Source organism: Gymnodraco acuticeps, unplaced genomic scaffold (genome assembly GCF_902827175.1).
Source record: "Gymnodraco acuticeps unplaced genomic scaffold, fGymAcu1.1, whole genome shotgun sequence".
NCBI lineage: Eukaryota > Metazoa > Chordata > Actinopteri > Perciformes > Bathydraconidae > Gymnodraco > Gymnodraco acuticeps.
Genome location: NW_022989923.1, coordinates 708,031 through 774,877, shown reverse-complemented (window position 1 = coordinate 774,877; position 66,847 = coordinate 708,031). Strand labels below are relative to the sequence as shown.

At 42.4% G+C, this 66,847-nt stretch overlaps 2 protein-coding genes across 2 annotated transcripts in view; both read right to left on the bottom strand.

Moving 5' to 3' along the window:
- Positions 1–6,279: 6,279 nt before the first annotated feature.
- Positions 6,280–49,388, bottom strand: LOC117542290 (ras-related protein Rab-3A-like). Its single transcript, XM_034209859.1, has 3 exons — positions 48,986–49,388; positions 13,287–13,511; positions 6,280–6,427 (listed from the first exon to the last, which is right to left on the bottom strand). Exons 2-3 carry the CDS (start codon positions 13,509–13,511, stop codon positions 6,422–6,424), a joined length of 231 nt encoding a protein of 76 aa, XP_034065750.1. The 5' UTR covers positions 48,986–49,388; the 3' UTR covers positions 6,280–6,421.
- A 15,003-nt stretch (positions 49,389–64,391) lies between these two features.
- orc1 (origin recognition complex, subunit 1) overlaps positions 64,392–66,847 on the bottom strand; it is a 66,026-nt gene continuing 63,570 nt past the window's right edge. Inside the window, 1 exon segment of the mRNA XM_034209860.1 lies at positions 64,392–64,999. Coding sequence (XP_034065751.1) covers positions 64,805–64,999 — 195 coding nt within the window. The 3' untranslated portion in view covers positions 64,392–64,804.

Here is a 66,847-nt window from a genome sequence, read left to right as displayed (position 1 = left end):
GAGAGAGAGAGAGATATTTGCGAGTTGCATATGAACCATGATATGAACTCAGGGTCGGCCCGTAGCACTGGCTAGATGTTCGCCTAGGGCGCCAGATCTGTGGAGGCGCTGCGCTGGCAGTTCTGGGAGGGAAAAAAACATTTTGACCGTTGGGGCTCATCCTAATTTTCGGCCTTGATGTAACAATATTCATAATTAAGTAAATGTAACACCCTTTTCACCCCGGTTCCACCTTTCATTTGCCCTGTACGATGGGCGCTGTAAGTGATGAAAATGGGGGATGTTGGCTTATCTGGCGCCCGCAGCTCACAACCAAAATGCGAGTGAGCGAGGGAGAGAGGGAGGGTGCACCAGTACCAGCGCTGTTGTTATTAGAATCTGGTGCCATGCTAGCTGCTCTAACGGATATAAGAAGAAGATGTTTCTACAATAATGTGGAGGGAGAGTCCACTCCAGTCAGACTGAGAGGCTGATAAGTTAACTACAGCTCAGTGAGGTAAAGGACTCTTAGTCTAAGTTCAAACGGTTTGGTCACAATTTATGTAAACACATATTTCCAAGGCACTCCTTTGTAATTATTGGGATACACAGGTTTTAAATCATTCCAATGTATACTATAGGATAGTAACCAAAAATATCCTTTAAAACTGGAGAGATAAAAAAAAAATGCATAAATAAATAAATGTTAAGGTAAAATAAGATATGAATGAACAACACAAATAAAATAAGTTACATTAATTTGTTATTGGCTATGGTAGGCTATTGGTTATGTTCACATACTTATTTGATTACATCCACTTGTCTAAGATGACAACAGAGACTTTCGACCCAAAACCAGCTGTTGACTTGTGGATGCTAGCATCTAATCACAGACTCAACCAGAGAGAAAGTAGTAGGCCTACATCATCAGCTACCATGTCTGACAGAGAGGAAGACAGTGAGGAGAACAGTCAGGAGGGTAGTGATGACAGCTTGTAGGATTACTGGTCGTGCTAATGTTGTCTTGTGTTCACCTCTGCATGTGTGTTCTGTGTTCACCTCTGCATGTGTGTTCAGTGCCGTGTGTCTGGCAAATAAAGTCAAGAGCCCCTCAAAAGTTACGGTTTATTTCATTTTAAGGATGAGCACCAAGCAACATCTCCAGGTGCTCCTTTGAGAACCAGGGCAAAAAAGTTATGTGCACCCCTGTGTATATAATCATCAGAATAAAACACAGAGGACGGAGATCTCTTTTTCTTCCCCTCTTCTGACAGCCCAGCAGCTGATCTCAAAGCGCTCCCCTCTCCTGCAGGGGGGCGTGGTATGAAGGTAGATATGGTGCAAAATGCGAGAGCGTGTAAAACCTGATGTGAGCACTTGCAGCAAAAAAATCTGAGCTTGTGTGCATACATTTACACTTGTATAAAAATATCCACGTATGTGTGAACGAAATTTGAAGTCACAGAAGAAAAAAATGAACTTAGTGATGAAATGTTCTACACTTCTTGCGATTAATGTGTCGCAAAAGTAATTTTCACCTGTATATGTGGGAGAGGGAGGGGGGTTGGAGCGAAGGGGCGGAGCTATCAGAACGACGAGGCTTGGGTCAGTCACACAGTCACAGCCATAGTCAGGTCGAACCGGATGTCTGCGGGGAACGGGTTCAACAGTTTGTGTCCAGGGTGGGAGGGGTCCGCATCGCCTCATGGTCCTGGAGGCGTGGAGGGAGGGCAGATTTCAGCCAATCACTGGTGAGCTGGTGTTCTGCTCCCACATGAGGTCCTGGCTGATGATGGTGCCCAGGAAGCGGAAAGTCTCCACAGCAGTGACTGGGGAGTCACACAGAGTGATGGGGGCGGGCAACCATCTCCACTGTCTTTAGAGCATTAAGCTCAAATTTGATGTCCCTGCATCAAGTATCCAAAAGGTCAATCTCCCACCTGTTGGCAGTATCGGCCCTATCAGAGATGAGTCCGATGACGGTGGTGTCGTCCGCAAACTTCAGTTGCTTGACGGACTGCTGACTGCAGGTGCAGCTGTTGGTGTACAGGGAGAAGAGCAAAGGGGAAAGAACCAGTGCTTATGATCTAATAATAATAATAATAATAAATGATATTTATATAGCGCCTTTCAAGGGACCCAAGGTCGCTGTACATGGTGGACAAACAAAACAAACAGACAATCAACGGGCAAACCAAATAAATAAATAAAGGAAGCCAGGGGACCAGAAAAGGGCTAGGGCCCGAAGGCCAGGGTGAACAGGTGTGTTTTTAGTGATAATTTGAAGATGTCCAGGGAGGCAGCATTACGGATCTCGGCAGGAAGTGCATTCCAGAGGGTGGGGGCCGCAACACTGAATGCCCTGTCACCAACAGTACGGAGGCGAGAGCGGGGGATAGAGAGCAGGCCCGTGTCTGAGGACCGCAGACTCCGAGAAGGGGTGTAGGGATGGAGGAGGTCCGATAAGTACTGGGGGGCGAGGGTATGGAGGGACTTGTACGTGAGGATGAGTGTTTTGTATTGAATCCGGGACTTGACCGGCAGCCAATGTAGGTGGATGAGGGTGGGTGTGATATGGTGCCATGGCTTGGTGTGGGTGAGAAGCCTGGCGGCAGAGTTCTGGACATATTGGAGCCTATCCAGGGTTTTGCTGGGAACCCCGGACAGGACTCCATTGCAATAGTCCAGACGGGATGTAATGAAGGCGTGTACCAGGGTTTCTGCCACAGAGTCAGAGAGAGAAGCCGGATTCTGGAAATGTTTTTTAGGTGGTAGAAGGCGGATTTGGTGACAGCTTTGACATGCGCCTGGAAAGAGAGGGTGGTGTCCAGGATGACTCCCAGGTTGCGGACTTCAGTGGACGGGGAGATAGAGCAGCCGTCAATGGAGAGAAGCAGGTCTCCAACCTTCTGGAGCTGCGTCTTGGGAGCCACAATCATGAGCTCTGTTTTATTGCTGTTGATTTTGAGCAGGTTTGATGACATCCAGTTTTTTATGTCCTGTAGGCAGTTGACAAGGGATTGAGGGGGGAGCTGAGTGGACGGTTTGGTGGAGAGATAGAGCTGTGTGTCATCAGCATAAGAGTGAAAGCTAGGAGTCTGAGACGTGTTTCCCCAGCTTCACGTGCAGGTCTCTGAGGGGGTGGGGGACGGGTAGGTGTGAGACCTGGTGGAAGGTGTCAGGGGGGATTGTGTCAGGATTGTTCCATTGGTCTTCAAAGCTAAAGTCGAACAGGTAAAGGTTCAACCAGGCATCGTTCATTCATGGAGTGGAGGCCTTAGGCTTGTAACTGGTGATCTGTCTGAGGCCCCTCCAGAGAGATATAGAGTCAGTAGCTGAGAACCGTTGTTGTAGTTTCTCAGAGTACAGTCGTGAAGTATCTCTCATCGCTTTGCAAAAACGGTACTTTGACTCCTTATTGCCCCTCTTGAATGCCTCTTCCTTTTGCATCCTAAGATTTCTCAGTTCGGTTGTCTGTGAACCAGGTCTTGTTATGTTGAAACTCACCCTGGTGTAGACTTTTACTCATCACTCAGCATTCATATAAAATCAATCGGCCCTGATTAGCTTCACTAATGGTAGTGCCTTCTCTCATACCACACACAACACACACACACACACACACACACACACACACACACACACACACACACACACACACACACACACACACACACACACACACACACACACACACACACACACACACACACACACACACACACACACACACACACACACACACACACACACACACACACACACACACACACACACACACACACACACACACACACACACGATCCGTGTATCAGCTTTGTTGTTGCGGCACGTTGAGGATACATTTGTTGGATTGTATTGTTGTTATTATTGGGGAGCCAGCTGCTTCCATCGGGGGCGAGCAAACAGAGGTAAGAGACAAATGGAAAGAAACAATGACACACCCCCATTTAACCACTCACTGTCACTGTTTTTAAAATTGTAATTAAATGTTTGATATTTCCAGAGACCCTTTCAGACCGGCAATGCTGCCCTGCATGTAATTCCGATTGTCCATCGGAATGTGACAAAAGTCAAAAGTCTCCCATCTCCCTTGGGAGACTTTCCGATGGGCAATACACAAAGACAGCTAACTGGGTAACAGTATGTTCCCTGACAGTAGTTGACTTTTCAGCTTGTCACTCAGAGGGGGGTGGGGGCTGATGAACGCTATGGTCAATGTCTGTAAACACTGTGAAATGTTGACTTTATTTGATAATTTCAGTAAAAACTAACGTTCATATTTCAGAGAGGAAGAGACACTGCATAAATATAAGGGCTGTCAAGTTAACGCGTTAATAACGCGCTAACGCATAAAAAAATTAACGCCACTAATTATTTTAACGCGATTAACGCATGTGTATCTTTTTTCCTCGGCCGCCCCGTAGTTTCAGAGTGCATCGAGTTTAAAATACCATCTACAAGCTGATGCTGATAGCCCCGCTCCTGCCGCCCGCTTGTGGCCGACCACACTTCCACGCTCACCGGCAGGCACCGACTGGCTATCGGGAGGACCGGGAGGGTGTGTGTATGTGTGGCCCAAGCGAGCGAGAGAGAGACCTTACGTGCATTGTTGTTGTTAGCATCTGGTGCTAGCTAGCTGCGCTAACGGATATAAGGAGCTGTTTAAATGAAAACAGAGGAGCGACATTTCGCCACAACTGCGCCGAGCACTTGACTTTATGCAGGTAGCCAGACAGTGGGACATTGTACGAAAAGTCAGCACACTCAGCACGGATAGTGCGCAACATGATTGCAGCGTCCAGGCAGCACCCGTTCGAACATATGCACATAGGATAGCTCCAACGATCCATCACACACACACACACACACACACACACACACACACACACACACACACACACACACACACACACACACACACACACACACACACACACACACACACACACACACACACACACACACACACACACACACACACACACACACACACACACACACACACACACACACACACACACACACACACACACACACACACACACACACACACACACACACACACACACACACACACCATTTGTATTGTATTATTGAATGAGAGAGGTTCCAGGTTGAATTGAGGCGAATATTTGTAATGTTCAGAGGTTGTTGTGTTTGATATTCATGAGAATATTTGTCATTGTTCAAATGATAATAAACATTAGCATAAAGCATATTTGTCCACTCATATGTTGATAAGAGTATTAAAAACTTGAAAGATATTCCTCTAAGGTACATTTAGAACAGATCAAAAATGTGCGATTAAATATTTTAATCGACTGACAGCCCTAATAAATATGCAAACCTACAGTTAACTTTACTGCTGGAGAAGAGAGGTCGGGGGGGGGGACAGTCGGGGAGAGCTGTGGATGATGGGCATAAGTGTATAAACACACAGCTGATCACCTGAGAGCTGCCGTTTCATTCAGACCATTTAAAAAAAACAACGATCTGAATTTAACATTGCACAACAATGAACTCAATGTGTGATTGTTATAGCAGTAATATTAAACACTAATAATACAGTAAACTATTAACAATAGTATAATATTATAGCCCGTTTGCCCATGGTGAGATGACGAGGCTTCATTAAAAATAAACGTATTTTTAGTGAATTACTGAGTTTGGGCAAGTTAATAACGTTTTAATGAAGTTGACTACAGTATATTCATATTTATCAGTGCTTTCATGTCAATTCGGTGACCATAAACATAAATGATTGTGAAGATGATGATTAAATTAGGATTAAAGATCGGTAGTGAGAGCCGTGCTGCATTTCCTCCCGTCGGATATGATATAAAAACAAGCCGATTATTTTTGTAGTTGTAAACTCACTTATTAGTGCTTTCATGTCAATTCGGCAAACATATGATACATTAAATGATCGTGAGGATGAAGATTAAAAATAGTTTGTTTGGGCAGGTCTGCATTTCCTGATGAAAAAACAAACCGATGGTTTTGTACTTACGCCAACGTGGATTAAACAACATTATTTTGTTAAATAAAAATAGGTGATGTTTTGTAAATCATTAAATGTCTCTTATTTAGCACAGAATATGATCCTATCCGTGACATATGGATCTTAACAAAGATCCGCTATATCAGATACCTGTAGAGATCTATCAGCTGTTTATTTCACATGAGTTCAAGTGTGGCAGCTTTTTAATCACTGCTGGATCAATGGACAATGGACAATCAATCAATCAATCAATCAATCAATGGACAATGGATTGCATTGCAATCCATTGCAGCTGGTTTCATTATCATTTTATTTATTTATCAAGGGGGCGTATCAAGTCCTGCGGGGTGTTTCCCTTTCAGCAGGGGCCCACCCTGTGCCGATCACGGGCCCACATGGGTAGGGGCGTCCGAAATGAGGTGCTACATCTGTATGTAGCTATACCTATAAAAAGTAATACACAGTCATTATTTTCTATCCCACTAAATCAAAATGTTTGTAGCCCATGTTATATCTCTCACAGGCTCCGCCCTCTACTGGACTCTATGGGTACTACCTTATCATGCAAGCATTCACCAACTGAGATTTCTATAGACGTAGCCGGCCCCGGGGCGGGGCTACCTTTCCCGTCATCCTACACTTCTCTTCAGCGAGCGAGATACAACTGAAGCACAGAAAGTTGTTTAAAGAAGAAAGAGTTATCATACCTCCATGGAGTCGCCACTTCTAGAGACCCGGGCCTGTCCTTCGTGCCCTGGCTTAAATAGCGGGCGCCGATCCCCACCACCTCTGCTTCAAGTGTTTGGGGGACCAGGATATGGCCGAGGCGGTGCCAGTCACGTTCGCCATTCACGTTCGCCATTCCAGCGGGGCGGATGGCTCCGTTTGCCGTTGTCGGACACTTCCGGGTCCGGCGTCCATGGACATGTACTTCCCCCCAGGTGATGACCAGGGTGGGGGAGCGCAGCTGCTCCCAGCGGGCAGCAGGCAGAGAGCTGAAAAGAGCCCTGTCCCGCTGCCACGTGACAGGGCGGCTGCAAATAAACACGGGTGTGTTGGGCATCTCGCTCGTTGCTAGAGATGCCCCCACCTCACCAGATCAGAGCTATTATTTGGCCGCAAGTCCGAATTAGTAGCTTGGTCTACGGTGTGGCCGACGCCGCTGCCTGCCTTGTGATGTCCCTGGGCGGTCATGCCGCATGGCACTTTCCAAAAGGACCGCGTTGATCTCCTGGGAGCCCCCGTGTTTACGGAAGGGCTCTTTGGATCGATCTCCTTGGTCACGTGAGTGAGGAGTAGTCGCAGCGTGGCTGCTTCTTGCTCATCCCCAGAGGAAAGAACACTGTCCCACACTCCCCGCCCCCGCTGTAAACCAGCAGGTGGGCGCGCGCACGTGAGTGGAATAAACCGAAGTGCTGTCAAAGCACTGTGCGGGTTCAAGAGACGCTATTGCCCGCTGTTGTCAGAAAACACACCTTGCCTGGTATAATAGCTCCGATTAATGCGTTTCACCGTGGGTGAAATACAACGTTAATACGAGAACGCGCGGCCCCCCGTGAGAGTGGCCGCGGTGCGTTCAGGGACCTCCGCAGAAGAACGGTGGGTTACGTGTTGTAACCTAGTTCTAGTGTGATGTGTGTGTGAAAAATGCATTCGGTAAAAATGATTGCATTTATCCCAGAGTAAGAGTCATCTCATTTCCCCATAATGTCCGTTTCAAAGAGACGGAATTATGACAGGGCACGTGCCCCTAGCACTTGGTACATTAAATAAAAAACACATCCTGGGATCTTAGGCAATAGCTACTTGCGACTCTCTGTGATATCAGTGAGCAGCATGGCTTTATAAATGAACATATACCAATGACTGAGTCTCCGAACAGTAAGTGATGGCAGACTTGCCCTGGCATACAGGGTACAGTGATGAGTAAGTGCTTTACAGTTTGTAACAAATCTCAGCGCACTGTGATAGGCGGCATCTAACTTGATCGGTTGCATTCATATATATCAAATCACCATAGTCCAGCACAGGTAAAAAGGTCACAGAGACTAGCCTTTTCCTGGCCTTAATGGAGGGACCTGCACAAATACATCACGGTATCATCAGCATAAAAATATAAAGTTGCTTCATCCACATTTTGACCTAAACTGTTGATATAGATGGAGAATAAAAGTGGACCTAAAACAGAACCTTGGGGAACACCATTTGTAATGTTTAACAACTCAGAAGACAGCCCATCAAAATGAACACATTGGGACCTTTCAGAGAGGTAGTTCACAAACCGCCCCACTGCATGGCTGGATATACCAATACTGGCCAGCCTCTGCTTCAGGATTTGATGATCGACGGTATCGAAAGCTTTGGAAAGATCAATAAACAGAGCTGCACAACTCTGCTTTTTGTCTAAGATATTAGCCATATCATTTACGACTTTCATTGTCGCAGTGATGGTGCTATGTTGCTTTCTGAAACCTGACTAATGTTTACATAGTAGGTCAAAGTTACTTCAAAACAACTTTACCTGCTCACTCACTAGGCTTTCAAGAACCTTGGCCAGAACTGATCATTTAGAGATGGGCCTATAATTATTTAATAAAGTAGCCTCCCCCCCACACCTTTTAGTAGAGGAAGGACACAAGCTGACTTCCATATTTTTGGAATTGTGTTTGTGCTGAGGGAGTGGTTAAAAAGAGAAGTAAGAGGTGGTGCAATAAAATCTGCAGCTATCTTTAAAATGAAAGGTTCATGAACGACTTCAATAGAAAAAGGAGAAAAACTGAAAGGGTTTTCCAAACCACGTTTTTCAGAGTCACAGACTGTCGTGTTCACAATAGCAGAGTTAGAAACAAAATCAAACAGAGAGCCACAGGACACAAAATGCTCATTAAAACAATTTAACATAGTAGCCCTATCCGATATAGTGCCAGATGCTGTGGTAAGGCAAGGAGGTAGCTCATTACGGATTTCACCGGTGGATAACGATTTTATGGCTTTCCAACATTTTCTAGGATTATTCAGGTTCTTTGTGGTAACTGACAGATAATACTTAGACTTAGTACTTTTGATTTGTGATGTGAAGCTATTTCTTAGCTGCCTAAAACGAAGCCATTCTACCTCTAAGCCTGATTTCCTAGCCTTTGCCCAGGCCTTGTTTCTATAATGTAGGAGACTAGACAATTCAGCAGAAAACCAAGGATTGTCTCGTCCCTTCACTCTAGATTTACGCCGGGGTGCATGTCTATCAATAATTTCCATAAAACCAAGATAAAAATAAGACCATGCAGTTTCAACATCATCACACAGATCGATTTTTCCCCAATCAAACCCAAACAAACCCAAACAGATCATGTACAAAACCCTGCTCCACAAAAAGTTTTGTGTCTCTCTTAATGATAATACAAGGTTTACCCTTTTGGACCTTTGTGTGCCTAATTGTTGCTACAACACAGTGATCACTCAAATCATTAGCAAATACTCCCACAGATGAGTAGGGAACATTAGTTAAAATTAGATAAATGAAGGAGGATTTATTTGGGGACTTAATGTTAGGGCGAGTAGGACAGTCTATAATCTGAGTAACATTTAAGGATATACAAAGGTTTTTAAAATCCTCTGACACTGTAGTTAACCAGTCCCAGTTGAAATCCCAGTAGCACTATTTCCTTGTAGTCAAGTTGAGATAAAAGTTTGCCAACGAAGACAAGGAGTCCTTGACAGCTGAGGGGGGTCTGTAACAGCCCACTACCATGACCTGTTGACCCTTTACCACTTCGATACTTACGGCTAAACATTCTAGTTGTTTACTAATTGATTTGGAAACCAATGTGGTTACACTAAACGTATTCTTCACCTAAATGGCAACGCCACCATCTTTATTTAGTCGGTCGGTACGATATACATTATAATCAGGGGTGCACATAACTTTTTCGCCCTGGTTCGCAACGGAGCACCTGGAGATGTTGCTTGGTGCGCATCCTTAAAATGAAATAAACCGGACCTTTTGAGAGGTACTTGACTTTATGAACGGGGGGGGGGGTAGGTGCGCTCGTGAGCACGCCCATGAACTGTTCGCCCGTGCCTCGCAGCAGGGTTACTGTGTGGAGCGCATAAAGCAGACCCTTACGCGATAACGAGGGGTAGAGCGAGGGATCTCAGATGCCGTCGCGCTCGCGGACGGATTAAAAAAATGAAACCTAAATGGCTCGCGAATTATACTTTGGCGGCCATTAATATACCTGGGCGGCCCACCCAAGTAAAGTCTATGTGTGGGAAACCCTGCTATCTTATCAGTTATTATGCAACTCGCAAATCTCTCTCTCTCGCATGGCGGTGGGTGCGCATGCGCACCTGCGCACCAGTTATGTACAGCCCTGATTATAACCATTTAAGGAGATGTCAGAGGCTAATATAGATTTATTTAGCCACGTCTCTGTTTAGGTAAAATCTAGTTTAAGTAAAAGACTGCGCACATTTAAGTGGATGAATCCCAACCCAGACCTAGATTTAAAATCAGCAGGAATAGCGATCTGACTACTACTACTACTGGGCGGACCAGGGTTAGGTTGTACATTTCCTGATAGCAATAATAACAAGAAAACCAGACATCTTTTCTTCTTAATCGACACACGTAAATCGTCATCTACTTTAAAATCACCAGCAAAGTCTGCGAAAGTGTGATTTGAGCTCAAGAAGCAGTCCTGAAGAACCATCATAGCAGGCAAATAAAAAAGACAAACATATTTTGCCGAACTGATTGTCTGTGACAAGGCAACCGGCAATTGTTCGCTTAACACACCCGTTATATATCTCTCACAGGCTCCGCCCTCTACTGGACTCCCCTCGATCCTATCATGCAAGCATTCATTCACTGAGACTTTCTAGGTGTAGCCGGTCCCTGGGCGGGCCTACCTGAATGCGCGCGCATCTCACCACATAAGGCAGTGAGTAACTGAGTGAAGAGAGACGGACAAAGAAACTTTTTGTAAAGCATACGAAGAAAAATGTACTCACCTGTGGAGCACCCCTGTCCTTCGTGTCCGGGCTCCATTGAAGGTGACGACCCCCACTGCCGGTGTATCGAGTGCCTGGGGTCCGACCACTCTGCGGCCAACCTGGCTCCGACTGCAGTCTGCAGCGCCTGCCGACTGATTCCTCGCCCCGGCCGCCATCAAAGGCTGGCGCTGTTTGAGGGGTCTCGCCGGTGGAGGACCCAGAGCTGGACGTGGTGGAGATTAAGTGCCTTCACCAGCCCGGGCGGGTCCGAGCATCAGAGAGAGGGACGACGATGGTGACACCTTGTCGTCCGAGATTTCCGGTGACCACCAGGAAGGCCATCAGCACAGGTCTGCACGACAGGACTTCTCGGCGGTAATGGCTATGGCGGCGAAGCATGCAGGCTTGCCGCTCCCCTCACCGTTGCCACCGAGGCCGGTGAGCGGCCTGCGTCAGGGCTTTTACGGCCTGTCCAGCACAGCCGGCCTTCATTTCACCCCCCTGCCAGACATCTGGCGGTGTGTGGAGGCCACGTGGAGGCAGCCACTGAGAACGAAGGCTCCGGTGGCTACTTGGGCTGGAATCCTCAGAGTGGAGGGCCACTCAGACAGAGTGTCCCGGTGTGCCCCCACTGGAGGAAAGCCCCCCCAAGTTTGGGGGGGCGATCTCTCAGGAGGCAGGTGCAATCGGGGCGTTACCCACTCTGGGCCAACCTCTCCAGGCTTGGCTCCTGAGAGGGACAGGCAAAAGGCAGGGTGGATTGTCTGATAGTGTTATTCAGTCTATCCAGGCAGCTAGAGCGGGATCCACCACAGCCTGTTACAGGCCAAAGTGGCTGGGATTCCTGCAATGGTGTGAGGAGCGGAAAATAGAGCCCCTATTTTGTGAATTGGGATCTATTTTTTTCGTACTTACCTTGGTGGACAGAGGGTTTGCTCATCCCACAGTGAAAGTGTATGCAGCAGCCACCTCGTCCTGCGATGAGCGATTTGACGGCATGTCAGCCTTTTCTCAGCCACTAATGTTACGTTTTTTTGCGGAGGGTCAGGAGGCTGCTCCCAGTCGTGCGTGCCTCCGATCCGGGGTGACCAGAGCGGGGCGACACTCAGACCGAACTCCTCCTTTGTTCCCAAGAGCCTAAGGAGTGCGTTCAAGTCGAGGGCTTCAGTTGGGGGGTTTTAATCTTCCCCCCCATAGTGGGGCGAGGGAGGATAAATTACACCTCCTCTGCCCGGTGCGTGCGCTGGCATATTATGTGGAGCGCACAGCTGCCATTAGACACACGGAACAGCTGTTTGTGTGATTCGAATTATGGCTGTGTCAACAGCCTTATTTAACGGCGTGAGTGTGGAGGACATACACTGAACAAAAATATAAATGCAACACTTTTTGCTCCCATTTTTCATGAGATGAACTCAAAGATCTAAAACATTTTCTATATACACAAAATAACCATTTCTCTCAAATATTGTTCACAAATCTGAAAAAATCTGTGATAGTGAGCACTTCTCCTTTGCTGAGATAATCCATCCCACCTCACAGGTGTGGCATATCAAGATGCTGATTAGACAGCATGATTATTGCACAGGTGTGCCTTAGGCTGGCCACAATAAAAGGCCACGCGAAAAGAGGCTGTCAGCCGCAGCCTCTTTTCTCACCACGGTTACCACCGAGGGAGAGGTGAGTGAAGCGCAGCGGCTGCTAACCAGAAAGCCGGTCAGAAACAGTCAGATGGAATAGTGTTATTGTGGGACGACAGCGCGTGTATATATCGGGGTTCTGCCCACTGTACCCATAGAGTCCAGTCGAGGGCGGAGCCTGTGAGAGATATAACGAGGGGTTACATATGGTAACCCTTGTTATATAAGCACAGGCGGAGCCCTCTACTCGGGGCCCTGTCTGTCCTATGCTGCTCGCTGAAGAGAAGTGTAGGATGACGGGAACGGGAGCTGCCTTATATACGGTGGGCTTGTGCGCGCATTCAGGTAGGTCCGCCCCGGGGCCGGCTACGTCTATAGAAATCTCAGTAGGTGAATGCTTGAATGATAAGGTAGTACCCATAGAGTCCAGTAGAGGGTTCCGCCTGTGCTTATATAACAAGTGTTACCATACGTAACCCCTAGTTTTTGTGACGGTCAGGGTGGCTGGTCGCAAAAACATTGGACTTTTACCCCATCTAAACTTGGAATTTTTTGTCAGGTAACTTAGTTATTTTAACCAAAACGACAATCTTCTACTATACCTGACCAATACATTTTTGTTTAAAGACAACTGACAACCATGAGACAAACATAAACCCTCCCATTCTCACCCAGATCTGCAGCTTGATCCTCTTTTCGTTTCGATATAGAGTCTTCACCTTGAAGTCGATGCCAACAGTGCTGACGAAAGAGTTACTGAAAGAATCGTCGGCGTAGCGGAACAGGAAGGAGGTTTTCCCAACGCTGCTGTTGCCAATGATCAACAGCTTGAACATGTAGTCAAAGTTCTGGTCGGAGCCGTCCCGCTGGCCAAAACGCTGGTCTGTCTTCGCCATCTGGAGGGTTGGATTGAAAAGAGAGAAGCAAACCCAATCAGCATTATTAAAATCTGACAAAGGACAAAATTGCCACTACTATGGCAACTCTAACTCACTTTTACAAAAAAAATGTCATCCTCCCCACATTTTTGAATAGTCAAAAAACGTCAGAAATTAGTCAAATATGTCAATTATTCCTCAAAGTCCAAGGTGATGTTTTAATTGTTTTATCAGTCCAAAAGTAAGTAAGCAGGAAATGTACACATTTAAAAGGTTGATAACTGTATTTTCAATGAACTGATCTATTAATTATATTGTAGTTTACAATTACTTTTAGCTCCAACAACCAACAAAAGTGAAGTACTTTCATCACTTTTGCTTTGAATGTAAAACCAGGCTTATTTTGTCTTTTATCAGAGGCGGTTAACAGTTTTAAAGGTTTTATTTTCTTCTTTTCAGAATAAATGCTACACAAAGAAAATCAAAACATGCCGGATAAGCCGAAAACTGCAACAAGCTAATCCTCTTTGTTCCTGGAAAGTTGACAATTTAGAAGTTTTCTCCTGATGAGCTGGAGCCAAATATGATTCAGCATAAAGCTAACAAACGGCATATCGTGTTAAAGAAAGACAAACATTTCTTTAACACTTTAAAGGAAAACAAACATTTCCTGTTAGACTTCAACTGACAAGTCAAATAAAAAGCCAGAGCTGCCTTTCTGTCTTCGACATTGCAGAAAGGTAGCCGTCAATGTTGAGGGTTAGTGTGTGAGAAGAGGACTGAATGAATGACAACAGGTGATGAGTCAGAGCTGAATATCCCGCTGGTTCCATCTAGCCAGTCAGCCAGCGGGGGAGAAAACTATTTCCATGGAATACCTATGAATTGATGATTGTAGCTGTGGAGAAATATTTATCATCTCTGGATTCTGATGAGACCCATTATGTGATCAAAGGGGACCTATCATGCAAAATGCAGTTTTGTACGTCTTTTATACATGACTATGTGTCCCCGGTGTGTCAGGGAACTCACCAAGTGTCAGAAAACACAACCCTCTCTCTTTTCCTCCATACCCAAATCTCTAAAAACGGGACTGCAATGGATCTGATACAGACTGATACAGATTTGAAAATTCTCTGACGTCCGGAATGAGGAGCTCCGCCTATATGGGCAACTCTCCACCTATCAGGGGAATGTGGGGTTGGGCCACGGCCGGCCGTTGTACATATGCCAGGCCTGTAAGTGGCGCTGTAGTCTGCCAAAAAAGCAGCGAAGAAGACTTCCCAAGCATGGTTGCCATGGTTGCCCTTCTGTTTATTCTCCGCTGTGGCTCTTTTTCTCCCTCCCCGAGGCAAGCGTTTGCTCCTGCTGCTGTTATTCAATGCAATCCCTCCCCGTCGAGGCAAGTACTGTAATTCTCTCCGGTTAGCCCACCAGCAGATGACAAACACCCACCTCTCCGCCTCTTCCAAGGAACGAGGGGACCGTGCGGCAGAGTTTCAATTAGATTTTTTTTCGCCGGTCTTTAAATCTTCCGGACAAAATTAGAAAAGTGCCGGTCAAAGGTCTTCTTTGTTATTTATTGAGCTTTAAAACAAATAAATAATGACTCTATATAATCATATAAGAATAAAACACGGAGATCTCTTTTTCTCCCCCTCTTCTGACAGCCAAGCAGCTGATCTCAAAGCGCTCCCCTCTCCTGCAGGGGGGCGTGGTCAGCTGCATCTCATTTGCATTAAAGTTACATCACAGAATCAGCCCCTGCAAAAACAGGGCTGGAAAGAGCAAATAGAGCGAAATGAGGCATGGCTAAAATGCAGGATCTGTTTGGTATTTTGAAAAAAAAACTATATTTATATACTTTATATAGGTATGGCCCTACACAACCCTGTCTCCTAAAAATTAAGTTCCCACAGAACTAAACTGCATTCTCAATTACGTTTAGCTAGAAACGTATTTTCTCCCACGTTCTGTTTGTTATGAACGTATCTCAAATACGTTTATTTTCTACATATCTTCTAGAAATGTATTTTCTCCCACGTTACGTTTGTTATGAACGTATCTTAAATACGTTTATTTTCTACATATCTTTGCCATTTATTGTCTTGCTTATAATAATGATAATAGTCATTCATAAATATAATTTTAGAGCACACATTTTAAATCGAGAATTGGGCTCGATATATAAATTAAAATCAGTAGGTGAAGCTGTAATTTCGCCAGCTGTTACTCTCATGAGCGAGGCAGAAAATAATAGTTTTAACATGCCAAAAAGCTGCTGTGTTGTTTATTGCACCTCAAACATTAAAACAAATCCAGAGTTACGTGTTTCTGTACTTCCTCTAAGAAGAAAGGACCAGAAGATCTCTGTGGCTTCAGGCTTGATCGCCGTGACAGCGTTGGTTTCCCCAAAAGTGGGCGGGGCTGTAAAGTGACGGTGTGGTAGTGCGCCAAGGTTACGCCGAGCGTCAAGCTCTTTGAAATGGAACGAAACCACGGCAGACTATTCAAAACTGGACTTGAACGCCCCCCCAGAACTACACATGCTGGCTATTGTGTTTCGCAACATGTTCTCTATGGCACGTCTCTACTGGGAATTGTAGTTTTAAAAGACGTTTTCGTTTTTCCCAAAATTAGAAGTTGACAGTATTAAACTGTGTACAGCCCTGGAGGTTTAGGCGATAGGAAACAAATTGGTGTGTACAAATTTAAAACATGTAATTACTAAATGGATGAAAATCGTTTGTATCCATAATGGGCAGCATTAATATATACCCACATGACAGCTCATTGTTACTTTGTAATTCTACTCCACAATTCAGAGGTTAACCTGGTATTTTTACTCCACTACATTTATTTTAGTTACTTTGCAGATTCTGATTAATGATGTGAAATATAAACAACCCTTAAATCAGACTTTAGTTCCATCTGAGTAAAATTCAGGGAAGGTGATTGTCAAGTGCCAGATATTTGATAGTTGGTGCTTGAGAAGACTAAACATTTATCTGCAGATCTCTATAAAGTATATTCATTACTCGCTATTCTCTACTAATAGTTAATTAAAAACTGTATATAATTGCTATTTTGCACATCCCTTTCAAGCATTCAAGATTTTCTAAGGTTTATTGACATATCATATACACAACTACGGTGTAGTTATGCAATGAATGAAAAACTTGGGTCACAGGTTCCTCAACAGTGCATTACAATACATCTATCAATATGTGTGTATACCTCCACCATTAAACTGTCATATTCTGCACATTTCTTATACTATCTACATACATAAGAGTATAATTAATGTGTGTAATATCAGTTAAAATAAGTTATTCAACATAGTTAACATTGCAGGAAAGCGATATATTATATGTTAAGTACATTGTCAGGCTTAATATTTATCTGTAGATAGATACCCCCAAAATTGTTTTCTTATTTAATAGAAGACCTTAACCTAAAGTATTCTTTAATGTGTTAATAAAGGTTAATTAGTCTTTTCTGTTTTGCACATCCTCATATTAATATCTTTGTACATCCAGCACTAAACTGTTTTATTATAGAGATCACTTACAGTATATTCTTGATATTTTTATATTCTATATTTCTATCATTGACCTTCTACTTTCCCCCTATGAAAGTATGTACTCTTAATATTGTTTTCATCAATTAACATTATTCAACAAAAATAATTCAATAACGTGCTTTAACCACTAGGCGGTGCACACAAGGTACACACAGAATACTAATCATAACTTTGTATTATTAGTGTAGGACACTTATGTATGTATAACATCTGAAGATGTGTAGTTTTATTCATGTTTTTACATAATTGTACAGGATATTGCTATACTATTTCTCATGTTTTACTTCTACACATTAATATCTGATTTGTAAAACATCACAGACAGAAAGGTATATCCGTCATTTAATGGTAAGCTATTGAAATTCTGATTCCATAGATGTGTCTCCCATCACCCAAATCCCCTGACTATTCTCTCAACTCAGTATTTACATTCTTATATTCAAAGAAAATCAGTAATATCTTTAAAAACTACAAGTCCTTTTCTATCAGTTGTGCACCGTTATGGTGTAAATATAATCTACCAATTGGATCAAATATAAAAGTCAGCCGAATTACTATTGATACTGCAAGGAGACGTATTTTGTGAAAAGAAATGTAAGATGTTGTTTAACCTGTTTAGCCCTAAGCCTGTTTTTCAGGTCTCAGGCTCGAAAATGACATTCCCAGAACAAATGACCATATCTTCCCTTCTAAAAGGGTTACATTAATAATCTTTTTTCTCAAAGTAATGATAAACCTGTGAGTTGGATGTAGAAAAGTCAGAATCAATATAGATGTTTTTTATTTGAAAGAAAATTCAGATTGAACATTGTTAGAGCCACAACGTTATTATTTCGATTCATAATTTGATAAATTATTTAATGATGGAAAATGATTTATATTGCCATGGTGAATATGTTTTGATGAAATGATTGTTAATTTTATATCGTAAATATGATCTGTTTCCTTCCTACTTTCCGGTGTGTATTTAAGTGAGGTAATTGAGGACAGCCGGCGTGCTCGGAGACCTGATGAGACGGGGAGCGGAACAGTTTTTAGACCGCAAATTGTAAACAGAGATTAGTGTTGCAAATTGGACTGCAAAGTATAGTTTATATAGGAAAGCATACCGCCGAAATATTGATTTAGATTTATTATTTTGAGACTATTTAAGTCAATACTTTTTTGTTAATAAATTACATTTTTTGACTGAAAACCTTCGGCCGCTTATTGTCTTGGATTGCGTGTCGTCAACCCCGCTCTATAGTGGCAAAAGGAAACCTTGGATGCCATTACATCAAGTCGAAAAACTCCGTAAGGAAGAGACACACACCGTTTGGATCCCCGGGAAAGAGGGACACACCGGAGCGGACAGACTGGGCCGGTCGTGAGTAAATAAAGGGAATAAATCCGTGTAGCATTGATTGGAATGTCGGACGTGTTAAAGTCTAAAAGGAAATCATAACGGCGATGCTCACATTGGAGGAGGATTGTAAATACCTGTGGATCGTCTGTGAAAGGAATGTGATTGGATTTGTTTGTGCAACAAAGGAAGCCAGGCGTGCTCTGTGAGACTCATTAAAGGAGCGCAACGTCTTTTACGCACGGCCTAAAAACAAACAAATAAATAATGTCGGATGATCCCAGGACTTCTGCTGACGCAGAAACATTGTTAAAATCACTCAAAGCCTCCCGCAGTGGGAAATTAGGAGCATGCACAAGGAAAATGAACGAAATGAAGGCCTTGCTTGTGGAGGATGGGAATGTGGAACATGTGAATGAAGCTTTGGAGATGTTCAAACAAAATATAAATGACTTGTGCAGTGTTCATGGATCCGTACAGCAGCTTTTATCAGAGGAAGAGAGAGAGGAGGATCATGTGGACTGGTTTGAGCCAAAAATGACACATTTTGAGTATTGTATGAAAGATGTGGATGTGTGGAAAAGAGAAAAAATTGCACAATCAAAGATTCATCCCCATGACAGCATGTCTAATGTTTCACACAAGTCAAGGAGCTCAAAAACCTCTTCAGTCTCCTCAGCATGTAGAAGAGTGTCTGCTGAAAAGGCTGCCCTGCTAGCCAGAGCAGCTGGATTAAAGGGCAAACATGCACTGCTATTACAACTGGAACAAATGGAACTGGACACAGAAATCGCAGCATCTGCTGCTAAATTAAAGGTTCTGCAAAGCATTGACGTGGAGGAAAAAATTGATGATCAAATTCAAGATGGAATGAATGCTTATCTGGAGGAAAGCAAAGAAAAAAGCACAGACACTTTGGATCCTGAAATCTCAGCCATGGAGTTCATGCCATTGGGTGCAGTGCCTAAAACACCACTTCAGAGGACTGTCATTAATCTTCGCAGCCCTCAGCAACTCACAATACAGTTTAGACCTTTCAAAATGCCCACAATGCAAAGCTCCACCCAACGCAATGAAACCCATGATAACCTCGACACTCTTATACAGAGACAGAGAGATATTGCTGACCTCATCATTATGCAGCAGAAACTTACCTTGTTACCAACAATGGAGATACAAGTGTTTGATGGTGATCCACTTGAATATCAGTCCTTTATGCGAGCTTTCGAACACCTTATTGAGGATAAAACACCTAGCAGTCATGACAGGCTCTACTTTCTCGACCAGTACACTTCCGGCCAGCCCAAAGATCTCGTTCGCAGCTGCCTGCATATGGATACCCAAAGAGGTTACACAGAAGCCAAACAGCTATTAAAGGAGCACTTTGGGGACGAGATCAAAGTAACCAGCGCTTATTTGGAAAAGGCAATGAACTGGACATCAATTAGACCGGATGATGGCAAAGCGCTTCAGGCATATGCAATGTATTTAAGAGGATGCTGCAATGCTATGCAAGATTTAAAGTACATGGAGGAACTAGATATTCCTTCCAATCTAAGATCAATAATATATAAACTCCCTTACAAACTGCGAGAAAAATGGCGGACAGTGGCTTATGAGATATTACAGAGAACAAAGAAGAGAGCTAGATTTTGTGACCTTGTGGAGCTTATGGAAAAACAAGCTAAAATACTCCTGGACCCATTGTTTGGGGATATACAGGATCGCCACATCTCTAGCCCAAGGATGGCCACTAGGAGCCAACCCATGAGCCACAGAACACCTAAAAGTAGAGGCAGCAGCTTCGCCACCATCATCGCAGCAGCATGTGATCAGGAGAACAGCGCCGCACCGTCAAACACAGAGCAGCGTGGCACCTTCAAACCGCCACAAGGGGGCAGTCCTGCCTCTTTTTGCTACTTTTGTAAAGGCAAGCACGTGCTGACTGATTGCCATCAGTTCAAACATCATCCACACAAGGAAAAGGTTGACTTTTTGAAGATAAATGGTTATTGTTTTGGATGTTTGATGAGGGGTCATATGAGCAGGAACTGTAGGAAAAGGCCGACATGTCAAAAGTGTCAAAAGAGTCACCCAACAATACTTCACATTGACAGTCCACTTCTACAAAAGCCTCCCCCTACTGAAACAAAAGGAGCTTGGGTCAACAGTGCACTTGTCTCGGCTGGTGAAGCTACTGGGGCCGATAGGGATTGTGCCCTAGCCATAGTGCCTGTTCGAGTCAAGGTTCACAAAGGAGATAAGTTTATCTCAACCTATGCTTTTCTTGATCCCGGCAGTTCAGCGTCATTCGGCACAGAGAATCTAATGAGACAGCTGAATCCCAAAGCACGAAAAACGACAGTCGTTCTACGAACAATGGGTCAGGAACGACTTGTAAAGAGTTACGAACTCAAAGGATTGGAGATAGGACATTTAGATGGCAGTACTTACATTGACCTACCTCAGGTATACACACAGAGTAAGATTCCTGTCTCAAAAGAAAATGTACCTACCCAAAAGGATCTGGAAAGATGGCCTTATCTAAGTGACATACAGCTGAAAGAAATTGATGCTGACATAGAGCTTCTAATAGGAGTTGATGTTCCTAAGGCAATGGAACCTTGGGACATAATAAGAAGTCAAGGAAATGGACCATATGCAGTCAGGACAGTGTTTGGATGGGTGGTAAATGGACCACTCAACGCTTGTACTGCTGTGGAATCCGGACCTGTGGTCACAATGGTCAACAGAATATCAGTAGCCAACCTGAATGATCTCCTCATCACACAATACAATCAGGACTTCTCGGAAAAAGATGATGAAGAGAAGAAGGAAATGTCAGGTAAAGACAAAAGGTTCATGGAGATAGCATCAAGCTCAGTAGCACTCAAGGATGGACACTATCACCTACCCTTGCCTTTTCGAAAAAAAGGACATAGTTATGCCTGACAACTACGAAATGGTAAAACAACGTACTCTAAATCTCCTAAAGAGGTTTAAGAGGGATGCAGAATATGCCATGGAATACAAAACATTCATGGAGGATGTGTTAAAAAGGGGTTATGCAGAGAGAGTGCCACCAGAACAGCTTAACAGGAATGATGGACAGATACGGTACATACCTCACCACGGTGTTTACCATCAACAAAAGCACAAACTTAGAGTTGTGTTTGACTGCACTGCATCATGCAAAGGCACATCTCTTAACAAGGAACTTCTCCAAGGTCCAGACCTGGCGAACACTCTCATTGGAGTTCTGCTTAGATTCCGCCAAGAACAAATTGCTATCATGGGGGACATCAAGGCAATGTTCTATCAAGTGCAAGTCCAGAGAGAGCACAAAGACTTCCTTAGGTTTCTGTGGTGGCCAGATGGAGACACTAAAAATTCATTGGAGGCATATAGAATGAAGGTCCACCTCTTTGGGGCTGTGTCCTCACCTAGCATTGCTAACTATGCTCTCAGACAAGTGGCAGAAGACAACAGCTTCAAGTACGACGAAGAGGTAACTAAAACAATCAATTCCAACTTTTACGTTGATGATTGCCTCAAATCAGTGGCCACAGTTGAACAAGCTATTAAGCGTATCAGAGACCTCAGAGACGCATGCGCCAAAGGAGGTTTCTCATTGACCAAATGGGTCTGTAACAACCGTGAAGTGCTTGCAAGAATACCTGAGCATCACAGAGCAAAGCTATTCAAGGATCTAGACTTTGACAGGGAAAACCTGCCAATTGAAAGAGCACTTGGAATCAAATGGGATACAGAGAAAGACTCCTTCATATTCAAAGTCAATATCAAAAACAGAGCTCTTACCAGGAGAGGGATCCTCTCTGCAGTCAGTTCCATCTACGAACCATTAGGATTCCTCTCCCCATTTATCCTTAAAGCCAGGCAGATCCTCCAAGAGCTATGCAGGATAAAGTGTGGATGGGATGAAACCATCCCAGAAGAATACTCAAAACAATGGCAGAAATGGATCACAGAGTTGGAACAGCTTATCAGATTTCAAGTGGACAGGTGTATGAAACCTGAGAATTTTGGACCAATCAGGACTGCAGAGCTTCATCACTTCTGTGACGCAAGCGAAAAAGGTTACGGCACCACCAGCTATCTTTGCTTTACAAACAGTATGGGAAGGGTCCATGTTTCATTTATTTTGGGAAAATCCAGAGTGACTCCACTCAAACAGATCACTATTCCCAGATTGGAGCTTACTGCTGCAACACTTGCAGTAAAGGTGGACAGGATGTTGAAAAGGGAGCTTAAAGTGGACCTCAACGACTCAACCTTCTGGACAGATAGCACCTCTGTCCTCGGATACATCAGCAACCAGACTAAACGATATCACACATTTGTGGCAAACATAGTTTCAGTGATCAAGGACCTGTCTCAGGAGAAGCAGTGGAGGCATGTGAGCTCCATAGACAACCCTGCCGACGACGCATCCCGTGGGCTGCATGTAGAAGACTTTCTGAAGACATCAAGGTGGATAACAGGACCTAAGTATCTGGAAGAGGAAAAGGAATATTGGCCAAAAACACCTAAGAACCTGGGCCTTATTCCATCAGAGGACCCAGAGGTTAGAAAGGACGTAGCAGTTAACAGTTTGAGTGTCCACGAAACCAACCCAACCAGCAAACTGTTTGAGTATTACTCATCATGGAGCAGACTGCAGAGAGGGGTTGCTTGGATACTTAAATTAAGGGGAATTCTTCTTCTGCTAAATCAAAGAAGGAAATCTGCAAAAGCTGACCTCGCCCCAGATTGGACTCTTTTGAAATCCTTAAAGGACAAAATGAACAAGCTAAAGTTGACATTTGGATCACAACATCTGTCTGTGGAGGACATTAGAGAAGCTGAACGGTCAATAATTCACTCGGAGCAAAGACGTCACTTCTCTCAGGAACTTGCACTTTTGGAGAAAGGAAGGCAAGTAAGAGCAAGCAGTTCTATCAGGAAGCTGGACCCAATCTTAGTCAAAGGCATGCTAAGAGTGGGAGGACGAATAAGCAAATCAGCAATGCCAATGGATCTGGAGAACCCCATTATCCTGCCCAGAGACTCTACTGTATCCAAACTGATCCTGGGCCACATCCATCAGCAGATTGGACACTCGGGGAGAAGCCACATGCTCTCAAGACTAAATCAAAGATTCTGGTTGCCTCGTGCTAATCAGAGCCTGTGTTTCCTGCCGAAGAATGCTAGCCACAGTTGGAGAGCAGAAAATGGCTGACCTCCCAGAGGATCGGGTGTCTCCAGATCTACCACCCTTTACTCATGTTGGTATCGACTTCTTTGGACCCCTGGAGGTTAAACGAGGCAGAGCAAATGTAAAACGTTGGGGAGTGATCTTCACCTGCCTTGTGAGTTGTGCCATACATCTGGAAGTTTCGAGCTCATTGGACACTGACTCCTGCATCAATGCTTTGCGCAGATTCATATGTCGCAGAGGGCAGGTGACAAGCATCAGGACCGACAACGGCACAAACTTTGTGGGAGCACAGAAAGAGCTAATAGCTGCTCTTAAAGACCTGAATCAACACAAGATTCAAAATGCATTACTCTGGGATGGAGTAAAATGGACTTTTAATCCGCCATATGGAGCCCACCATGGTGGAGTTTGGGAGAGGTTCATCAGACCTGTAAAAAAGATTCTGTGTTCCGTTCTAAAAGAACAGAGATTGGATGATGAGACTCTACAGACAGCTTTGTGCGAAGTTGAGAGCATCATGAATGACAGACCATTGACTACAGTTTCAAGTGACCCAAACGATCTTGAACCCCTCACGCCAAATCACCTCCTTCTGCTAAAGACAAAACCGATTATGCCACCTGGACTCTTTCACAAGGAGGACTTGTACTCACGGAGGAGATGGAGACAGGCATAATACCTCGCAGATCTCTTCTGGAGGAGATGGATAAGAGAATATCTCCCAATCATGCAACAGCGAGTCAAATGGCACAACCCCAAACGGAACCTTCGCCCCAATGATCTCGTCATCATCGTGGATAACACTGCACCAAGAAATTCCTGGCAACTGGGCCGGGTGATAAAGACACTGTCAGGGTCGAAAGGGCTTGTCCGAAGTGTCTTGGTGAAAACCAAGGGTAGCACCTTACAGCGACCAATTGACAAGCTCTGTCTGCTTCTGGAAGCAGTTGATGGAACACAAGGTGTCATGTGTTAGTAACCTCTGACACCCAGTATCACACACACACATGCCCCCCCCCCCCTTTCCTCTTGAACTCATGCAAACACACCAAACACAAACATTGGACTATGAACTATGACAATGATTGTATATTGATGACAGTTACATTTTGAGTAACTGCTTGTTTTTTGGCTCTATTATAATGTATTCATTGTTTTGCTACTGCGTCAACAATTAGGGGCCGGTGTGTTAGAGCCACAACGTTATCATTTCGATTCATAATTTGATAAATGATTTAAGGATGGCAAATGATTTATATTGCCATGGTGAATATGTTTTGATGAAATGATTGTTAATTTTATATCGTAAATATGATCTGTTTCCTTGTACCGCAAAATGGGGGTTTTACCGTTTCTCTGGAACCCATTGGTCGATTTTGGTGATTGACATCTCTTTCTGACCGTTAGAGCCAATAGAATTGAAGGGGAATCTCCCCCCACACACACATGGTAAAACAAAAAGGTGGGGGCTTGGCGGACGCAGTTTTGCATGAGTGAAGCTCATCTGGAAACCGAAAAGCAGGTTTATTGCTCATGGATTATCAGAAATCATTTCAAAGGGACACAGACACATTGGATTAACCTATGGATTAACTTCAGCAGCATTTTTATCCTTTTAATGCCATTGAAGACCACTTTTGACCAGACTACGACACAGGTGAGCCATGTTAGCGTTTTTAGCTACCTAGCGCCATATGTTTTGATGTCTGTTCTTGTTATTACCTCTGCGAGTTCGTATAATTGAGTGATAATGAGGGTATTATTATCAGGGATTGCACTGGAAACACAAGGAGAAACTAATTACAAAAAGTACGGAATAGCACGCAGACAGGATAACTGTATGGAGCAGCCAGGAGGATGTAATACCACTGGTGTAGAAAAAAAATCTGGCGGTGAGTTGCTGGGAGACTGGAGTAGATAAGCTGTGTCCTGATTGGCTTGATGAGAGACAGCTGAGTCGGACGGCCAGGTGAGAGCAATCAGACTGCTGCCTGCAAGGGAAACCACACCCCCTCCACACACACAGGGGAACAAACAGGGACACACAGAGACACAGTTTGGGCCGTGACACTATGTCTGTTTCCGGTGACTTTATTTACGGCTAAAAAGCCCAAGATTATAGAATTAAACGAATAAATAAAAACAAGGATAATTGTGTGTTATGTTGAGTAAATAACAGTGTGTTATTTAGAAAAGAATAATAAATTAGAAGGAATTTTCAAAAATACAGATTTCAGTATTTTGAGGTTCTAAGCCCCATTTCTTTTCCTCACAGATGGCAAAAAAAGTCCGACATTATACGATTTAAAATAAAAACAAATACATAAAAAGATATAACACTGGCATGTAATTTACGTTGGAATAAATAGAATGGTTTTGAATAATAGATGAGAGTAAAATCTACGTCGCTTTACAGCCCCACCCACTTTTGGAGAAATCAACGCTGTCATTTGAACGGCGATCAAGCCTGAAGCCACAGAGCTCTTCTGTTACTGTCCTTTCTTCTTAGAGGAAGTACAGAAACACGTAACTCTGGATTTGTTTTAATGTTTGAGGTGCAATAAACGACACAGCAGCTTTTTGGCATGTTACAACTATTATTTTCTGCCTCGCTCATGAGATTAACAGCTGACAAAATTACAGCGTCACCTACTGATTTTAATTTAACCATATATCGAGCCCGATTCTCGATTTCAAATGTGTGCTCTAAAATGAAATGTATAAATGACTATTATCATTATTATAAGCAAGACAATAAATGGCAAAGATATGTAGAAAATAAACGTATTTTACATTACATTGCATTTAGCTGACGCTTTTATCCAAAGCGACTTACAATAAGTGCGTTCGACCAACAAAATACAAACTTGAAGAAAACAGAATCATATAAGTACATCAGGTTTCATAGAGCCAAAACATTTCAAGTGCTACTCAACTGGCTTTAGATAAGCCAGTCCTTTATTAGTATATAAGTGCTTTGTTAGTAATTATATCGCTCGAAGTAGAGTCGAAAGAGATGAGTTTTCAGTCTGCGCCGGAAGATGTGCAAGCTTTCTGCTGTCCTGATGTCAATGGGGAGCTCATTCCACCATTTTGGAGCCAGGATAGCAAACACACGTGTTTCTGCTGATGGGAACTTGGGTCCCCCTCGCAGTAAGGGTGCAGCGAGCTGTTTGGTTGATGCAGAGCGGAGTGCACGCGCTGGGGTGTACGGTTTAACCATGTCCTGGATGTAGGAAGGGCCAGATCCATTCACAGCATGGTACGCAAGTACCAGTGTCTTGAAGTGGATTCTAGCAGTTACCGGAAGCCAGTGAAGGGAGCGGAGGAGCGGCGTGGTGTGGGAGAATTTAGGAAGGTTGAAGACCAGACGAGCAGCAGCATTCTGGATGAGCTGCAGAGGTCGGATGGCACATACAGGTAGACCAGCCAGGAGGTAGTTGCAGTAGTCTAGGCGTGAGATGACGAGAGTCTGGATCAGAACCTGCTTCGCTTTCTGGGTCAGCTGGGGACGTATCCTCCTGATGTTGTAAAGCGTGTATCTGCAGCAACGGGTTGTAGCAGCGATGTTTGCAGTGAAGGACAGGTTGTTATCTAGGGTCACACCCAGATTCCTTGCAGTCTGAGTCGGGGAAACAATAGAGGTGCAGATGTTGATTGTCAGGTCAAGAGTGGGACAATCTTTTCCCGGAAGGAAAAGCAGTTCAGTCTTGTCAAGGTTGAGCTTGAGTTGATGAGCAGACATCCACTGAGAGATGTCAGCTAGACAAGCAGAGATGCGTGCGACGACCTGGGTCTCTGAGCGGGGAAAGGACAGAATTAATTGGGTGTCGTCAGCGTAGCAGTGGTATGAAAAACCATGCGGGCTAATGACTGATCCAAGCGAGTTTGTGTACAATGAGAAGAGGAAGGGACCAAGAACAGAGCCCTGAGGGACCCCTGTAGTTAATTGACAAGGGTCGGACTCCGACCCTCTCCAAGTTACCCTGTAGGTACGGTCTTTGAGGTATGAGGTGAGGAGGGAAAGTGCAGAGCCTGAAACTCCAAGTTTTTGGAGAGTGCGAAGGAGGATCTGATGATTCACCGTGTCGATTGCAGCAGACAGGTCCAACAGGATGATGACAGAGGAGAGGGAGGCTGCTTTAGCAGTTTGCAGTTCCTCAAAGACAGCAAGGAGAGCAGTTTATGTGGAGTGACCTGCCTTGAAACTAGACTGGTGCGGATCCAGAAGGTTGTTCTGATGGAGATAACAGGAGAGTTGTTTAAAGACAGCGCGTTCAAGTGTTTTAGACAGGAACGGGAGGAGAGAGACAGGCCTGTAGTTTATAACATCAGACGGGTTGAGAGTGGGTTTCTTTAGGAGAGGGTTTACTCTTGCCTCCTTGAGACTGTTTGGAAAGTGTTGATGAAATAGGAGAGAAACGGTAGAATATCAGGAGCGATAGTCTGAAGGAGGTTTGAGGGAATAGGGTCCAGAGGACAGGTGGTAGGGCGGGCAGAGGTAATGAGGGTAAGAACCTCACTTGGAGAGAGAGGGGAAAAGGAGGTTAGTGTGTGGGTGAGCGGCGGGTCTGGTGACCCAGCGGTGAGTAAAGGTGAGTCAGAAAAAGAAGAGCGAATATCATCAACCTTTTTTTCAAAGTGGTTAACAAAGTCGCTTGACAGAAGCGAGGAGGGGGGAGGGGCTGTGGGGGGGTCCAAGAGGGTGGAGAAGATGGCAAATAGTTTTTTGGGATTGGAATAGGAAGATTGGATCTTATTTTGAAAGAAAGTGCTTTTTGCCTGAGAGATCGAAGCAGAGAAAGAGGAGAGCCTGATAGTTTAGGAGGTCGTCACGGTGTTTGGATTTCCACAGTTTCTGCTCTGCTGCCCGAAGGATGGTTATTTTAGCATGCAGTGCATCATTTAGCCAGGGAGCAGGAGGGGACTGACGAGGCTGCCGAGATGTGAGAGGACAGAGAGAGTCCAGAGAGGATGAGAGAGTAGAGAGGAGAGTTTCTGCAGCAGAGTTTGGAGGCAGGAGTTGGAACGAGTCAGAGGAAGGGAGGGCTGAGAGCACCGACGAGGCAAAGCTAGAGGGGGAGAGGGAGCGAAGGTTACGGCGGACAAGTGCAGGATGGAAAGAGATTAGTTTGTTATGTTTGGAAAGGGGTAGAGAGAATGAAATGAAGAAGTGATCGGATGTGTGGAGCGGGTTTACAGAGAGGTTAGAAGTAGAGCAGTTCCTTGAGAATATGAGATCAAGGACATTGCCAGCTTTATGAGTTGGTGGGGATGGAGACAGTGAGAAAGCAAAGGCGGTTAAAAGAGATGTTAGTTCAGATATCTTCCCTGTCTGGAGGTTGAAGTCTCCGAGAAGTACAGCGGGAGGACCAGTTTCAGGGATGTGTGAGAGGAGATTATCTAATTCCTCCAAGAAGTCCCCCAAGGTGCCTGGTGGACGGTAGAGAACAACAATGGTTAATTGTATAGGATGGGTTACTGTGACGGCATGGAACTCAAAGGTGGAAGGAGTGAAGTTAGGTAGCTTGAAGAGGGAAAAGCTCCATTTGGGAGAGAGCAGGAGACCAGTGCCACCTCCTCTGCCAGTGGGTCTGGGTGTATGGGAGAAGGAATATGCTGTGGAGAGAGCTGCTGGGGTGGATGTGTTGGATGGAGTAATCCAGGTCTCAGTGAGAGCAAGGAAATCCATGGACTGCAGGGAGGCGTAGCCAGAGATGAAGTCAGCCTTAGGAACAGCTGACTGGCAGTTCCACAGGCCGCCTGAAACTAGATGTTGGATCTCAGTGGAGCATGTGGGATAGACGAGAGCAGGCCGGTTATATCGATTAGGAGATAAGAGCCTCCTCTTTGCCTCCCGCAGGACTCCTTTGTCTTTGTCAGTCTTCGTCTGACGCTGAAGTTGACGCTCCAGGAAAGTGCTACCTAAAATGGACACCTGATTGCTGAGTTCTCAGAGCTGTGGGGCCAAGCCCCTTTAATTAGTTAACTCTCTGCAGCTGGTGGTCCTCAAAAGGAAATCTAGACTGGCACCCTCCTGAGTTGTTATTGTGTCTTTTCAGTGGCCCAATGGTTTTACAATGACATTAAACCCTAAGTTATAAAGTTATGAGTTTAACCCTTAATACAGTTACACCTATACTCAATAAAGCTCTTAGTATTCTACAAATGTTTAAATCAAAGTTAACCCTAGCAGTCAGTTAGTTCAGTTTTAAGGTTTCAGTCAAATTAGTTGTCCCAAGTTTCTGCCTTACAGATACTGTAGCGGTTTTGAGATTTAAAATCACAATTTCAGTCAGATCAACTACACAGCATTTATACAGAGTACACACACTGAAACAGAGAAGTCTAAAAACAGAATGTTACTCACACAATTCTAGAATTCACCAGTTGTTATCCTGTCAAAATCGAGTTGCACACTATTTAAGATACGTTCATAACAAACGTAACGTGGGATAAAATACGTTTCTAGCTAAACGTAATTGAGAATGCAGTTTAGTTCTGTGGGAACGTAATTTTTAGGAGACAGGGTTGCCCTACAATATATTGTTCAAATATAGCATGATAGGTCCACTTTAACCCTTAAAGACCTAGACGGAATTTTCGCCTGCCTGACTCTCCTGTATTTATTTGTTTCTCCTAACCTGTTCTAACCTTTTCTTGCAGTCAGCATCAAGTGCCTTACCTCATTTGATTCAGGAGAACCTCTAGTTCAAGTCTGGCTAATTTGAAGTCCAAATTTTACCATAACTTTGTGTGATAATGGCTGAATTTACCAGCACTTTTCAAAAACGCCAGTACAAATGTTGTGTTTTTTTACTGTTTACTCCGCCAGGAACATAGGGATTTTCTTTTTTATTATTTACAAAGCTGCATTTAGATGTTTTAGGCTTTCAAATTAAATTTCATCTGCATATTATGTTCCCTGAGCAAGTTACAGCTATTTATTACAATATGGAATAATTAAAACGAAATGTATTTCCATATTTAAATGACTGATCATGTTTCTTCTGTCAAAAAAAGGTTGAGAGAGTAAACAATTAAACCAAAACAGATGACATTGCAACAAAAATAACTTGTTTCAGAGATATATATTATAATTTGAACATTGAAATACAAACACAAACAGTGAAACAAATTCAAAGTGCAAATTAACAAAGTGCAAATTATATTAAAACTATAAACAAAGTATTAGGAATATATAGAAAGTGCAAAAGTACAAAGAGCAAATGATCTTCAAACTATAACCAAAATATTAGAAAAATATATGAAGAGCAAAGGAAATGTATCAAGATTCATCATGGTCTGGGTCGCTCAGGTGTACAGCTCTGCTGCTTGCCATGAACCTGTCTCTTGTCATGATAGAAGCAGGAAAGAGAACACTCAGGTGTGATCCCTTCCTCCAGTAGTCTCTTACTTTGAGCAGTTTTAGAAGTGCCATGAACATCATAAGGCCGACATACATGAGGAATTTTACCGGCTTTCCCAAACAAACTTTTCCCCCTTAGCCTGCTCCTTTTCAGCATTTTTGTTTGTGTTCTTGCAGATGATATTTACAGCTTGGTTGTTAAAACAATTTCTAAATATTTGTGCAGGAGTATACTCCACACCAACAAAACCTTGGACTCCACGGGCTCTTTTCGGGCAAAAGTGTGGTAGTTGTTGGGCAGTATCTGGCACCTCAGGTCCGTTCCAAACAGCTCCTGGCTCTTCTGGGGTCAGAGATGTGTTTTTCCCTTTTCCTCTTCCTCTCCCTTTCACTGTCAGGGGGGCTGGCATTGGTTTGGCCTTTTTTCTGGATGCTGCACCCTCCTGGCCACATTCTTTTCCCTCTCGGTTTGAAGGAGGCCTACTGATGGGGACAGTGGCTTGTGCATCCCCTCTCTCATCCTCTGTCCTAAAATAAAAGGGAGGAAAATATACAGATATAAATGTCTGAATTTATTTTATTTCCTTTATTGCTTTTATTTCTCCAGTGTCATCCTATCTGTTTTCTAAACACAGTCTCAACTTTTGATTTGATTCACACTTTATCCCTCTGCTAACATTACTAGTTGATGGAATCAGTAACTGAATTGTAATGCAATGAATATAATAACATTAGACCTTATAACAAACAACCAAAGAGGGCAAGCGGAATGAGGCAATAAATGAAAGGTATTGCTTGACGTTTTTTTACTGAAATAAATAGTAGCCTCTATTGATAGTGAATCTTGAGCTCAGGACTTCACTTTATGACACAATTACGGCAAATGGCCATCCATTATAAAAACTCTTAGGACTAATTATTTTCGGCGTTATACAGCAACAACAACAACCGATAAATGCAACACAAACAATAAGAAATAAGCAAAGTTACTCACTTTTTTATCTTCGAAGGGATCAATCCCGTGATCATACTCCTCTTCATTGCCAGCTGTCAGCTTCAGAATCTGAGGAATCCACCGCTGCATCGCTAAGCGGTCCGCCAGACTAAATAAATTCTACGGTTTCTTCCGTAGTGTAACGCCGTTTTGACATGTTGGTTTGAATTTGTCTTGGGATATGTGTGTGTGTGTGTGTGTGTGTGTGTGTGTGTGTGTGTGTGTGTGTGTATGTATTTGTGTGTGTGTGTGTGTGTGTGTGTGTGTGTGTGTGTGTGTGTGTGTGTGTGTGTGTGTGTGTGTGTGTGTGTGTGTGACTGTATCTAGATATCTCGTGTTGTATGTATTTCTCTTACGCTGGCAGAATTACTCTTCTTTAGTATTACTCTCTCGTCTCTCTGTTTCTCTTTGTTTATCTCCCGCCGCCAAAAACATACACAGCAACCTATGTTGATTGGTCGAGAAGATGGTAGCATGGGCAGAGGTTTGCCTGGACCTTTACATTTTAAACCTATCCGGACACAGGGGGGTGGGACTTAGTCTAAAACCTTGGCTGTTTGGCTCAGACAGAGGGGCCGCGTGGGTCTCCTTGACGAATCAAGGCTGTAAAATGTGATAACTTTGCCCCGATCACGTCGGAGCCTCTAAATCCCGGAAAAGGACATAGTGATACCAGCAAAAAGCCTAGAATAGCCGCTTTACCTCACTTTTTAAATCAGATGGATAGAATTAGCGGTTAAAAAGTTATTAAGCATTTTAGAACGCTACCTCTTTGAAGCCGCGGGCGGCTCGCTCGGCCTTTAAGGGTTAAGGCAATTTGTGTTTGGTAGATGATTTCTATGTCGTAATAATGCTTTTTGGCAATATATCTTATACCGTTGGAAAGCCTGTTTTCTTACCTTTCCAACGGTACCACATTTGTGAGGAACAAGTATTTGTGGGATGAGCAGCAGAGCTGAGTATGTGGGGTGCGCTCATGAAAAATGTGACAAATCTCCTCTGCCAATGCCAAACAGCTTTTTTTGCTGCTGACTCTAGTTTGGTGTAGTTTGGTGAATTGGATGTTTGAAGTCTGATAAATAAAGATATATTGGCAACAATTGATTTATTAACAATTGATTAATTTAACAAGCAGCCTCAGTAGCGTGTGGAAGAACCAATCATAGCCACAACAGCCTCTCCTCCTCATGCTGGTCACCAGCCTGCTGTGAGAGTTGAAGAATGGGATGCCACAGCTGTGGCATCCCATTCTTCAACCAGCATTTGTCCCAAGTCAGCCAACGTTGTTGTGTTGGTAAATCTGGCATGAACATGATTTTCCTCCACATGTTGAGGTTCCAATGCAAGTGGGCCTGATGGTGAAGGGCAGTCATGGCAGGCTCCTGGCAGTCGTACAAGACTGGAGAGAGGCTGCTGTTTGGCATTGGCAGAGGAGATTTGTCACATTTTTCATGGGCGCACCCCACATACTCAGCTCTGCTGCTCATCCCACAACTGCTTGTTCCTCACAAATGTGGTTCCATTGGAAAGGTAAGAAAACAGGCTTTCCAACGGAATACGATTTATTGCCAACAAGCATTGTTACAACATAGAAATCATCTACCAAACACAAATTGCCTTACCTTTTGTGTTACGTTTAGATAAACAATAGATAACATGACATTCCAATGATGGCGCTGCCACGGGCGGCTGTCTGCTAGAGTTGCTCCATAACATTGTGTCTGTTTTATCTATATTCTTTGTTTTGTCGTACTTTTTAATAGTAATTTCAGCTGCTAAGCACTGTGCAGTTCGCTCTGAATTGCAACAATGCAGCTCCTTTCCACTGTTGGTCTAATTTTAACCACTTTTGCACTGTTACCATGCCAGACTGTTCTGTCCAACCTAGCAGCATTTCCGGACAGAGACACGAAATCCCCAAGGAGCTAAGGAGGAAATACCGGGGCTGTAAAGCGGGAAGAAGACGACAGCTAAGGAGGAGGATATACAGACCTTATCTTCCATCGGTCAATATGGGGAAGAAGATCACTGGCAAACAAAATGGACGAGCCAAGTAAGTGTGGCTCGTCCACTTAGTGATGAGAACCAAGTATGGAAATAGGACTGGGTGATGGGAGGAGACCTACAGGAGGCCAATGACTTAAAAGATACCCTATTATACTGTTTTTTATCAATATATTATAGGTCTCAGATATATACAAAACATGTCTCTGAAGTCTTTGGCTCGAAAAACCAAACAGATCATGCATTGTAGCATCCCATAAACCCCTCTGTTTCAGCCCTGTTTCAAAAGTGCTGATTCTCTGTCTTTTACTTTAGATGAAAATAAGGAGCCCCTCCCCACGCCCCTCTGCGAGATATTTGGTCAAAAAGAACACAATGATGCTCTAGGAGGAGATTCAGGTGATAAGGTGGGGCGGTTACCTTGGTTGGTTATTGGCTAATGGTTACACAAGCCAAAAAATCGTTATGAAATCATAAAGTGGCCAAAATCTGATCAGCTCAGGTTTTTATATAAATGGATCAGGACAAAAAGTGAGCAAATATTTTTTCCGGAATCTCTTTACACAGAGGGTACACATGTTTATGTATAAAATACATGAAAATGTGGATTTTGCATAATAGGTGACCTTTAAACCTGTTTTTCAACAGGTTTGGTGATGAGGTTACCACCCCTCCCTCCAGGCTCCACTCCTGTGACTCACCCCCTGTGACCCCCAGGGATCCTTTCCTCCCATCTCAACCCTCCTGCCCCCCTCCCCAATCTCTCAGCCCCACTGTGCCCCCACTCACCATCACTGAGGATGTGAGAGGAGGGTTCAGCCGTTTACACTCAAGGAAGGCTGACGGCCTCGGCCCCAGTCTGCTGAAAGTGTGTGCTACTCACCTGTGTGCAGTTTTTCGGCACATTTTCAACCTGAGCCTGAACATGATGACCGTCCCTGCCCTGTGGAAGACATCATGCCTGGTTCCTGTGCCAAATAACAAACATCCAAGCACACAAAGTGACTAACGACCGGTGGCTTTGAAATCACATGCCATGAAGTCACTGGAGAGGCTGGTCCTTAAGCACCTCCGTACAGTAGTCGCACCAGAGGTCGTGTGCAGTGGGCATGCATAACACCGGCGCTAACATTACATTACATTACATTACATTACATTACATTGCATTTAGCTGACGCTTTTATCCAAAGCGACTTACAATAAGTACATTCGACCAGGAAGACACAACCTTGAAGAAAACAGAATCATATAAGTATATCAGGTTTCATAGAGCCAAACATTTCAAGTGCTACTCAACTGGCTTTAGGTAATCCAGTCCTTTATTAGTATAAAAGTGCTTCGTTAATCGTTCTAACGCTCGAAGTGGAGTCGAAAGAGATGAGTTTTCAGTTTGCGCCGGAAGATGTGCAAGCTATCTGCCGTCCTGATGTCAATGGGGAGCTCATTCCACCATCTTGGAGCCAGGATAGCAAACCCACGTGTTTTCGCCGATGGGAACTTGGGTCCCCCTCGCAGCGAGGGCGCAACGAGTCGTTTGGCTGATGCAGAGCGTAGTGCACGCGCTGGGGTGTACGGTTTAACCATGTCCTGGATGTAGGAAGGGCCAGATCCATTCGCAGCACGGTAAGCAAGTACCAGTGTCATGAAGTGGATTCTAGCAGTTACCGGAAGCCAGTGAAGGGAGCGGAGGAGCGGAGTGGTGTGGGAGAATTTAGGAAGGTTGAAAACCAGACGAGCCGCTGCATTCTGGATGAGCTGCAGAGGTCGGATGGCACATGCAGGTAGACCAGCCAGGAGGGAGTTGCAGTAGTCTAGGCGTGAGATGACGAGAGCCTGGACCAGAACCTGAGTCGCTTTCTGAGTCAGCTGGGGACGTATCTTCCTGATGTTGTAAAGCGTGTATCTGAAGCAGCGGGTTGTAGCAGCGATGTTTGCAGTGAAGGACAGGTTGTTATCTAGGGTCACACCCAGATTCCTTGCAGTCTGAGTCGGGGAAGCAACTGAGGTGCCGATGTTGATTGTCAGGTCAAGAGTTGGACAATCTTTTCCCGGGAGGAAGAGCAGCTCAGTCTTGTCAAGGTTGAGCTTGAGGTGGTGAGCAGACATCCACTGAGAGATGTCAGCTAGACAAGCAGAGATGCGTGCGACGACCTGGGTCTCTGAGCGGGGAAAGGACAGAATTAATTGGGTGTCGTCAGCGTAGCAGTGGTAAGAAAAACCATGCGGGCTAATGACTGATCCGAGCGAGTTTGTGTACAAGGAGAAGAGGAGGGGACCAAGAACAGAGCCCTGAGGGACCCCCGTAGTTAATTGACAAGGGTCGGACTCAGACCCTCTCCAAGTCACCCTGTAGGTACGGTCTTTGAGGTATGAGGTGAGGAGGGAAAGTGCAGAGCCTGAAACTCCAAGTTTTTGGAGAGTGCGAAGGAGGATCTGATGATTCACCGTGTCGAATGCAGCAGACAGGTCCAACAGGATGATGACAGAGGAGAGGGATGCAGTTTTGGCAGTGTGCAGTTCCTCCGTGACAGCAATGAGAGCAGTTTCTGTGGAGTGACCTGCCTTGAAACCAGACTGGTGCGGATCCAGAAGGTTGTTCTGATTGAGATAACAGGAGAGTTGTTTAAAGACAGCGCGTTCAAGTGATTTAGACAGGAACGGGAGGAGAGAGACAGGCCTGTAGTTTATAACATCAGACGGGTTGAGAGTGGGTTTCTTTAGGAGAGGGTTTACTCTTGCCTCCTTGAGACTGTTTGGAAAGTGACTAGAAGTTAGAGAAGTGTTGATGAAATGGGTGAGAAACGGTAGAATATCAGGAGCGATAGTCTGAAGGAGGTTTGAAGGGATAGGGTCCAGAGGACAGGTGGTAGGGCGGGCAGAGGTAATGAGGGTAAGAACCTCACTTGGAGAGAGAGGGGAAAAGGAGGTTAGTGTGTTGGTGGAAGGAAGGTCTGGTGACCCAGCGGTGAGTAAAGGTGAGTCAGAAAAAGAAGAGCGAATATCATTAACCTTTTTTTCAAAGTGGGTAACAAAGTCGCTTGACAGAAGTGAGGAGGGGGGAGGAGCTTTTGGAGGGTCCAGGAGGGTGGAGAAGATGGAAAATAGTTTTTTAGGATTGGAATAGGAAGATTGGATCTTATCTTGAAAGAAAGTGCTTTTTGCCTGAGAGATCGAAGCAGAGAAAAGAGGAGAGGAGAGCTTGATAGGTTAGGAGGTCGTCACGGTGTTTGGATTTCCACCATTTCCGCTCTGCTGCCCTAAGGACGGTTCTATTAGCACGCAGTGCATCATTTAGCCAGGGAGCCGGAGGGGACTGACGAGCCTGCCGAGATGTCAGAGGACAGAGCGAGTCCAGAGTGGATGAGAGAGTAGAGAGGAGAGTTTCTGCAGCAGAGTTTGGAGGCAGTAGTTGGAACGAATCAGAGGAAGGGAGGGCTGAGAGCACCGACGAGGCAAAGGTAGAGGGAGAGAGGGAGCGAAGGTTACGACGGACAAGTGTAGGATGGGAAGAGATTAGTTTGTTATGTTTGGAAAGGGATAGAGAGAATGAAATGAAGAAGTGATCGGATGTGTGGAGCGGGTTTACAGAGAGGTTAGAAGTAGCGCAGTTCCTTGAGAATATGAGATCAAGGACATTGCCAGCTTTATGAGTCGGTGGGGACGGAGAGAGTGAGAAAGCAAAGGCGGTTAACAGAGATGTTAGTTCGTCTATCTTCCCCATCTGGAGGTTGAAGTCTCCGAGAAGTACAGCGGGAGGGCCAGTTTCAGGGATGTGTGAGAGGAGATGATCTAATTCCTCCAAGAAGTCCCCCAAGGCGCCTGGTGGACGGTAGAGAACAACAATGGTTAACTGTATAGGATGGGTTACTGTGACGGCATGGAACTCAAAGGTGGAAGGAGTAAAGTTAGGTAGCTTGAAGAGGGAAAAGCTCCATTTGGGAGAGAGCAGGAGACCAGTGCCACCTCCTCTGCCAGTGGGTCTGGGTGTATGGGAGAAGGAATATGCAGTGGAGAGAGCTGCTGGGGTGGATGTGTTGGATGGAGTAATCCAGGTCTCAGTGAGAGCAAGGAAATCCAGAGACTGCAGGGAGGTGTAGCCAGAGATGAAGTCAGCCTTAGGAACAGCTGACTGGCAGTTCCACAGGCCACCTGAAACTAGATGTTGGATCTCAGTGGAGCACGTGGGATAGACGAGAGCAGACCGGTTATATCGATTACGAGATACACGGGGCCAGTGATAATTGCGAGAAGACACATGAACAGGAATGGAGAAAATACACATGATTATAGCATGAGGGGCTAAACAACAAAATTAAAAATTAAAAACACCAACGATACTTAGCTCAATCAAAGTAGGATTTGCCTCCTCTTTGCCTCCCTCGTGACTCCTGTAGGACTCTAATGTCTTTGTCAGTCTTACTCCTGTAGGACTCTAATGTCTTTGTCAGTCTTAGCCTGTCTGCCGCTGAAGCTGACGCTCCAGGAAGGAGCTACCCGAAATGGACGCCTGATTGCTCAGTTCTCACAGCTGAAGTTAATTAGTTAACTATCTACAGCTGATGGGCGACAATAGACTGTCCCTGCCTATGTTAATAATGCAGGCTTGAGTGCTGAGAGCTGTAAAGCAGGTTTCGCCTGAGCAGATCTGAGATTTAAAATCTCTCAAAAGCGATTTAGCCGTTTAAGCTACAGTAACAATTATACAGAGTCGAATAAATGAAACCGAGAAGTCTAATTAAACAAGAATATAACTTACAGTGGTTGCTGCGTCAATAGGTAATGTTGTCACCGGGTCCAGATGCACACTGAGTTCATCAGTTTCTAAATGCAGTATTTAAATGCTTTTTGAGCTAAAGGATGACTGAGTCACGCGGTTCTACTTCACGCAATCAATAGACTGGCCCTGCCTATGTTAATAATGCAGGCTTGAGTGCTGAGAGCTGTAAAGCAGGTTTCGCCTGAGCAGATCTGAGATTTAAAATCTCTCAAAAGCGATTTAGCCGTTTAAGCTACAGTAACAATTATACAGAGTCGAATAAATGAAACCGAGAAGTCTAATTAAACAAGAATATAACTTACAGTGGTTGCTGCGTCAATAGGTAATGTTGTCACCGGGTCCAGATGCACACTGAGTTCATCAGTTTCTAAATGCGGTATTTAAATGCTTTTTGAGCTAAAGGATGACTGAGTCACGCGGTTCTACTTCACGCAATCAATAGACTGGCCCTGCCTATGTTAATAATGCAGGCTTGAGTGCTGAGAGCTGTAAAGCAGGTTTCGCCTGAGCAGATCTGAGATTTAAGATCTCTCAAAAGCGATTTAGCCGTTTAAGCTACAGTAACAATTATACAGAGTCGAATAAATGAAACCGAGAAGTCTAATTAAACAAGAATATAACTTACAGTGGTTGCTGCGTCAATAGGTAATGTTGTCACCGGGTCCAGATGCACACTGAGTTCATCAGTTTCTAAATGCGGTATTTAAATGCTTTTTGAGCTAAAGGATGACTGAGTCACGCGGTTCTACTTCACGCAATCAATAGACTGGCCCTGCCTATGTTAATAATGCAGGCTTGAGTGCTGAGAGCTGTAAAGCAGGTTTCGCCTGAGCAGATCTGAGATTTAAAATCTCTCAAAAGTGATTTAGCCGTTTAAGCTACAGTAACAATTATACAGAGTCGAATAAATGAAACCGAGAAGTCTAATTAAACAAGAATATAACTTACAGTGGTTGCTGCGTCAATAGGTAATGTTGTCACCGGGTCCAGATGCACACTGAGTTCATCAGTTTCTAAATGCGGTATTTAAATGCTTTTTGAGCTAAAGGATGACTGAGTCACGCGGTTCTACTTCACGCAATCAATAGACTGGCCCTGCCTATGTTAATAATGCAGGCTTGAGTGCTGAGAGCTGTAAAGCAGGTTTCGCCTGAGCAGATCTGAGATTTAAAATCTCTCAAAAGCGATTTAGCCGTTTAAGCTACAGTAACAATTATACAGAGTCGAATAAATGAAACCGAGAAGTCTAATTAAACAAGAATATAACTTACAGTGGTTGCTGCGTCAATAGGTAATGTTGTCACCGGGTCCAGATGCACACTGAGTTCATCAGTTTCTAAATGCGGTATTTAAATGCTTTTTGAGCTAAAGGATGACTGAGTCACGCGGTTCTACTTCATGCAATCAATAGACTGGCCCTGCCTATGTTAATAATGCAGGCTTGAGTGCTGAGAGCTGTAAAGCAGGTTTCGCCTGAGCAGATCTGAGATTTAAAATCTCTCAAAAGCGATTTAGCCGTTTAAGCTACAGTAACAATTATACAGAGTCGAATAAATGAAACCGAGAAGTCTAATTAAACAAGAATATAACTTACAGTGGTTGCTGCGTCAATAGGTAATGTTGTCACCGGGTCCAGATGCACACTGAGTTCATCAGTTTCTAAATGCGGTATTTAAATGCTTTTTGAGCTAAAGGATGACTGAGTCACGCGGTTCTACTTCACGCAATCAATAGACTGGCCCTGCCTATGTTAATAATGCAGGCTTGAGTGCTGAGAGCTGTAAAGCAGGTTTCGCCTGAGCAGATCTGAGATTTAAAATCTCTCAAAAGCGATTTAGCCGTTTAAGCTACAGTAACAATTATACAGAGTCGAATAAATGAAACCGAGAAGTCTAATTAAACAAGAATATAACTTACAGTGGTTTCTGCGTCAATAGGTAATGTTGTCACCGGGTCCAGATGCACACTGAGTTCATCAGTTTCTAAATGCGGTATTTAAATGCTTTTTGAGCTAAAGGATGACTGAGTCACGCGGTTCTACTTCACGCAATCAATAGACTGGCCCTGCCTATGTTAATAATGCAGGCTTGAGTGCTGAGAGCTGTAAAGCAGGTTTCGCCTGAGCAGATCTGAGATTTAAAATCTCTCAAAAGCGATTTAGCCGTTTAAGCTACAGTAACAATTATACAGAGTCGAATAAATGAAACCGAGAAGTCTAATTAAACAAGAATATAACTTACAGTGGTTGCTGCGTCAATAGGTAATGTTGTCACCGGGTCCAGATGCACACTGAGTTCATCAGTTTCTAAATGCGGTATTTAAATGCTTTTTGAGCTAAAGGATGACTGAGTCACGCGGTTCTACTTCACGCAATCAATAGACTGGCCCTGCCTATGTTAATAATGCAGGCTTGAGTGCTGAGAGCTGTAAAGCAGGTTTCGCCTGAGCAGATCTGAGATTTAAGATCTCTCAAAAGCGATTTAGCCGTTTAAGCTACAGTAACAATTATACAGAGTCGAATAAATGAAACCGAGAAGTCTAATTAAACAAGAATATAACTTACAGTGGTTGCTGCGTCAATAGGTAATGTTGTCACCGGGTCCAGATGCACACTGAGTTCATCAGTTTCTAAATGCGGTATTTAAATGCTTTTTGAGCTAAAGGATGACTGAGTCACGCGGTTCTACTTCATGCAATCAATAGACTGGCCCTGCCTATGTTAATAATGCAGGCTTGAGTGCTGAGAGCTGTAAAGCAGGTTTCGCCTGAGCAGATCTGAGATTTAAAATCTCTCAAAAGCGATTTAGCCGTTTAAGCTACAGTAACAATTATACAGAGTCGAATAAATGAAACCGAGAAGTCTAATTAAACAAGAATATAACTTACAGTGGTTGCTGCGTCAATAGGTAATGTTGTCACCGGGTCCAGATGCACACTGAGTTCATCAGTTTCTAAATGCGGTATTTAAATGCTTTTTGAGCTAAAGGATGACTGAGTCACGCGGTTCTACTTCACGCAATCAATAGACTGGCCCTGCCTATGTTAATAATGCAGGCTTGAGTGCTGAGAGCTGTAAAGCAGGTTTCGCCTGAGCAGATCTGAGATTTAAAATCTCTCAAAAGCGATTTAGCCGTTTAAGCTACAGTAACAATTATACAGAGTCGAATAAATGAAACCGAGAAGTCTAATTAAACAAGAATATAACTTACAGTGGTTGCTGCGTCAATAGGTAATGTTGTCACCGGGTCCAGATGCACACTGAGTTCATCAGTTTCTAAATGCGGTATTTAAATGCTTTTTGAGCTAAAGGATGACTGAGTCACGCGGTTCTACTTCACGCAATCAATAGACTGGCCCTGCCTATGTTAATAATGCAGGCTTGAGTGCTGAGAGCTGTAAAGCAGGTTTCGCCTGAGCAGATCTGAGATTTAAAATCTCTCAAAAGCGATTTAGCCGTTTAAGCTACAGTAACAATTATACAGAGTCGAATAAATGAAACCGAGAAGTCTAATTAAACAAGAATATAACTTACAGTGGTTGCTGCGTCAATAGGTAATGTTGTCACCGGGTCCAGATGCACACTGAGTTCATCAGTTTCTAAATGCGGTATTTAAATGCTTTTTGAGCTAAAGGATGACTGAGTCACGCGGTTCTACTTCACGCAATCAATAGACTGGCCCTGCCTATGTTAATAATGCAGGCTTGAGTGCTGAGAGCTGTAAAGCAGGTTTCGCCTGAGCAGATCTGAGATTTAAAATCTCTCAAAAGCGATTTAGCCGTTTAAGCTACAGTAACAATTATACAGAGTCGAATAAATGAAACCGAGAAGTCTAATTAAACAAGAATATAACTTACAGTGGTTGCTGCGTCAATAGGTAATGTTGTCACCGGGTCCAGATGCACACTGAGTTCATCAGTTTCTAAATGCGGTATTTAAATGCTTTTTGAGCTAAAGGATGACTGAGTTACGCGGTTCTACTTCACGCAATCAATAGACTGGCCCTGCCTATGTTAATAATGCAGGCTTGAGTGCTGAGAGCTGTAAAGCAGGTTTCGCCTGAGCAGATCTGAGATTTAAAATCTCTCAAAAGCGATTTAGCCGTTTAAGCTACAGTAACAATTATACAGAGTCGAATAAATGAAACCGAGAAGTCTAATTAAACAAGAATATAACTTACAGTGGTTGCTGCGTCAATAGGTAATGTTGTCACCGGGTCCAGATGCACACTGCTAACAGTTCACAAGCGTCAAGCTTTTGCTCTCTTATAATAAATAGTTAAACTTAGAAGTTGTCTGTCTTTCCTGGAATTTTGAACACAACACTACAGTTCAGCTTTCAACACCATTGTGCCCTCCAAGCTGGAGATCAGGGACCTCGGGCTCAACAGCGCCCTCTGTGACTGGATCCTGAACTTCCTGACAGGCAGTCCCCAGGCAGTGCGGATGGGAAACATCACATCCTCCACCCTGATCCTCAACACCGGAGCTCCTCAAGGCTGCGTGCTCAGCCCTCTCCTCTACTCCCTGTTCACACACGACTGCATGGTCACACACAACTCCAACACCATTGTGAAGTTTGCTGACGACACGACCGTCATCGGCCAGACCACCGACGGCGACGAGACTGCGTACAGAGAGGAGGTCGAAACCCTGATATTTTTGTGCCAAAAAAAAACACTGCAGGACCTAGCACGGCTTAGTACGGTATGGTTAGGCCTTGGTAGGCCAGGCTCACTTTATGCTGCGTTTCCATTACAGTTTAGGAACTGGGGTAACGCACTACTATAACGTTACTATAGTAACGCAGTGTAGGCGGGGCGATCGGCTGTTCGGCGGGCGGAGTGACGCTGCGTAAAACTGTCGTAACCTCATATTCAATGCGAACCACAAAACCAACATCAGCCGTTAGCAGAGGTTGCGCTAGACTTTTTCGCTGCCCGTCATTTTGACGGACAGGATCGTAAAACTTGTCAAAATCCAGAAATACCCATCGGCCTTTACACAACTCTGACGAGGGGGGAGGGGGAAGCATGCTCGTGAACTGTCAACGGGGGGGGGGGGGACAGTTCACATGCGCCGTGTTATGCATGGCTGCTGCACCTCGCGGGAGCGTGCACAGCGTAAAGCCAAAACTCACATACATTTCAATGATTTGTACGGCACAGTTAGGTTTGGAAACGGTATGAATTCCTTTTTGGAGGGCATGCATAACATGGCATAACACCGGAGCCTCGCTGCGGGGAAACTTTGGCGCTGTTCCGAGTTTGTTCTAATCTGTCAAAATGACGGACTGCTTTCAGATTTGTCTGTCATTGTTAAAAAAAATCCGTCATAGACGGAAAATATTCGGTTAACGCGACCTCTGGCCGTTAGCTGTTAGCACTCAGAGCTCACATCTCCTCAAATCTGTTCAGAAACTAGACAAAAGTGAAACAAGTACAAACCACAGACTGTCTGTGTCATGGCGAATACAGTCGCTGGTTTATTTATGTCTGTAGGCCGCTGTTGTGAGTGTGGACGGAGCATATACAACGTTAGCTTAGCCTGGTCGATCCGATCTCCATTCAGAACATTTAAAAAAGTGTTTCGCCTGCCGTCAGGCCAAAAATAAGGTGAAAAAGTTGCCCTGAGCCGGAACTACCCCTAGTGGAAAAGCAAAAAAAAGCTGGCCGGGTTTGGTCCGGCCCGCTTAAACCGTGCTACGTGCTGCAGTGGAAAAGCGCCATTAGTGTCAGCAAAACGGAAGAGCTGATTGTGGACTACAGGAAGCAGCAGTCACTATTCTTATCCTGACCTTCTACAGGTGCACCATAGAGAGCATCCTGACTTTCTACAGGTGCACCATAGAGAGCATCCTGACCTTCTACAGGTGCACCATAGAGAGCATCCTGACTTTCTACAGGTGCACCATAGAGAGCATCCTGACTTTCTACAGGTGCACCATAGAGAGGATCCTGACCTTCTACAGGTGCACCATAGAGAGCATCCTGACCTTCAGGTGCTCCATAGAGAGGATCCTGACCTTCTACAGGTGCTCTATAGAGAGCATCCTGACCTTCTACAGGTGCTCCATAGAGAGCATCCGGACCTTCTACAGGTGCACCATAGAGAGGATCCTGACCTTCTACAGGTGCACCATAGAGAGGATCCTGACCTTCTACAGGTGCACCATAGAGAGGATCCTAACCTTCTACAGGTGCACCATAGAGAGGATCCTGACCTTCTACAGGTGCACCATAGAGAGGATCCTGACCTTCTACAGGTACACCATAGAGAGCATCCTGACCTTCTACAGGTGCACCATAGAGAGCATCCTGACCTTCTACAGGTGCTCCATAGAGAGGATCCTGACCTTCTACAGGTGCACCATAGAGAGGATCCTGACCTTCTACAGGTGCTCCAGAGAGAGGATCCTGACCTTCTACAAGTGCACCAGAGAGTATCCTGACCCTGACCTTTGACAGGTGCACCATAAGTTTGTGATATTTTGCTTCGGTAGTTTTACTCGCATTTGGCAAGTTTTAACAAAACTATGAAATGTTAACTGAGACTCTGAGCAGGCATAACAGTGCCAAAGCTATTATCAACTCAGCTAACTGAAACCCCCAAAAGCAAGATAGCCAAGGAAAAGCTGAAAACAACGGTAATGTTACAGCTTGTAACATAAGCACACATCGACACTTGACATTTTTTTGGCCTTTCAATACTTCTACACAATTTTAGGTAAAGTTGGTGGGCATACAACCTATAAGCACAACAGTTTTGACTTGTTAGCGTTGGCTAGGGACTGTGACTAGACTAGCACCAACTTTGCAAGTCAACTTCCACAACAGCTCCACTATTACACCTAGTAGTAGCTACTATGTTTTTTTCAAACATGAGAAATTCACAATTAATAACGCTCATTATAGGTTGTGAAATTGAATAGCCATATTGTTTTTTTTATGAAATTCTCATTTGATTTAGTTTTCATGAAGAGGATTTTGGGGGCGCACCTCAATGAACATTAGACTAGGATGGAATAGAACAAATAGTAATAAAAAGACACTAAAATCTACTTGAGACTAGGGGTTTCACAACAAGATTTTCAAAATAGTAGTCGACTAGTCGACTAGTTGTTACGTCATAATAAAGACACACAGAGAGGTGTAAAACTGTATTTTGTATTGCAATTCATACAGTTACGTTAAACACTGTAACAAAGGAGCATTTTAATTTGGGTTACATGTTGTTACATGGCTGATTAAATTAAAAACAGTAACTGGACTCACCAAATCTACTGCAAAAACTCTGTTAAGAACATAAATGCAACGTAAATCCTGTGCGCAGCCGACACAAACGAATGCCGTGCTTCCATGAGCGTCAAATCCCGCCGCAGATGGTAATACATTGCAATCAGTTGAAAGCTATTTGCGTCCCTTTATGAAGCTGAAGGAGCCTAGGAGCGTCACAACTGCACGCCACGGACCCTGACCAAACGTCGCTCCTGGACGATTATGGAGTGAGAGTGTGTTGCCTGAAAAGCTTGGCTAAACGGGGGAAGCGGTTTGCGTTTTGTGCCCACCACTTCAGAGGGTTATCCATTGTGGGGATATGGGGTGTCTGCTGGCAGTAATCCCGTAGCTCATCTGTTGACCAGTTTTTTCTTGTTGCTCTCGAAATGAGGTCCAAACAGCTGTTCAAAGGGGGGGTGTTAGTGGAGCACGCTCGTGAACTTTTAGTGCCGGAGCTAAAACGGAAACTGAAGAGCGCATAATTGCGGCGCATTGGCGCATAAGATGAGGACCCCTGAATGTCAGACGTGTTTTGCTGGAGCATTTTGCAGCACCTCACGATGTCGGCATCCTCATCTCCCACGTTTTGTCTCAATTTTGTTCACGACTAGTTGACTAGGGACTACAGCGCCAACTAGTGGTAGAGGTAGTCGACTAGTCGATTAGTTGGTGAAACCCGTATTTGAGACAAATTATGGTTTTACTGGTTTCTGTAACATACATTATCTATCAAAAAAATAAACAATGTTAATCCACTCCACAGTAGGTTTTCCAGGTTTTAACCAAATATGTTCTGATGGTAAAGCACCCAAATATAAAGATTTCAAACTTAAATGGAATGTCTATCTGAAAATACTTTTGTAAAACATCATGAACCTACATACATACATACAGCACTCTCAATCTCCTTCCATCTAGCTAGGTACTTTGGATTGCACCAAGATATTGCCTTGCCTTGAGCAGCAATATAGTAATCTTTTAAACATGGGAGTGCGATCCTACCTTCGTTTTTTGCCAATTGTAAACTCTGATATTTGAATCTTGGTCTTTGTCCCTGCCAAATGTACCATGAGATATGTTTATTCCACAATTGTTGGTCAAATAGTTCTAGTGGGAGGGACTGGAAGAGATACAACATTCTCGGCAAAATAACCATTTTGACCGATTCAATGTAAGAACTAAAACTAAGAAAAGTGAATAGCCAGATTGAAATTAACACTAACAATTATTCTGAGCAGGCACAGCGGCACCGGAGACATTATCAACTAAGCTAAATTGCAAACTCCCTCTTGTGTGAATGTTGGGATTATAGCCTTGTACAACATAAAATGCACAACAACCTATACAACACAATACAGGAAAGGGAAACACCAAAAAGCATAATAAGGCCTCTTTAACAACAAATTTGAGGTACTTTTTTATATTGTTTGATCTAATGCTACTTTATCGTTATATTTTGTTAACACAAACCAAATGAAAATGACGAGTCATTTTTCAAGCAACATTATTTCCTTTTAATACTTTTAAACATTTTGATGGTTTAAATGTTTTCAAAATTAAGTGTTTTTACTTCCATATTTATTCTGGTGAATTATTAATGGATTTGGTACTCTTAATTAACAAACAGCTTGGTGGGACTGGTTTCAAAAAGTTAACACACTCTTAAAAACCCAAAAGAGTCAAATACACTCACTCCTTAATCAATCATACTTAAACATGGTTTGATTAAACCAAAAAAATGTGGAACATGTCTAAATGGAAACATGAATAACAAAGGTAGCGTTGGACTGGAAAGTGGCCATAACTCTTCTGCAACAATGGTGTGGCGTTATCAATATTAACAGGTAGCAGCCAATAGCTAGCCAGTGAAGAACATAGACATATGGACACTAACTGCCAACATGCAAGTGCCGCTGAACCGGCTACCGTGTGGACATGTGTCTCTGTGACGAGTTGTTGTGAAGCTAATGAAAAAGATGGTTCTGGCTGTCACCATAACACCCTAAGTGGCGGTCTTAACCCCAAGCTAATAAAAAAAATGGCCAGAAGGTGGTGGAGCTGAGGAGGGCTAGTGACCTGCACCCACCTGTCACTTACACTATACCTATATATGCAAATTGTTATTTGCTGATATATATATATTCTAGAATAATTCTGTAATGCAAAATCCAGAAATATGTAGATATTATCATATCAGTATTATAAATATTAATATAAAGAACCAAGTCACAATAAGGCCTCTTACCCACACACAAATCCCACCTTAATAAAATCACATCAAGCAAGCAGGATCAACCTATGGAAATTGAATATAAATAAAGGTCAAATTCGACATATCAACAAAACCCATAGCAAGAACCCTGAAAAAGTGTTCATAAACATGGTCTTTTATCAAATATGTTGTGCATTTTCTATAGGGAGATACAATAGACCACTACCGCAGATAAATACATCTTCATGAGGCCAATAGAGGCTCAACTCCCTCCAGAGAGCCACATACATTTAGAATATGAGGATTTGATGGGATAATATGGGAACATTGTGTTACTATTATCAACATGTAACACCATAAAAGGCTTTATATTGATACTTCAGTAAAGAACAAGATGCAAGTGGTCCAGCTAAACAACATAAAATGAGTAATTAATTACCATAAGAACACTGTAGGTGCCCATTTATGCACGATAAGGGGTGTTGTACGAGATTAACATATCTATATTGCATGTGATGAAACAGACGCGTAGTTCAGCTACATTTTCGACGTTTCGGATTGTGTGTGTGTGTGTGTGTGTGTGTGTGTGGGTGTGTGTGTGTGTGTGTGTGTGTGTGTGTGTGTGTGTGTGTGTGTGTGTGTGTGTGTGTGCGTGCGTGTGCGTATTACACCGGTGTTAAATGGTGTTGTGTCACTGTGTCTTTTCGTTTGTCTCTTACCTCTGTTTGCTCGGCACCCGATGGAAGCAGCTGGCTCCCCAATAATAATAACAATAAAATCCAACAACTGTATCCTCAACAGCCGCAACAACAAAGCTGATACACGGATCGTCTGTGCAGGAACACCTGCTGCGTCGTTCGCAGTGATCAGAGTGGAAAGATTGTAATCCAGAAATGATGTGAAAATGTCTGTAAACGCCTCCCTTCGCCGCACGCAGTTTCTTTTTTAAGCACGGCTTCAAACTGATATCCTGCATTAATACGAGGTGGAGCAATGCGATGTGGGAATATTTGTGAAGGCGTCGGCTGCCCGTCACCTTCACCCTTAAAATAATCACCACCGGCTTCTCTGTGAATGCAAATGTTTTTCTTCAGGCTGTTTGCAGGCTGCTTCTCCGCCCTATCACACACGGCACCGTGAAGAGGAGCGGCAGTCATCTGCTTACCATGACTCATAGCTCAAACTGTGAGGTGTGTAATTGTTTCAGCATCATTAAAAAGAAGAGAGAAAAACATAATCTCCCTATTTTTCCTGCAACAACAAAAATAAAAAACACATTCAGGTGCGTGTGTCAGTAACTATACAGATACATCAAAAGACTGTCATGGCATTCACATTCATTTAACTTCAGTTAAAGAACGCTCAACAATATAATGTCAGTTTGGATTTATCGTGGCTTTTATTCTTAATTAAAGTGAATTTATTTTTATTTCAGTCAGTCATTTGTGTGAATGCAGGTGTGGGACATTCCAAATGTTCCAAAAGTGAGCACTCCACGAATGGACAACAGTTTGCCAGGGTCAAATAAAACATTGTCAACATATTATTTTGTCCCACATGAAGCAGAATGTTTTAACAGTACAGTAGTTTGAATATATTTGTTCTTTACCTTTATCAGACCTCTCAGGCACCCACAACCAGCGTCTGATCGGGTAAGACTAATTAAAAATGTAATTATACCATGTAGGTTAGAATTTGTGAACATGAAATCAATAAATACCTTTGTGTGCACTTACTTCCTGGGTAAAACTAGGATGGAGCACCAACCCCATTCCAGGAAGAGGTCCAGTCTGCCCCGGGTCAGAACCACTTCTATGGGTAAACGATGTTGACAGTTGCATCGTGACACAGTGGTTTGCTGTGTATCTTTATTTTACATTTGTTTGTTTGTATAGCCTTCAATCACAGTGCGTAACATTGCCAGGAAGCAGAACAATTATACTTTCATACATTTCCAAATGACACCCACAACATCTGACAACTTAGTGAAGACAATACAAAAAACACCCACAGATATTTTTCAAAGATCAGATTATGTTTGTTGCATCCATTTCAAATGTTTACAAGGATTGTGCAGGAGTATGACAAAAGTGCTGTTGTCAGTTTAGAATCCAATGTATTAAAAAAACCAGGAAGAGGATCGACATCCTTTTGTAAATATGACTGTCATGCATATATTATGTATTTGAAAGTAATTATTCAACTGTCTTCTCACTGCAGCAACTACACAACTGTGTATGCACCTATCATTATTGATAGCCAGTCTGAGCCAGAAGACAAAATGGAGCAACGGTATTAATTGTTACTATTACCACTTAATTGTTCTATTCTATACTGTAAATCTTATTATAGCTTCATCATTTAATATTACAATACATCACTTTGTCTTTCCCAGCACAGAACACTTGACTGCGGAGGACATTGTTGCAGAACTCTCTGCAAAAAGAACAAATACATCTTGCAGCAGGTTCAATATGAATAGAGCCAATGTGTGGGATGGAGCAATCCGCGGCTTCAAAGGTGCCTCATTCGACCCCTCTCATGAGATGTCAGTTAAGTTCACTGAGGATGAGGGACACACTGAGGATGGAGGGGACACTGGTGGTCCCAAGCGTGAGTTCCTGACCCTCCTTATGGAATGCCTGAGAATGAAGAAAACATCACGTCAGCAACTGTTTGTGCCCCATGGCGGTGTGACTTTCCCAGCCGCTCACTGTCTCAAAATCTGATTCTAAATGTATAATGTTCTCTATAAAGATATAACTAATACACAATTATGAATGTATAATATAAGCTGTTTTGTGTATTTAATCATGCATTGGTCTACAATTTAATGATGGCTTCTACATATTTCACATAAACAGACAATGAAAAAATGTGTCCTTCAAGCTGAGAACTAGTGTATGCATCTGCCAATTAGTATTCTAAACAGAGCAGTGTGTTGAATCCTTATTTCTTGCATTTGAAACAGATACAATCAAAAAAAGTAAACTTACTGTTGTGTTCAACTTCTGCCAAAAACTGTACATTGTTGCCACAGGAGCCACAGAACACTTGAACTGTCCCCAGATGTTGGCCACAGAAAGGACACAACATGGCGGCCTGAAAAGACACACATTGATGTAGTGAATCCATTTAATCAAGTCAATCAAAAACACATAGTCGAAATAGTGGTTAGCTAAATAAATAGAAAGATACATCATGTTTACCTTTGAATCTGTGTTCTGTCTCTCTCTCCTTGAATGTCTTCTCTATATTTGTTCTTGAACATATCTAATGCACACTACTATCCCAACACACTCTCACTCCATAATCGTCCAGGAGCGACGTTTGGTCAGGGTCCGTGGCGTGCAGTTGTGACGCTCCTAGGCTCCTTCAGCTTCATAAAGGGACAAAAATAGCTTTCAACTGATTGCAATGTATTCCCATCTGCGGCGGGATTTGACGCTCATGGAACCACGGCATTCGTTTGTGTCGGCTGCCCTTAAAGGCAATGTGAGCGTCCATTCCCATTGGATAACGGAGAATTGTACACCCGGAAGTAAGTATTCCCCTTACTGTCGATTAATTTTACAGTGATATCTGCACTACTCATCGACTAAAAAACACCAGATTATCCTTGTTAATTACACAACATTGATTGGTTTAAATTGTGTGCAATGCTTTTGTATTTTTCCCCTTCGATTCGGAGAAATAAATGTTTTTTCGGAGTAAAGGATGGCAGAAGACACTACACTACCCAGAATCCCCAGCTATCGTTTGGACTACACCATGTGCTCTGTTTGACAAACCCCGTTTTTTTCACCATTCATTCCAATGGCTGGCGTCTATGGCTGCTTCTCAGGTCGACTATTTTCATTTCCTCGCTCCTCGGTCTCACCGGAAGTTGATTTGCCAGCGCCATCTTGAGTACCGTCCCATGGCTCTTATTTTTGCCGGAGGACCGAGGATCGAGGAGCGAGGAGCGATCATGGAGGAGCGATAACCGAGGAACCACCAGACCATCCTCCGATGAAATCCTCAGATACTCACCCCGCCCCCTTACTGTGTATCGCTCACTGATTGGACGAGGCAGTGCATGCACTGATCTGATGCTTCTTGACATGAGAGCAGAGTGAAGAAAATACATGAACCTCACGGGAGTCACTCCTCAGTTTATACCGTGTTTTGTTTCAATTCATGTATCATTTAGTTACAAATATGTGATATATCTGAACAACAAAGTGGTCAAAAATCATTTAATTCATTTTTTGGAAACATTTTCATGATCGCTTTTTTCGTTTTACATTTTCATTTATTGTCATTTCCATTCAGTCAGTCATTAAGTGCTATTAAAATGTTAATGTGCTACATATCCAAACAAACAAACAAAGTGTGCAATCCAATGAATGTTAATCTAACTGGGTTTTGATAGATAACATATCGCTTTTTCTTCTCTCAATTATTTTATTTCTATTGTGCACTCTAATCAATATTAATCAAACTATTGTTCGTTTATACATTTTAAGAATGGCGTTTATCTTTTTTGACAATGAGTTCTTATTTTATTTTATTTATTTGGGTCTACAACAGATGATACAAATGTTTGTGTCAGTAAATGTGTGCTAACAGAGGAGGGGGTGTTTGTGGAAATAACGGGTACAGAGCTGGCTGCTGTCAGACGATCAGCTGTGCAGCGTCATCACAAACGGACGTCGCTTCACGTGACGCTCCGGAGGAAAGGACGTCCCATTGCTCTTAAAACTCATTTCCCTGCTTCTCGTGGTTTCCTTGCGTCCCTCCATGCTTCCCTGGTGGGAGGGACTAAACGCAGGGAAACGACGCAAGTGAGGGAAGCAAGGATTTCATTTAATCGACCTGAGAAGCAGCCTATGTCACGTGATCTTCAAATTTCTCCCTGCAGAAAAAAAAACATGGCCGAACTTCGTTTTATTCTCGGTGGAAAATGCCTATTTTAAAGTTAGTTTGGCCATTAAAATGCGTTTTGATGTCATTTGATGCGAGAAATATGAGTTTTTATTTCAGATTATGTGTGCAGTGGATGCACATGATCTTTAGTTTGCTCGTTATTACGAAGATTACTTCAGGAAATTGCGTCCATAGAACGTTTTCATTGTTACCAAGGTGGTTGCTAGGGACGCTGCTATCGATATTATTTCTGTTATGTTGTGTAACTGTTTAATGGTGTTATCTTTATTGCTACCCCCTTCCCCGTCAATGTATAGTGTTGGTCCACAGCACAAACGTATTAGTGTAACAAAATCCGCATCTAAAGATACGTTATTTTCCCCTGTGCAATTCCAGTCTCACATCTCACAGCACATCGTCATTAACAAATAGGCCTACCGGAAACAGACCGAAAACATTTAAAAAAAAAATGTAATACTTTATTCCGAGTGTGCTTGCTTTTCTCTTTGAAAGTCATCACATAACGGCATTGTAATACACGGTTCGGCTGCATTAAATATTACATATCTGCCGTAGTTCTCTATTTATAGAGCCCTGCTGAGAAGACTTCTAAACAAACATGAGGAAATGAAAACGTGACGTAGATCATAAATATATCAGCCATTAAACAATATCTTACATTTATTTTCACACAATACGTCTCCTTGCAGTATCAACACTAATTCGGCTGACTTTTATATTTGATCCAATTGGTAGATAGGCTGTATTTACACCATAAAGGTGCACAGCTGATAGAAAGGGACACCTGGTGGTTAAAGCACGTTATTGAATTGTATTATTTTATTATTAGATATTAATAGGAGGATGTGCAAAACAGACGAACTAATAAGGCTTAATTTAAACATTAAAGAGTACTTTAGGTTAAGGTCTTATTTTGAATAAGAAAAAAGCTTTAAGAAGAATATGGAGGGATGAAACCCTCTTGAAACCGCAGGTCCTTCCTTCCTGCAGTGGTCAGACTTTACAACCAGCACTGCCCCTTGTAGACCCTCCTACACACACCACAACACAGACTATAACACCCCTTGCTGCTAAATACAAACCAACTTTGTGCAATATGTGCAATATATATATGCCATTAATAACTGTGTAATTTATACCTGGCCACTAAATCAATATATATGCCGTTTTGTTTTTGATCTGTATTTTTGAAAATGATGTAACTTTTTATCTTTTTTTTAGCATATTGTTTAATATATTATAACTTAGTACTTTTTTAGCATATTGTTTATTTTATTCTAACTTAGTACTTTTTTAACGCATGTAAGATATACAACACTAAGCTGTCTGTGGCTCTTTCCTGCTGTAACGCTGCACATTTCCCCTCTGTGGAACTAATAAAGGTATTCTGATTCTTTAATGGTCACACATGCAGAGCACACAGCACACACAGTGACATTTGTATCTACAGATAAATATTAAGCCTGATAAAGTACTTAACGTCTAATATATTGCTTTCCTGCAATGTTAACTATGTTTAAGCAGTTATTTGTTTATTATTAAACTGATATTATACTATTATACTCTTATAAGATGTATGTAGATAGTATAAGAAATGTGCAGAATGACAGTTTAATGGTGGAGTATACACACATATTAATAGATGTCTTGTAATGCACTGTTGAGGAACCTGCGACCCAAGTTTTTCATTCATTGCATAACTACACAGTAGTTGTGTATAATATGATATGTCAATAAACCTTAGCTTAGAAAATCTTGAAATCTTGAAAGGGATGTGCAAACTAGTCATTATATACAGTCTTTAATGAACTATTAGTAGAGAATAACGAGTAATGAATATACTTTATAGGGATCCTATTAATATCTAATAATAAAATAATACAATTCATTAACCACCAGATGTGCCTTTCTATCAGCTCTGCACCGTTATGGTGTAAATACAGCCTATCTACCAATTGGATCAAATATAAAAGTCAGCCGAATTAGTGTTGATACTGCAAGGAGACGCATTGTGTGAAAAGAAATGTAAGATGTTGTATAATTGCTTATATATTTATGATCCACGTCACATCTTCAGTTTTGGCGGCAGTTCTCCTGTTTGTCTAGAAGTCTTCTCAGCAGGGCTCTATAAATAGAGAACTACGGCAGATATGTAATATTTAATGCAGCCGAACCGTGTATTACAATGCGGTTATGTGATGACTTTCAAAGAGAAAAGCAAGCACACTCGGAATAAAGTATTATTGTATTTTTAAAAAACGTTTTCAGATTTCACATCACATAAACACCAAATCCCAGCATGCATTGCGGATAACCATCCAATCATCGAGCTGAGGATCTTGCCTACGTCTGTTTCCGGTTTCGTTTAATGACCGATGTATTTTGTTATACACACATTCCTTCACATTTACATTTTAATGTGCATTAAAGTATTTCGTGAGGCCTTCTAACATGTTTTTAAATATAACTACGGTTGTAGTTGAATAGTTTGTAAATTAACATGAACCGAAGCTGTTGCTTGGCAACTCAATCGCACAACGTCACGTCCGTTAATTCCACATCCACACGCACGGATTAACATCGATTTAATACATTAATGTAGCCTTTGTTTCTGCTAAAAGAGGTGTCGCTCAGCTGGAGCAACAAGAAAATCGCCTTAATCGAGTGTGACTATTAAAAAATAAATCCTTACGTCGGGGTAGCATTTGCTTGGTATTTCCGGTTATTTCTCCACTGGTTAACATGGGTTAACAATACCGTGTAGCTGTCACGTTTGAAGGGGACGAAATCGTGACATCTTCACGTCTCCCAGCATGGTAAATCGTCACATGTTCACGTCTTGCCGTGATACCGGGTTGGTATTTACACCATAAAGGTGCACAGCTGATATAAAGGGACACCTAGTGGTTAAAGCATGCTATTGAATTTCATTATTTTTATTATTAGATATTAATAGGATCCCTATAAAGTATATTCATTACTCGTTATTCTCTACTAATAGTTAATTAAAGACTGTATATAATGACTATTTTGCACATCCCTTTCAAGATTTCCTAAGGTGTATTGACATATCATATAGGCCTACACAACTATGGTGTAGTTCTGCATTGAATGAAAAACTTGGGTCGCAGGTTCCTCAATAGTGCATTACAAGACATCTATCAATATTTGTGCATACCTCCAGCAATGTTAACTATGTTGAAGCACTTATTTTAACTGATATTATACATAATGTATTATACTCTTATAAGATGTATGTAGATATTTCATCTCCGGCCTTGTCAGGTATTGAACAATCAATCAATAAAGAACACAGAATTGTTAAATATAAAACACAGAATTTGTGTGATTATACTAAATGATTTACAAATAAACACCACTGCATATTTACAACTGTTACACATGCTGATGTAACGCAAATGTTTCCAACTTAGGATCAATAAAGTATATCTTATCTTAAGCTGATCGATGACTACTGCCATATTTGCAAAATGTGCCTCTGAACCTTGACAAGTGCATGTTTCAGGCTTATCAATTAATGTAATGTAATGTTATCAATTAACAACAGGGGTCACAAACATAAGACCAGCTGTTAAATAAAGCTCTTCTGACCTTAGCTGGCATGTGGGTATATATATTAATGCTGCCCATTATGGGCACAAGCAATTTTCACCCATTTATTAATTATATGTTTTAAATTTGAGTGTTTCCTATCCCCTAAACCTACAGGGATGTACACAGTTTAATACTGGCAACTTCTTATTATGGGAAATACGAAAACGTCTTTTAAAACTACAGCTCCCAGTAGAGACGTGCCATAGATAGAGAACATGTTGCGAAACACAATAGCCAGCATGTGTAGTTCTGGGGACGGGGTGGGGGAGGGGGGGACGCGGTGGACCCGTTCAAATCCAGTTTTGGACAGTCTGCCGTGGTTCCATTCCATTTCAAAGTGCTGTTCGATGCTCGGCGTAACCCTCGGAGCACACTCTCCAATCACAGAGCTTGAGGACTATCACGGGGTTTGTCAAGCGAAGCGGAGAGAATACTTACTTCCCGGTGTAATATTCTCTAAAGCAAATGAGCTGCTCCGACCCTCGGTCCTGACGGACTCCAACTTGTGTTTATTAATCAAACAAATAAATAAACAGAAGGATAATTATGTGTTATTGTTGAGTAAATGGAGAATTGCACAGGGGAAAATAACGTATCTATGCCACAATTTTAGATGCGGATTTTGTTAAACTAATACGTTTGCGCTGTGGACCAACACTATACATTGACGGGGAAGGGGGTAGCAATAAAGATAACACCATAATACAGTTACACAACATAACACAAATAATATCGATAGCAGCGTCCCTAGCAACCACCCTGGTAACAATGAAAACGTTCTATGGACGCAATTTCCTGAAGTAATCTTCGTAATAACTAGCAAACTAAAGATCATGTACATCCACTGCACACATAATCTGAAATAACAACTCATATTTCTCGCATCAAATGACATCAAAACGCATTTTAATGGCCAAACTAACCTTAAAATAGGCATTTTCCACCGAGAATAAAACGAAGTTCGGGCATGTTTTTTTTTCTGCAGGGAGAAATTTGAAGATCACGTGCCAGCCATTGGAATGAATGGTGAAAAAAAAGTAGGGATCTTACAATTTCAGAGGCGTTTTTGCAGAAATACTACGTCCTACGTTGTGGACCAACGTAGTTATTACACGTTTTTTTGTGAGACTGGGTTGGATATCCACAACTGCCGGTGGCTTCCAACAGCAGATAACTTTGAGCAAATCTTGAAGCAGATTGCTCACCAAAAACTGATTCAAGAGCCTGCTTTTGTGATTGAACAGTGGAACAACACACTTGCACTTGTTAGATCAGAGCTGAAAGGGATTGCAGCAGTCTATGAAGAGCAACAACCAACATCAAGAAAGATCATGAGATCAATTACTTACCCCAGTACACAGAATGCCCAGGAGAAACAAATGGTCTGTTAGTGCATATCTTAGAGAGTCAGACACCCAGCACCTCTCCCTTTTCCTCAGATTTTGGACAGGATCAGATTTGTTCACAAGAGCATCACTGTCAGCTTCACACAACTTCAGGGATTTCAAAGACCTGTGCTCATACATGTGGCTGTTACTTGGAGTTGCCAGTCAGTTACGACCACTACCCAGATTTTCGACATGAAATTAACAAAGTCTTAGATAGCAACGTGTGGTAATGGATATTGTCTAAGATACAAATATTTCAGCTTCCAGCAACTAGACTGCAATCAGAGGTTCACGTTTAGGATTTGTAGGTTTTCCAGATTATTGTGAAGGAAGTAATACAGCTACACTTGTTTAACCTGCCTGAGTGCCACCGCATCAACATCTTGTCAATATTTCTTTACTGCTTTTAGCCACTTTTGTTGAACATTGTTTTCAGTTTAAGAACATGTTTATGTTTCAATGCAAATAACTTTCTGTGAATACCTCAGTGAAGGAAGTAGTTTAAGATGATGGTTTATATTGCTAGACTTCACTAATAACCTGAGTCTAAATCAGTTATTTCAGACAACAATGTATATATTCCTTTGTTAAGCACTATTCTATTCAGGTGCTGTTCTTGTTATTTACCAAAAGACAGCTTGGCATTTAAACCACTCATAAACGTATCGATGGATTGCGATTAAAGGCTGCTGATGCTGTAGCAAGTTAGATTAAAATGCAGTCAAAAATGAAAACAGCAATTTTGGTTTCAGAGATGTATTGAAGTCTGCCAGCTGATTGGTTGGATTCAGATAAATGAAGGGGGGGGAAAGGAGAAGAGTGTTTGAGGAAGTCACTCGCTCTGTCTCACTCTCTCTGCTGCCTGCTCTTCCCTGGCTTAGCACACCATTGTGAGAGCAGTGGGAGGATGGAGGGATGCAGAAGGAGAGAGGAGAGAGGATGAAAGGGAAACAGCTGCTGCCTTTAAACTGATGTTCTTCTTATCGTGATATGATACAGGACATGCTCAGTGACTCAGCCATCAAAGAGCTGCTTGGAAACAATTATATCCAGTCAAAATGAAAACAGCAGTTGTGTATTACGATTAGTTTAAATAATTGAATAAATAATTATACTAATACATGTGTGTATTTTGCATTTGTATCCTGTTTTTACACAGTCAATCTAAGGGCAACACATGACTTTGTTTGTTTGTACATAAACATATATGTACTGAGAATATTTGGTACAATTATATTTTCATTCATCACAGGTTAAAGTATATTATAATTCTGACAATTGCAATCAGTATATATATATATTTCAATTTGTCCTGGAATGAAACAGGAAACAAATACACATTTCTGAAATATAAATTGTGACACTGCCCCAGGAAAGTTAATGATCCAGTTCATTGTTCATCAGTTGTCTGAGTGCAATATACAGGTTAACAGTTTCAAACACATCATTTGTTAATTTCAGATTATACTCTGACATTAGATCCACACAGATATGGAACACATCTTCATCACATGGGAAGTCCTTGAACACACACTCATCAAGGCAGACTTGAACTTTCTCCAGGTCCACGTGGTGCAAACAATCTCTGCCTCCATACAGATGAGGGACTGCATGCAATATGGAGGGACGTCCATGAGGTGATCGTGAGTTACAACCTAGTCTCACTGCATTTCGTGTTCACCAACACGATTTTGAATCTATTGATTCGTGTTCCCCAACACGATTTGCCCTTTTTTTTCGTGTTGCACAGCACGATTTTAAAAGCAATGTATTTCTATTGCCTGCAGCACGTCTTTTTCTCCGGTCGGGTCGAGGAAGACCTGAAGCTGTGTGGTTCATAAAAACATGTTCTTACTCAATATCAAGCCACAATTATTGCTTTTATTTTAAATCGTATAATTTCGGACTTTTGTTGCCGTCTGTGAGGAAAATAAATGGGGCTCAGAGCCTCAGGATACTGAAATCTGTATTTTTTAAATATTTGTTTCCTTCTAATTTGTTATTCTTTTCAAAATAACACACTGTTATTTACTCACCAATAACACACAATTATCCTTGCTTTTATTGATTGGTTTAATTCCATAATCTCGGGCTTTTTTGGCGTCCGTCAGGGACTGAATTTCAAAATAAAATATCCGGAAACAGACGTAGGACTATAAGGGACATTTCGAGCGTCATTGCGATTGTTAACCTTTCTGAGTTTAGGATGGCCGAAGACACTACACTACCCATAATCCCCAGCTATCGTTTAGGACTACAGTCCCCCGTAAGGTTACGCGTCAAACAGCTGTGTGAAATGGAACGAAACCACGCCAGACTATCCAAAACTGGAATCGAACGCCCCCCCCAGAACTACACATGCTGGATGCTGGCTGTTGTGTTTCGCCAAATGTTCTATGGGACGTCTCTACTGAACGTTTTCATTTTTCCCACAATTAGAAGTTGCCAGTATTAAACACATTGGCGTTATCAAATGTAAAACTATTATATATATATTATTTATTATAATTAATAAATGGGTGAAAATCGCTATATATACCCACATGACAGCTCATTGTTACTTTGTAATTCTACTCCACTACAATTCAGAGGTTAACCTGGTATTTTTACTCCACTGCATTTATTTGAGTTACTTTGCAGATTCTGATTAATGATGTGAAATATAAACAACCCTTAAATCAGACTTTAGTTACACCTGAGTAAAATTCAGGTAAGGTGATTGTCAAGTGCCAACAATCAGGAGAGATATTTGTTAGTTGGTGCTTGAGAAGACTAAACATTTATCTGCAATTGACATGAATGGAAACGAGTAATAAAGTATATTCATTACTCGTTATTCTCTACTAATAGTTAATTAAAGACTGTATATTATGGCTATTTTGCACATCCCTTTCAAGATTTTCAAAGGTTTATTGACATATATACACAACTACGGTGTAGTTATGCAATGCATGAAACACTTGGGTCACAGGTTCCTCAACAGTGCATTACAAGACATCTATCAATATGTGTGTACCTCCACCATTAAACTGTCATATTCTGCACATTTCTTATTCTATCTACATACATACGAGTATAATTCATATGTATAATATCAGTTAAAATAAGTGCTTCAACATAGTTAACATTGCAGGAAAGCAATATATTAGACGTTAAGTACTTTGTCAGGCTTAATATTTATCTGTAGATAGATACCCCCAACGTTTTTTTCTTATTTAAAAGAAGACCTTAATCTGTTATTTAATGTTTAAATAAAGGTTAATTCGTTTTTCTGTTTTGCACTTCCTCCTATTAATATCTATGTACATTCTGCACTAAACTGTTTTATTGTAGAGATCACTTTATAGTATCTTGATTTTTTATATTCTATATTTCTACTTTCCCCCTATGAAAATATCTTAATATTTTTTTAATCAAACACAATAATTCAATAACGTGCTTTAACCACTAGATGCACACAAGGTACACAAATGTTTTCCGGATTTCATATCATATAAACACCAAATCCCAGCATGCATTGCGGCTAAAACATCCAATAAGCGAGCTTAAAACCATAGCTGAGGATCTTGGGTAATGCCTATGTCCGGTTATTTTTATTTTGAAATTCAGTTCCTGACGGAGGCCAAAAAAGCCTGAGATTATGGAATTAAACCAATAAATAAAATCAAGCATAATTGTGTATTATTGGTAAGTAAATAACAGTGTGTTATTTTGAAAAGAATAACAAATTAGAAGGAAACAAATATTTAAAAAATACAGATTTCAGTATTCTGAGGCTCTGAGCCCCATTTATTTTCCTCACAGACGGCAACAAAAGTCCGAAATTATACGATTTAAAATAAAAGCAATAATTGTGTGATATTGAGTAAGAACATGTTTTTATGAACCACACAGCTTCAGGTCTTCCTCGACCCGACCGGAGAAAAAGACGTGCTGCAGGCAGTAGAAATACATTGCTTTTAAAATCGTGCTGTGCAACACGAAAAAAAGGGGCAAATCGTGTTGGTGAACACGAATCAATAGATTAAAAATCGTGTTGGTGAACACGAAATGCCGTGAGACTGGGTTGTGAGTTATGGACTTGACGGACTCTGTGATTGTTCCAAGTTAATACAACCTCATTAAGTTCTTCCTAGGACGCAAATAATATTCAGTCAAATAGATTGTATAAAAATACTGGGCAGTGGCGATTACTGCCTTAGTCAAGTAGTCCTGACCCATGGTTTGTTATATTTGTGAGATGTGTCTTCTAGTTGTACTATGGTAGGTTGGCACAATCATATTAATACCTGTAAAATGTAAATTGCAGCAGTGCAACTAATGTTATATCTTAACGAAGTAAGAATGCATCTAACGTTCCGCTGTTCATTATAATAAACAAACAGAGCATTAAACAAACCATCATGCTCTTACTTTGAAATCATGCGGAAATGTCGTCATCAGTAGGCCATCACGTGGTTTCCGAAAATAACCGAGTGACACGAGTAGATTTGAGCCGAGACCGGCGGAAAATATGTCTCAATTCCGTGTGTGTAAAAAGACGATCCACAAGCAGAAATGTGAGATCCACGAGCAGAGATTTGAGATCCGCAAGCGCATTTTTGGTCGACAAATACAAAATGGATTCACAAATACCGGATCAAAAGTTGTAAATGTTAAAGAGATATTCACAGATCTTTTTTTTATTTGTGAAAAATATATAGCGTATTTGCAGATCCGTTTTACACTTGCACATTTATTTGTAAGTTTGCAAATCTTTTAAATACATTTGTGGATGGTGTTTTACATTTACAAATCACATATTTACACACAAATTATTTTTATGTTCACACAAATAATTATGAGACATATTTATGCCGATAATGAACAAACTCAAACGGTGTGTTTGTGTAAAAGAGTTCATTTGACACTTTAAACTGAAACTTACCTAGCAGAAGTCAGAAGTCAGAGCAGAATAAATCTCCCGGGCTTGGTGTGACGCATCTGCTAATATTGATGCGTCCAAGGACACTCGGAAATGCTAAAGTTACCGATGAAGAGCGCTGGAAAATAGACTAAATTACAGTATTTTTTGTATTTATGTTATATATTTGTTTAATAATATAATTTATTGAACTCCACAGTGTACAAATGTGAGTGGTCAGGATCCATTATCGAAAACACCGTCATGAATAAAGACTGACATGCAGAAACAGCCTTGAACGTGTCAGTTGGAGCGATGACATCATCGTGTTCCATGACAGAGATCACAGGTTTCCATTGTTCTGAATGAGAGATGAACCTCTTACATGTGAACGTTTTGTGGAAGAACCGTAACAGATATCTGTGAAATTTCAAAACGTGAAGCATGTCTAGGAAGTTGAGTATCTGAAGTGTAATTTTTGTGTACTTTCGGGTTAATAATGTGGCCTTTTTGGCAGTTTAACTAAAGGTGTGCGGCTGCTGCCGTGAGGAAATATCTGCCTGAAATGACAATGGGCTTTAATGGAGGAATGTTGAACGTTTTTGTCACTTCATGCCCTCAAGAGGCATTTTGTTTAATTATTTTTGCTTAATTATTTGTCATTTTTCAAGCTACGAGATGTTTTCCTACGTTTGTCATGATAAATTATGTCCCAGGAATGTAGGGTTTGGGAATTATGGCAGTTTTAAAAAAATATATGAAGGCACATTTCAAGATTTCTTACCCTCTAGCTGTGACATCACGCACTCTAGTTAATGTTAAAATGTGAAGAAACCCTCTAAAACAAGGTCTGAACAAATGTTAATATCTCTAAAAGTAAGAATCAGATTTAAAAGTTGTTTCACACGAATAATGTCAGAAAGATTTGTAACATTTGAAAGTTGGAATGAGGTTTCTGAGTGAAAGCATGAATGAACAGTTAGCAGTTGAAGTCGCATGAAGATTTGTTGAAGTTGAAGATTTTCTCCATTGACTTCAATGGTTAAAAATGTGATGCATTATGGGATGTATCTCTGGAATTATGAAAGTTATGAATGATAAAAGTAATAGCCATCGATTCCCGACCGAGCTAAACGTTTTGATGTTTGAACGGAGTTTCTGCGATGTTCAATGCGGGAGGAGAAGAGGGCCAAAATACCGGAGGAATAATAAAAATGTTGTCCGTAGAATAACAGTTAGTTGGAATGCTGTTAACAGCATTCCAACTAAATTATTACGCGCAACACAGAGAAAAGCTATAAAATGAAGAGAATATAGTTTATTAAATCATTTAATACATGTTAATGTAAAAACTAGTCAGGGATTCTGATAGTGTTTAGGCCAGCAGAGAAGGCTTTGCTGGCCCTGACAGCCCGCCACTGATTACTAGCATTCCAAAAAGAAAATAATAAAGTTGCTTATAATAAAAGATGGGATTTTATTGCATATTCAGGTATTGAGACATAAAAAAGATGCACAGTACAATTTTTAAAATAATTTCAGAATGAGACAAATCTAATATTAAACTGGGGAAAATCACACATTAAAAATAAAGACAACTGCGAAAAACTCTTTAGGGTTAGAAACTGGATGCAATTATTTGAGTGTGTATAACTTATTTATGTTATGTAGTTCAGATAAATGGGTGTGAGGAGTAATCTCTTTTAGTCGGACTTGAGGGCGTAGAGCACGTCGTCTTGGCTTACGTTGAGGCGGACTCGCTGCAGAACCCCCAGGCGGCTAGGCTCCAATAGCAGTAACCTGCATGCCCCCAGACGCTGACATACAGCGAGACCTTCGGACACGCTGACAGGCTGCAGACCCTCTACCCGACAAAGGGCCTGGTGCTGCACAAACACCTTCAAAAACATAAAAACAGAGGGGCAGATATTTACTCTTTGCTTTAGGATCAGGACATCTATCCATTTGTCGACTATTACATTTGAGACTGGAAGAAGGAGAAAACGTTTTAGAACAGATTTTAAAATGGGATTTTACTTATTCATCTTTAATTGAAACTAAATTAAAGAGAACCTCTCTGCTGAGTGCTATGATATGGTTCATGACTTATGGGAGGGGCTTAAGTATGAGGTCGGGGGCATAGTGATACCAATAAACCGTAAATGACTGCCGAGTGCATTGATGCCCAGGGGCATCGTAGTTGTGGGACTGACTACCCAGGGCCCAGATGGGGGGAGGGTCTTTGAAAGGCATAGAATTAAAACTTTTTTTTTGTTTGCACTTTTTTTTTGTTTTTGTTTAGATAGTTTCATAACTACAATGAAACTAGTGCAATAAAATCAGTTGAGTTGAGTTTTCTGTATCCAAAAACAAAATGGTGAAGGCCCCTCTCACCCCTCACAAAAGGAGGAAAATGGTTTAGTCATCTAGTTGTCCTTAAGCCCTGCGTCTCAGCCGCTCTCTGCTCTGTCAAATTAATGCAGGAGGGAAAATAACTCTGTTTACGGCTTTTAGCGCATTTTAAAACTTTTAGGATTCAATGATATAAATAAGGGCTATTCAAGTGTTCATACTGGAATGTTGATTTACCTAAAAAAAACACAAGATTTACGGACGTCTCCAGGGCTCGACATTATAAATGGCCCGCTGGCCCGGAAACACTATTTAGACACCCCGGGCCAGCATACATTTAAAAAAAAAAAAAAAAATTGTCCTGTGGTATTGGTATTTTGACAAGCAATTTTGCTAAATTGTTTCGTTTATTAATGCTACAACATAGCGTTTCGTGAGTCGGTTGTCAGGTGAAAAGCAAACAGCTGTTTGCTGCGGATCGCAGCGCGAGCAGGCTCCCGTGAGCGGGAGCGCGCTCGTTGACTACAGACTTTCGCGCCACCTAACCATTAGCCAAAAATGTTTTTAATACCAGCGGTAACCGGCCAAGCGTCGGGCAAAAAACAATCTTCAAATAAAAGAAAGTCACCGGAGGAGTTAAAGGAGAGTGACAGGGAGTATGAGAAGAAGAGGGAGAGAAAGTTTCAGCCAGCTTGATCGATGGAGTGGTGCAGTGACTCATCCTAAAACCCTTTTATAATTTTATAATCACAAATCTATCGAGTAGATTTATGATTCGAAAACGTGCATTTATCAAACAGGTTCGTTATCCAAAGATCTTATTTCCAGCTATTTTCCAAAACATGTGGAGAAATCCCATTGCTCTTTTGTCGAGGGAACCAGCAGCTTCAAGGCTGCAGCCTTGACCTGTATTTGTTTTTCAAGTAAGTGAGTGAGGAAAATCCACTTTCGCAAAGATAGGTTGTTGCAAAGGGCAAAAGGCTCATCATAGCTTTTCCTGCCAATTGCGGAAAGTCTTTCTGGCAAGAGATCCAGAACTGGGTGAGTGGTTTTGCGTCATATGTGTCTGAACGTACTGTCCGTGGATAGTTCGATTAGCTGATCCTCCTCTGTCACTGTCAGGCGTGTGCCGTCTGCTGCGTCGTCTGTGAATGGAAACAGTATCCATGTCTTGTCCCTGCGCCAGGAGTCAGCCTCAGAAAAGTAGTGCCCAAATTGTCCCTCGAGCGCCTCCAAATGCGCACAGCAGAATCTCCCAGCTCATCCACTGATGGAAACAATTAATTAATAATTCCTCCCCGATGCGCTCCCTCCATCTTTTGATTTTTTTTAGAAAGCCTTCCATTTTGTCATACAGATGAATGGCATGTGTATTGGGGCCTTGCATTGAACTG

Bases quoted from the DNA above. Each gene is read 5' to 3' on its own strand.
- LOC117542290 (XM_034209859.1), bottom strand. From the start codon at position 13,511: ATGGCGAAGACAGACCAGCGTTTTGGCCAGCGGGACGGCTCCGACCAG.